This window comes from Aegilops tauschii, chromosome 5, assembly GCF_002575655.3.
Source record: "Aegilops tauschii subsp. strangulata cultivar AL8/78 chromosome 5, Aet v6.0, whole genome shotgun sequence".
Taxonomy (NCBI): domain Eukaryota; kingdom Viridiplantae; phylum Streptophyta; class Magnoliopsida; order Poales; family Poaceae; genus Aegilops; species Aegilops tauschii.
This window is the reverse complement of record NC_053039.3, coordinates 492597362-492669450: the sequence shown is the minus strand read 5'-3', so window position 1 is coordinate 492669450 and position 72089 is coordinate 492597362. Positions and strand designations below refer to the sequence as shown.

The 72089-nt window shown below is 47.8% G+C and overlaps 2 protein-coding genes across 2 annotated transcripts; both read left to right on the top strand.

The window, feature by feature from the left end:
• The first annotated feature begins 43203 nt into the window (after nt 1–43203).
• On the top strand, nt 43204–45182 carry LOC109760893 (small ribosomal subunit protein uS9c). The gene is made up of 2 exons (XM_020319690.4): nt 43204–43672; nt 44750–45182. Exons 1-2 carry the CDS (start codon nt 43283–43285, stop codon nt 45035–45037), a joined length of 678 nt encoding a protein of 225 aa, XP_020175279.1. The 5' UTR covers nt 43204–43282; the 3' UTR covers nt 45038–45182.
• A 380-nt stretch (nt 45183–45562) lies between these two features.
• Nucleotides 45563–49554, top strand: LOC109760898 (probable hexosyltransferase MUCI70). The gene is made up of 6 exons (XM_020319698.4): nt 45563–45986; nt 46821–47023; nt 47251–47427; nt 47508–47663; nt 47974–48250; nt 48962–49554. The coding sequence occupies exons 1-6, from the start codon at nt 45683–45685 to the stop codon at nt 49198–49200; spliced, it is 1356 nt and encodes a 451-aa protein (XP_020175287.1). The 5' UTR covers nt 45563–45682; the 3' UTR covers nt 49201–49554.
• The last annotated feature ends 22535 nt before the right edge of the window (nt 49555–72089 follow it).

Sequence of the window (72089 nt, the reverse complement as noted above, 5' to 3'; positions counted from 1 at the left end):
GCAACATGATGCAAAACATGAATGATATGCAAGATATGGTATGCGATGCATATGCGTGCTCCGGAAGAAAAATGATGAACAAGGCAGTAACTTGGCAAACCAAGTATGCCACTGGAAAGATAAGATGATTTCGGTCGAAATCGATATAAAGATCACCGGAAACGGATGCACGGTTTGCAAATGGCAAGCAAAAAAGAATGACACGAATCTGCGATTAACAGCAGGATAGCACTTAAAATGCAACAAGTAACAATGCTACAGCACTCCAACATAGCAACAAAGCATATCGCAGTAATCTACAGGAGATTCTTGACAAAAGATGAACACTGAGCTACGGATAGATCACAACATAACAAGCTCAAACAAGCATGGCAAAAGTGCAAAAGATAACAGGATCACAGACTTGGTGAAAATACTGGACATGGCAGAAAACAGCATCAGGTAGCAATGTTCAGAGCACGAAAATAACATGCTAAAGCAACTTAAAATAGAAAAACAAGGCATGGCAGTGTTCTACTAAATGCATATGACAAAAGTCCCTTACTAACTATAAGCCAAAAAGGACCAGAAGATATGATGGCAACCATGTAAACATAGCAAGTTTCGTTATCAGGTTTCAGACTTAGCAGAAACAGAGCATGGCAGAAACAATAATATGAAGGCATCTTGGTGAGCTTGATGCACTCACCACAAAGCAATTCATGACAAAACAAGCATACCTACAGCAAGATGGCATGTTTATGAAGCTATCCATGGCAAGAACAAAAGCATAGCATGTATGGATCAACTACAACAAGCTTGGCAAAATTGAATAACACGTAAACAATCTGCCAGAAATATTTTATAGCAAAAGTAGAGCAAGATTGAGTCATGCTATGGCACTCCATAATTGCAAATAAGGGCAGGAATGGATCAATTACAACAATATCTACAAAACATCCTTACTGAACATCTCCAAAATATGCATGGATCTCTCTGTAGCATCAAGTTTACATGGCAACAAAATAACAGCAGACAAAGACTTGGAGAAAAATACCAAGTCCCTGAAATCAGAAACATTACGGGGCCTAGTTTGCATGGTTGTGCTAGTCACCACAGAGATCACAAAACTACATGGCATACACCACTGGAAAGATGGCATGGCATACACCACTGGAAAGATGGCATGGCATACAACAAAACACATGTAGAGCTCATGCCCATAAGATGCACAGATTAAATGATACAAAAATAACAAATCTCCAAGTTCTGATAAGAACCAGCAGATAACAGCAACTAGCACTCTTGCACCAGAGATTTGGGCATCAAGATGTCCTCTAATGAACATGGTGCAAATGAATAAAATGTAGAGCATCACGAGACGAACAATTTGACATATTACACGCGCGAAACGGAGCTATATGCAGAGAGTTATGATGCTATGAACATGGGCACATGCTGGAAAAATATATGACTTAGAAATATCTCGGGGTCAACCTCGTTGACTGGATCGGATCGGGACGCGGTTGCGGGAACCGAGGCAGCGGCGCGGCACGCCGGAGATGGAGGCAGCGGTGGCCGGAGGGAAGGAGAGGACGCCGGAGAGGAGGCCGGAGGAGGCGCGACCGGGCGCGGAGGAGCTCGGGCTCCGGCTGACGAGGTGGAGGCCGCGAGGCGGCGGTGGAGGGCGGCGCGGTCGGCGGCGGGGCGACGCCGGCCGGCGGTGAGGCACGGCGACGGCGGGAGACGGCGGCGAGGCGGTGAGGCCTCGGGCGCGGGGGCGGGCGCCTCGGGCGGCGGCGGTTCGGGCCCCGCGGGCCGGAACTGGGCTCGCGGGCCCGCGGCGGCGCGCGGTGGGAACGGCGGGGACGGGGACAGGTGGCGCGACGGGATTCGTCGGGGACGGCGGCGCGGACACGTCCGACGGCGGGGTATTTTGTCCGGGCGCGAGGTGGAAGAAGGGTAGGGTTTGGACTGCGAATGTTTTCGGGAGGGGATGCATATATATAGCTAGAGGGAGCTAGGAGAGTCCAAATGAGGTGCGGTTTTCGCCCACACGATCATGATCGAACGACCTAGAGCATGGAAGAGAGTTTGGTGGGTTTTGGGCTGGTTTTTAGGGGGGTTTTTCTGCACACACAAAAGGACTTTGCGGATACCCGGTTAATCGTTGGAGTACCAAACGACCTCCAAATGGAACGAAACTTGACCGGTGGTCTACCGGTGGTATACCAAGGCCACTTGACAAGCCTCGGTCCATTCTGAGAATGTTTGACACCCGCTCATGAAAGAAAAACAAAAGGGGGCACCGGAGGAGATGGGAGCGCCGGATTGCAAAACGAACAACGGGGAAAATGCTCGGATGCATGAGACGAACACGTATGCAAATGCAACACACATGATGACATGATATGAAATGCAAGACATGAACAAAATGCAAAACGAAAGACAAAACCCGACCACGGAGGGAATATCATAACACATAGCCGAAAATGGCAAGAGTTGGAGTTACAAATATGGAAAGTTACATCCGGGGTGTTACACGGGCTCCCCCTAGATGTGTGCTCTCTAGAGAAATGCTTTGGACTGCATGGCACACATACTAGGTTCACCACTCCCCCTATAATTTATAAACAAGGCAATCCTTGCAACAATATGAATGACAATGAGCATGGCAAGGTATAGAATTGAGCATGAAGTGAAAAGGGCACATGGCATAATAGGCTCACAATCTACTAAACATACTAGACAATATGATAAGATAGTAAGATAAGCTGAGGACATATGTCTTACACCATATGATAGTCTCACACGAACACAACCACAAAGCAGCGAGCCAAAGCAAGCGAGGTTCAACAGAACGAAAGCAAAGCAACAAAGCGAAACAAGACACGACTCAAGACTCTCAAATCCTACACTCTCTCTCCCTTTGGCATTGAGACACCAAAAAGGCAGAGAGGGCACCTACGACATAGGTGGTAGCTCAGCTGCAGTGATCACTCATCACGCTCCTCGTCGGTCTAGGCAGCGGGAATGATCTCCTCGTCTGACTCAGTCCACTGGTAGCCCTGCTTCGCCATCCAGTCAGCCTCAGGAGTGATGTCCCTCTCGGACCCGCTCGACACATGCTCGCCGAACATCCTCAAGATCCTCTTGTCGCGCCGGCGCCTCTCCTTCTGAGCAACATGAGACTTGTACTATCCCTTGGCCTGCATGCAGAACATAGCCTTCATCTTGGTCTTCAGGCTCGGAAGAGGGAGGAGTGTATCCATCAGAACTGTCCTCATCCGCTTCCTCCTCCTCGAGCTCATCCCCATCCACCTCCATCCTAGCAGCCTCTGCCTCAGCCCGGGTAGTGGTGTTAGCCCACTTGCTCTTGATGCGTAGCTTGATGGGCTCATGACGAATCCAGTTGGGGGCAAGAAACTCTTCATTGGAATAGAGCTACTCCCAAGTCCTCGAGATCAAGAGAAACAGGTAAGGACCATAGATAGGTACCTTACGGTTGAACACCGCAAACTGCAGCTCACACCACATGATGTGTGAGACATCAAGTGGTTGCGTCTATTGGAGACGCGCCTCCTCACAAATGAGCATCATGTCCACGAGATAGGCATGCACCTTATCCTTGTCACCAATGCGAGGAAAAAGTGTGTTGTGGAAGATCCGGTGCATGATGTCAAGGAATGGATTCAGCACCCAAGTCTTCTTGTCATTGGCAAGCTTCTTCTCAAAAAGGTAGGGCTGAAGCTTGTTCTTGTTGGTCGACTTGGGGTTGGCATGTGGGCGGACACCAACGGGCGCATTGAGCCCCTCATCATGAACTTGGAGCATCGTCATGAACTCCTTCCACTTAGCAGTCATCCTCTGCCCATTGGTCATCCATGTCATGGTGCGCTCCTCATCCGTATGGAAGTGAACTGATGCAAAGAACTGAGCCACAATCTCTGGGTCAAAGTCCATGTGGAACGTGAGCAAATCCTTAATGCCAAACTGCTCAATCAGATCCAGAGTCTCTCCAAAGTAGGCCCGGTTGATGTCCTTCCTCATATGAACCATGTCAATCCAGTGCACATCCACATAGATGTTCTACTTGCCCTTGATCACATCCAAAAAGATAAGATTCTGTTGCTTGGTCCAAAACAGGTCATTGCCCCTTGAGACCTCCCTAGGGTTGACGTAAGGGTTGAGCTTCCTTCGCACCAGAAACTCAGCTTGAGGTATCTCATCCATGCCCATAGTTGGCTCCTTGGTCTTGGTGGCTGTGGACTTGGTTCTGTGTTGGGGGCACCGGAGCCCTCTAGAGCCTCTTGGTTGCGCAGGCGCTTCGAGCCCGTGTCACGGCTGGGATTCGAGCAACGGACATTGGAACCGTAGCCACCACCTATGACACACAACACCAACACGAGAAAACCGAGAAGGGTTATTGCAAAGAGAAGGGCCAAAACCAAATGAAACAAGTAGACATGGGATTTGGAATGACAAAACAGTGTAATTGTCAATTATACGGTAGTACTGGACCTGAGCACGGATGTAAAAAATTTACAGCCGCTCGAGCCGCGGTAGTGCCGTGCCGGGGTGGCACGGTAGTACCGCGCCTGGAGCGGAAGTAATTTTTTACTTCCGCGCCTCGGGCGGTAGTACCGCTCCAGAGGAGCGGTAGTACCGCGCGAGTATGGTTCTCGGGAGTACGCACGGATGTAAAAAATTACAGCCGCTCGAGCCACGGTAGTACCGTGCCGGGGTGGCACGGTAGTACCGCGCCTGGAGCGGAAGTAATTTTTTACTTCCGCGCCTCGGGCGGTAGTACCGCTCCATGAGGAGCGGTAGTACCGCAGGGTTCAAATCCCACAAGAACTGCATCTCCGGATCTAAAAAATCCGCAAAAAAGGATCGGTACTACTGTTGATCAAAACTACACTGTTGTATCACACCAAATAGCATATCTACTGCACTAGCACTCTCCTACAATCTCCTCTTGCATAGATTTAGCCAAAAATCACACGAACTACACATGCATCTCCCCAAGACCTAGAAGCACAAGAACGGAACAAAACGAGAGGGACTAGGGGAGATACCGGGGTCCATGGCAAGAGGGCGAGGTGGGGAACGATCCCACCGGTCGGAATGCGAGGAGAGCGGCCGGAGACGGAGATCCGGCGAGGTCCTCCGGCGCCGTTCTTGGGCAGGAGAGAGAGAGACGGAGTGGGGAATAGAGATGAATAGGTATGGGGGAGTTGGAACCCCCCTGCCCCACTCTTAACCCCCACCTGCTCGCGACGGCGCGGTAGTACCGTGGGTCCTCGCGTAGTACCACCCGGGGGGAGTACCTCACGCAGGGCGATAGTACCGCTCTTCCAGCGGCAGTAAAAAATTACTGCCACGATCGAAGCGGTAGTACCGTGCCTGGGATGCAGCTGTGCAAGCACAGGGCAACCCATCTCTAGCGGTAGCACCGTGGCTTGCCACGGTAGTACCGTAACCCCAAGAAAGTGCAAGTTTCGACACGAAAAGAAGAACACGGCCTTTGCAACGTAACCTTCAAGCAACTGGACACACAAAATAGCTCACACATGAGGCAACTCAAACACACGCTCGGCACGGAAGAAAAGGCAAAGGACAACAAGGACTAAGCACGAAACACAACCTCTCCAAAGAGAGGGCGGTGGACGGAGCCACCTATGTTTGAGTCAATTGGTATGGCACCGCGAAGAATTATCCTTGCCCATGACCAAAACTCGTCTTCGAAGCACAAGTACCATAAAAAATGGCTAATGTGAAAGAGTTGATCAATTTATGCATAATGGGGGAGGGAGAGTTCATTGAGAGAATAACACTCCCCCTATGTCCATGCCTACACCTAAACAAGACATCAAGATGAGTATGGTGGGGTGTGCACGGGTTCAAGCCACATTGCTCGAATCAATGATATTTAGCTCATGCCTTAAATCGCGAAACCGTGCTTCATCCAAGGGCTTTGTGAAGATATCCGCAAGGTTGTCATGAGTGTTGACATAGTTGAGCTCGATCTCCCCTCGCCTAATATGATCTCGGATAAAGTGATACCGGATCTCAATATGCTTCGTCTTGAAGTGTTGCACCGGGTTGAGAGAGATCTTGATGGCACTTTCATTGTCACACCAAAGAGGCACTTTGTCACAAATGACACCGTAATCCTTTAAAGTTTGCCTCATCCAAAGAAGTTGAGCACAACAACTACCGGCGGCCACATACTCACCAAAGAGCAACCAAGGAATTGGCACCCTCCGGAAGTTGACTTCCTATCCACTTTGTCTCCCGCCCAATCCGAGTCCGAAAAGCCCACAAGGTTGAAGTTAGCTCCTCTTGGGTACCATAAGCCAAAGTTTGGGGTATGAGCCAAATATCGAAAGATTCGCTTGACTGCCACATAGTGGCTTTCCTTAGGTCCGGCTTGAAACCATGCACAAATTCCCACACTCAACATGATATCCGGTCTACATTCACAAAGGTAAAGCAAGGAGCCAATCATGGAGCGATATACCTTTTGATCCACCGCTTTACCATTGGGATCTATGTCAAGTTGGCATTTGACAGGCATTGGAGTGGAGGCCGGCTTGATATCACTTAGCTTGAATCTCTTGAGCATGTATTGGGTATATTTGGCTTGGTTGATGAAGGTTCCTTCTCTTCTTTGCTTGATTTCGAACCCAAGAAAGAACTTCAACTCTCCCATCATGGACATCTTGAACTTGGAGGTCATGAGAGCGGCAAACTCCTCATTGAAAGCTTTATTAGGGGAACCAAAGATAATATCATCAACATATAGTTGGCATACAAACAACTCCCCTATGACCTTAGAAAAAAGAGTGGGGTCGATTTTCCCAATTTGAAACCCATGATCTTGCAACAACTCGGTAAGGTGCTCATACCACGCACGTGGGGCTTGTTTAAGGCCATATAGTGCCTTATCGAGTTGGTACACATGATCGGGGAAATAGGGATCCTCGAACCCTAGGGGTTGTTTGACATACACCAACTCATTAATAGGACCATTAAGAAAAGCACTCTTCACATCCATTTGTTGCAACTTGAAGTTATGATGAGAAGCATAAGCAATCAACAAACGAGTAGATTCAAGGCGAGCAACAGGAGCAAAGGTTTCACCGTAGTCGATACCCTCGACTTGCGAGTAGCCTTGTGCTACCAAACAAGCCTTCTTGCGAACGATAATTCCATGAGCATCTTGCTTGTTCTTGAAAATCCACTTGGTTCCAATGACATTATGGTTCCCCGTTGGCCTTGGCACCAATCTCCACACCTTGTTGTGCTCGAAGTTATTGAGTTCTTCATGCATGGCATTAAGCCAATTCGAATCCTCGAGCGCCTCATAGACCTTTTGGGGTTCATACAAGAAACAAACGCGTGATGTTCAGAATAGTTTGCTAATTGTCTACGAGTGCTTACCCCCTTTCTTAAGCTTCCAAGCACATTCGACATGAGATGATCTTTGGTAGAGCTTGGATGCAATCTTGGCGGCACGACGCTCTAATTCCTCCTCGGGAGTGAGTTGAGGAGCGGAAACTTGATCATCTTGAGCGTCGTCTTGAGCTTGTTCTTGATCTTGAGCTTGCTCTTGATCTTGAACTTGCTCAGTGGTGAGAACTTGACCTTGGGCATCACTTGGTGGTTCACCACCATCTTGAGGTTGATCTTGCCCTTGCTCTTGTTCATTTGGTTGAGGGCCTTCACTTTGTTCTTTGGAAGCATGTGGGTCTTGGGTTGGTGATGGTTCCACTTGAGTGGAACATTGTCCTTCTCCTTCGGCCACAAGGGGTTCCTCAATGGGTAGGATATGACCAACACCCATTCTTATTATGGCTTGGGGAGGAATTTCATCACCTACATCACAAGTACCACTTTGCTCCACTTGGGAGCCGTTATTCTCATCAAACTCCACGTTACACGTCTCCTCAATAAGTCCCGTGGACTCATTGAGGACACGGTAAGCATGGGAGTTTGCAGCATAACCAACAAATATGCCCTCATGAGCTCTAGCCTCAAATTTAGACAAACGAACACCTTTCTTGAGAATGAAACACTTACACCCGAACACCCGGAAGTACTTGAGGTTGGGCTTGTTACCGGTGAGTATCTCATATGTAGTCTTCTGCAAGACTTTGCGGAGATAGAGCCGATTGGATGCATGACAAGCGGTGTTGATGGCTTCGGCCCAAAAGTTGTATGGAGACTTGAACTCTGCCATCATGGTCCTTGCCGCATCCATCAACATCCGGTTCTTCCTCTCCGCTACACCATTTTGTTGCGGGGTATATGGTGTGGAGTATTGATGCTTGATCCCCTCATCACTAAGAAACTCATCCAAGGTGTAGTTCTTGAACTCGGTGCCGTTGTCACTTCTTATCGTCAAGATCTTTGCATTGTGTTGGCGTTGAGCTTCATTTGCAAAGTCAATGACGGTTTGTTGGGTCTCACTCTTCCTCTTGAAGAAGTATCCCCAAGTGTATCTTGAATAATCATCCACAATCACCAAGCAATACTTTCTGCCCCCAAGACTATCAAAGGATGGAGGCCCAAAGAGATCCAAGTGAAGGTGCTCCAAAGGCCTCTTGGAGTAAATGATAGTCGTGGGAGGGTGAGCCTTCTCATGTAGCTTTCCTTTGATACAAGCATTGTAAGCACGATCTTTGGCAAAACTAACATTTGTTAGTCCACGGACATGGTCCCCCTTGATAAGACTTTGCAAAGATCTCATATTGACATGGGCTAAACGGTGATGCCAAAGCCACCCCATGTCAACTTTAGCCATTAGGCATGTCGCGGTCTTAGTGGGTCGCTCCGAAAAGTTAATCACATAAAGACCGTTCTCAACATGCCCAAAAAAGGCTACTTTAAGAGTCTTGCTCCACAAGAGGGCCACGGTATCAATATCAAAGAAGGTGGCAAAGCCCATGAGTGCAAGTTGACGAACGAAAAGTAAATTGTATGCAAGGGACTCAACAAGCATGACCTTCTCGATCGTGAGATCATGAGAAATGACAACCTTGCCAAGACCCAATACCTTAGAAGACGAGGCATCACCCCACTCGACATTGGTGGGCATATATGGAATCTTGTGCACGTCCACCACCAAGTCCTTGCTTCCGGTCATATGATTTGTGGCTCCACTGTCGAGCAACCATGATCCCCCACGGGAAGCAAACACCTACAAGAGATCAATGCTTGGTTTTAGGTACCCATTTTGTAATGGGTCCTTTGATGTTAGTAACAAGGGTCTTAGGAACCCAAATAGACCATTCATGTACTCATAAGGAGAACCAACAAATTTAGCATAAACATGCACATCACTAGCACGGCATAACACATAAGAAGGGTTAACGTCGCCGGCTTTGTTGGAAGGGGTGGCATTGCCCTTCTTGACACCACCACCCTTCACATTGTTCTTCTTCTCCTCAGAAGCACCCTCTCCCTCCTTCACAAAAGTTTGCTTGAGAGGAGGAGGTCGTTTGGCCTTGTCATTCTTCTTCTTGTTCTTGGACTTGGGTGTGAACCCAACTCCCTTCTTGGCCACAACTTCCTTTTGATTGCTCAAAAGGTCGTTGAGGTTCTTCTCACCTTGTATGCAAGACACATGGCCTTTCTCAAGTTGCTCCTTCAACTTTGCATTCTCCCCCACAAGGTGCACATGCTCAAAACACGGGTTAGTAGCATTTGCATTATCAATTAACACCATATGAGGAAACGTGGCTTTTTCCTTGGTTAGATTCACTTGAAGTTGATCATGAGAGTCTTTGAGGTTAGCATGAGCACCCTTCAAGGCCTTGTGAGCCTTGTCAAGTATATCAAACTCCTCCTTGAGTCTAGCAAGATCAACACCAACTTTGGCCTTCTCGGAATTGAGCACAAGAGATACAACAAGAGCAAGATCAAGATCTTTCTTTAATTTAGCATGCTCATCGTAGTGTGACTCCTCAAGAGCCAAACGATGACCACGCTCGTCCTCAAGCACATTAGAGAGATCCGATATCTCATCGGCATCGTCACGATGATGTCTACTACGCAACTTTATTCTTGTAGACACGTGTTGGGCCTCCAAGCGCAGAGTTTTGTAGGACAGTAGCGATTTTCCCTCAAGTGGATGACCTAAGGTTTATCAATCTGTGAGAGGTGTAGGATGAAGATGGTCTCTCTCAAACGACCCTGCAACCAAATACAAGAAATCTCTTGTGTCCCCAACTCACCCAATACAATGGCAAATTGTATAGGTGCACTAGTTCGGCGAAGAGTTGGTGATAAAAGTGTAATATGGATGGTAGAAATATATTTTTATAATCTAAATAAATAAAAACAGCAAGGTAGCAAATAGTAAACCGGCACAAAAACGGTATTGATATGCTTAAAAACAAGGCCTAGGGTCCGTACTTTCGCTAGTGCAATTTCTCAACAATGCTAACACAATTGGATCATATGATTATCCCTCAAAGTGCAATAAAGAATCACTCCCGAGTTCCTATTAGCGGAGAACAAAAGATATAAATTATTTGTAGGGTACAAAACCACCTAAAAGCTATTCCTTCTGTTCGATCTATTCAAGAGTTCGTACTAAAATAACACAAAGCTATTTTTTCGTTCGATCTATCCTAGAGTTCGTACTAGAATAACACCAAAGCAAGTTCATATTCATAATACTCAATCCACACAAAGAACTACAAAGAGACCCCAAAGTTTCTATCGGAGAAAAGATAATAAAAACGTGCATCAACCCCTATGCATAGATTACCCCAATATCACCGTGGGAATCCGCGAGTTGAATGCCAAGACACATATCAAGTGAATCAATATGATACCCCAATTGTCACCTCAAGTATTCATACCGCAAGACATACATCATGTGTTCTCATCTCTGAATATTCAATCCGACAAGACAAAACTTCAAAGGGTAAAGACTCAATTCATCACAACAAGAGTATAGAGGGGAGAAACATCACATGATCTGACTATATTAATAAATCCCATGATATAGATCACGAGAGAGAGAGATTAAACACATAGCTACTGGTACAAACCCTCAGCCCCGAGGGTGGACTACTCCCTCCTCATCGTGGTGGCCGCCGGGATGATGAAGATGGCCATCAAAGATGATTCCCCCCTCCGGCAGGGTGCCGGAAAGGGTCTAGATTGGTTTCTCGTGGATACAGAGCCTTGCGGCGGCGGAACTTCTGATCTAGGTTAACCCCGATGGGTTTCGGAATATTTGGGAATTTATAGTGCAAGGAGGGGGTGCGGGAGGCCACCAAGGTGGGCACAACCCACCTGGACGCGCCAGGAGGGCCTGGCGTGCCCTGGTGGGTTGTGCCCCCTCGGGGCACCCCCAGGTGCAGCTCTGGCCCATTGGGTTCCTTCTGGTCCATAAATCTCCGTGGAGTTTCGTTGCGTTTGGACTCCGTTTGGTATTGATTTCTTGTGATGTAAAAAACAAGCAAAAAACAGCAACTGGCACAGGGCACTAGGTTAATAGGTTAGTCCCAAAAAATGGTATAAAGTTGCTATAAAATGATTGTAAAACATCCAAGAATGATAAAATAACAGCATGAATACTTCATAAATTATAGATACGTTGGAGACGTATCAGCATCCCCAAGCTTAATTCCTGCTCGTCCTCGAGTAGGTAAATGATAAAAGAAATAATTTATGAAGTGTGAATGCTAGCAAAGTGCACAAGTTTGATCAATGACAATTTCAATCACTTTTCCTAGCATCATAACAGCAATTCTTTCTGATAAAACTTCTCATGTTATAGTAGCAACCAATTCACATGTTGAGGTTCAAACGATGAACCCTCTTGAAACTCAACAACCTATGTTCTTAGTCACCAAGCAATTGCAATTCAATTATTCAACAGAGTTTAAGTAAGAGCTCCACATACTCAACCATCATATAGTCTTCTATGATTGCTAACACTCACCACATACACATGAGCAAAACGTTTCAACCGGATACATAGAAAGATAGGGGCTTATTGTGTTGCCTCCCAACGTATTCACCTCAAGGGTGATGTCAACAATAATAACTCATGCTACCCATATTCAACTGGACATATGTGCCTAGATCTTTCCTCACCACATGATGCTTGCCAAAGGAGAAAAATAAAAAGGAATAGAGAGAAAAACTTTGACTCTTGCATAAAAGTAAATACATAAAAGTAAAGGATAGGCCCTTCACAGAGGGAAGCAGAGGTTGCCATGCGCTTATTTGTTTGTATGCTCAACCCCTTAGTGCAAAAGAACATCACGTTATATTGCCCCTTATGATAGCAACCTTTATTATGTAGTATGTCGCTTTTATTCTTTGCCATCACAAGTTCATACAACGCTCAGTTTTCTCTTACACTAAATGATCTAACATTTTTAAAAGCAATTTTTATTGCCTTATTGCACCGATGACAACTTACTTGAAGGATCTTATTCAATCCCAAGGTAGGTATGGTGGACTCTTGAAAAGAAGATTTCGGTTTAAGGGTTTTTGAATGCACAAGTAGTATCTCTACTTAGTGCAGAATTTTTGGCTAGCAAAGATGGGGGGCAAGCACCACATGTTGAAGGATCTATGACAATATAACTTCTATGTGAATATGAACAAACATAAATCATTACGTTGTCTTCCTTGTCCAACGTCAACAATTTTGGCATATAATATTTTGATGGTGGCTCACAATCACAAAAGATTTCCAGGATAGTGTATTTGCATGTGAAAGTTCTCTTCCTTATACTAATTATTCATGAATTGCTTGTATGACCAAAATTGTGATTGTCAAGCCTCAAAAGATTTCACTTTCTAAACCCAATGTGAAGCTACCACTAGGCATGATATGATATCAACTTCATGACATTCAATTTATTCAACAATTTACTCATAGGATATAAGTGAAGCACAAGAGCAATTCCAAAGAAAAGAGCTTCGTTGATGGGATGTGAATGTCGCTTACTTAGCCTCCTTGGCAACTATTTGAGAACTCTGTTTTATTTAAAAACTTTTAGATCTAAGTATTTTATTAAAACAGCAAGAAAAACAAAATAAAATGACATTCCAAGGATAGCACACATCATGTGAAGAAGCAAAAACTTAGGCTCAACCGATACTAACCAATAATTGTTGAAGAAGAAAGGTGGGATGCCTAACGGGGAATCCCCAAGCTTAGATGCTTGAGACTTCTTGAAATATTATCTTGGGATGCCTTGGGAATCCCCAAGCTTGAGCTTTTGTGTCTCCTTAATTCCTCTCATATCACGGTTTTCCTAAATCTTAAAAGCTTCATCCACACAAAAATGAACAAGAACTTGTGAGATAAGTTAGTATAAACCAATGCAAAAACCTTATCATACTCTACTGTAGCAAATCACAAAATTGTTATTCAACATTGCATACTAAATGCCTCTGCATATTTAATACTCCTATCCTCAAATAGAATCATTAAACAAGCAAACATATGCAAACAATGCAAACATAACAGCAATCTGCCAAAACAGTACAGTCTGTAAAGAATGCAAGAGTGTCAATACTTATTCAACTCCAAACATTATGAAATTCTACCACACTGTATAAAATTTATCAGAGCTTATTATGCAAAAAGTTTCAACATTTTATCACATTCTGACTTTTCTAGGGAATTTTTGCAACAGCGGTAAACTTTGTGTTTTCAAACAGCAACATCTAGACTTGTGAAATAAGCATAGTAAAGGCTATCAATGCCACTTTTATTGAAATAAAAGATGCAAAACATTATTATAAATGACAGAAAGCAAATCCTAACAAAATAAATTGACACTCCAAGCAAAACACATATCATGTGACGAATGAAAACATAGCTCCAAGTTAGGTTACTGACAATCTTGGAGACGAAAGAGGGGATGCCTTCTGGGGCATCCCCAAGCTTAGTTGCTTGGATCTTCCTTGAATATCACCTTGGGGTGCATGGGCATCCCCAAGCTTAGGGTCTTGTCACTCCTTATTCTCCTCATATCGACATCTCACCCAAAACTTGAAAACTTCAATCACACAAAACTTAACGGAACTTCGGGAGAGAGGTTAGTATGATAAAGAGCAAACCATTTCACTTTGGTACTGTCAAAGACAAGATTCATAATTTTTTACACACAAATCCTACTGTAGCATATCATTTCCAAAATTTATATTGAGCAATATAAACCAAAGAAACTAGAAAACAAGCAAACTATGCATTGAAAACAGAATCTGTCAAAAACAGAATAGTCTGTAATGATCTGGATAACTACCATACTTCTACTACTCCAAAATTATGAAAAAATTAGGACCACGTGAGAAATTTGTATATTAAACCTGTGAAAAAAGAATCAACTCCAAAGCACTCTTCTGTTAAAAATGAGACCTATTTTCGTGAGTGCAAAAGTTACTGTTTTTCAGCAGGGTCAAATCAACTATCACCCAACATGATCTCAAAGGCTTTACTTGGCACTTTATTGAAACAAAAGCAATAAAACATGATTAATATAGTAGCTTAATAGTGTTAACACATAAAAAAGTAGGTAAAAGTGTTGGGTTGTCTCCCAACAAGCGCTTTTCTTTAATGCCTTTTAAGCTAGGCATGATGATTTCAATGATGCTCACATAAAAGATAAGAATTGAAACATAAAGAGAGCATCATGAAGCACATGACAAGCACATTTAAGTCTAACCCACTTCCTATGCATAGGGATTTTGTGAGCAAACAATTTATGGGAACAATAATCAACTAGCATAGGAAGGCAAAACAAGCAAAACTTCAAGATTTTCAACACATAGAGAGGAAACTTGATATTATTGCAATACCTACAAGCATATGTTCCTCTCTCATAATAATTTTCAGTAGCATCACGAATGAATTCAACAATATATCTATCACATAAAGCATTCTTTTCATGATCCACAAGCATAGAAATTTTATTACTCTCCACATAAGCAAATTTATTCTCATCAATAATTGTGGGAGCAAACTCAACAAAATAACTCTCATGTGATTGGAAATTAAAATCATGATGACAAGTTTCATGTTTATAATTATTCAATATAGCATACATGTCATCACCATAATCATCATATATAGGAACTTTGTTGTCATAATCAATTGCAACCTCCTCCAAAATAGTGGATTCATCATTAAATAAAGTCACGACCTTTCCAAATCCACTTTCATCAATATAATCATCATAAATAGGAGGCATGAAATCATCATAATATATTTTGTCATCAAAACTTGGGGGACTAAAAATATCATATTCATCAAATAAATTTTCTACTACGCAACTTTATTCTTGTAGACACGTGTTGGGCCTCCAAGCGCAGAGTTTTGTAGGCCAGTAGCAATTTTCCCTCAAGTGGATGACCTAAGGTTTATCAATCCGTGAGAGGTGTAGGATGAAGATGGTCTCTCTCAAACGACCCTGCAACCAAATACAAGAAATCTCTTATGTCCCCAACACACCCAATACAATGGCAAATTGTATAGGTGCACTAGTTCGGCGAAGAGATGGTGATAAAAGTGTAATATGGATGGTAGAAATATATTTTTATAATCTGAATAAATAAAAACAGCAAGGTAGCAAATAGTAAATGGGCACAAAAACGGTATTGAAATGCTTGAAAACAAGGCCTAGGGTCCGTACTTTCGCTAGTGCAATTTCTCAACAATGCTAACATAGTTGGATCATATGATTATCCCTCAAAGCGCAATAAAGAATCACTCCCGAGTTCCTATTAGCGGAGAACACAAGATATAAAATTTTTGTAGGGTACGAAACCACCTCAAAGCTATTCTTTTCGTTCGATCTATTCAAGAGTTCATACTAAAATAACACAAAGCTATTTTTCCGTTCGATCTATCCTAGAGTTCGTACTAGAATAACACCAAAGCAAGTTCATATTCATAATAATCAATCCACACAAAGAACTACAAAGAGACCCCAAAGTTTCTATCGGAGAAAAGATAATAAAAACGTGCATCAACCCCTATGCATAGATTACCCCAATATCACCGCGGGAATCCGTGAGTTGAATGCCAAGACACATATCAAGTGAATAAATATGATAGCCCAATTGCCACCTCAAGTATTCATACCGCAAGACATACATCATGTGTTCTCATCTCTGAATATTCAATCCGACAAGACAAAACTTCAAAGGGTAAAGACTCAATTCATCACAACAAGAGTATAGAGGGGAGAAACATCATATGATCCGACTATATTAATAAAGCCCATGATATAGATCACGAGAGAAAGAGATTAAACACATAGCTACTGGTACAAACCCTCAGCCCCGAGGGTGGACTACTCCCTCCTTATCGTGGTGGCCGCCGGGATGATGAAGATGGCCTTCGGAGATGATTCCCCCCTCCGGCGGGGTGCCGGAAAGGGTCTAGATTGGTTTCTCGTGGATAGAGAGCCTTGCGGCGGCGGAACTTCTGATCTAGGTTAACCCCGATGGGTTTCAGAATATTTGGGAATTTATAGTGCAAAGAGGGGGTGCGGGAGGCCACCGAGGTGGGCACAACCCACCTGGGCACGCTAGGGGGGCCTGGCGCGCCCTGGTGGGTTGTGCCCCCCTCGGGGCACCCCCCAGGTGCAGCTCTGGCCCATTGGGTTCCTTCTGGTCCATAAAAAATCTCCGTGGAGTTTCATTGCGTTTGGAATCCGTTTGGTATTGATTTCCTGCGATGTATAAAACAAGCAAAAAACAGCAACTGGCACTAGGCACTGGGTCAATAGGTTAGTCCCAAAAAATGGTATAAAGTTGCTATAAAATGATTGTAAAACATCCAAGAATAATAAAATAACAGCATGAATACTTCATAAGTTATAGATACGTTGGAGACGTATCACACGACTATGCCCCTCCATCTTAGAGATGGTGTCTTCGTGAGCCTCGATCATGTCATTGGCTTCACCAAGTTGTTCCAAGAGAGCAAAAAAGTGCTTCTTGGATTTACCCTTGAGCTTACTCATAAAAGACTCAAATTCATTATCTTCCTCATTAGACCCCTCACTTTCATCAATGCAATCCGTCAAAGAGGGATTAGTAGTGATGGTAGTTTTGACGTTGGGGGTTACCTTGTTGGTGGCTTTAGCCATGAGGCACTTGGCGGTGATGTTCTCGTTGGGTGAGTCGAAGAGGGACACCAGTGGAGTTGTTGCAATGGCAACGGAGGCCATGGAAACCGCCTCACCGTCTTCATCATTGTCATCGTCCTCATTGTACTCTTCTTGTGCCACCAACCCCTTGGGAGGAGTCTTCTTGGTGAAGTTGTTCTTGTTGGGGAAAGACTTGGCCTTGTCTTTTCGGATGAGCTTGCCACCATTGTCTTCCCTTTTCTCATAAGGGCACTCCGCAACAAAGTGGCTCACATTGCCACAATTATAGCATGTCCTCACACGTTGCTTGCCCTTGGCACCACTTGAGTTGTTCTTGTTGAAGTTGGGCCTTGAGTTCTTCTTGCCCCAAAATTGCCTTGAAGTGAGAGCCATGTGCTCATGATAAGCATATTTTGTATCTTTGGGCTTACTCTCCTCTTCTTCCTCTTCATCCTCTTCTTCCACACTAGCCTTGGCCTTCAAGGCAAGGTTGGGTTTCTTTGCTCGTTGAGAATGCAACACCGCATTGTCGGCGGTCTTGTCCAAGATCCTCATTGCCACAAACTCATCCAACACTTCACTTGAGTACAAGGTGTGGAAGTCCGGCCTTTAATGGATGACGGAGGACATAGCCTTATGGTAAGGCATCATGGCCTTGAGAAACTTGTGCTTGATCCAATTGTCATATGTATCCTTGCTCCCATGATCTCGGAGTGAGACCGAGAGAGTGGTTAATCTCCAGTAAAGCTCACAAGGTTCTTCATCTTCATTCATTGCAAACTCATCGGCTTCATCTTGCACCACTTCATAGTTCGAGCATTCAATGCTTGCACTTCCCTTGTAAATGGAAACAACATGTAACCATGCTTCCTTGGCCACCGTGAAAGGTCGGAGATGCGCAATATCTTCGGATGGAATTGCATCTTGGATGATGAAGAAAGCATTCTCGTTGAATTGATGATCCGCGGCTTCTCTAGGGGTGAAGTTGCTTCGGTCATGCGGATAGAAACCTTGCTCAATGATTCTCCAAAGATTAGTATTAACATGATTTAAATGACATTTAAAGCGATAGACCCAAGAGTCAAAATCCTCATTTTTCACAATCTTAGGAGGAGGACCAACATGATTCAAATGAGTGGAGGGAACCGGTCCTCCATAAGTAAGTGGAGGTTCAACATGGGCAAAGATGCCACTTCCATTTCTACCACTAGATATGGGAACTTTGTTACTAGTAGCTTCCCCCTTGTCGGAGTTAGCATCCATCACCTTGTTAGCGGGATCACCCACTTTCATTGGTGCGGTGGATAATTTAAGGCCTTCTAAGAACTTGTTAAACATGCTTTGAACCTCGGTCTTCATGGAGGTTTTCAATGTGTCCAAATCCGCATTGAACTCCTCACGAGAGGCCAAGGTTCCCCCATCGGCCGTAGACGAGAACGGATTCACACCGGAGTGCTCCTCCCCACCGTCTATGATGTCAACCATACTCTTCGAACGGCAAAGTCCTTAATAAAGAGACGAGGCTCTGATACCAATTGAAAGGATCGATATGGTTGACTAGAGGGGGGGTGAATAGGCAACTAACAATTTTTAGCTTTTTTACCAATTTAAACTTTGCATCAAAGTAGGTTGTCTAGATATGCAACTAGGTGAGCAACCTATATGATGCAACAACAACAAGCACACAAGCAAGCAAGAGATACAACACAATATAAGCTTGCACCAGTAAAGGTAAGAGATAACCAAGAGTGGAGCCGGTGGAGATGAGGACGTGTTACCGAAGTTCCTTCCCTTTGAGGGGAAGTACGTCTCCGTTGGAGCGGTGTGGAGGCACAATGCTCCCCAAGAAGTCACTAGGGCCACCTTGTTCTCCTCACGCCCTCACACAATGCGAGATGTCGTGATTCCACTATTGGTGCCCTTGGAAGCGGCGACCGAACCTTTAGAAACAAGGTTAGGGAAATCTCCAAAACTTAATTGGAGGCTCCCAACGACACCACAAAGCTTCACCACAATGGAATATGGCTCCGCGGTGACCTCAACCCTCTAGGGTACTCAAACACCCAAGAGTAACAAGATCTGCAATGGATTAGTGGGGGAATCAAATTTCTCTTGGTGGAAGTGTAGATCGGAGCGTTCTCGACCAATCCCTAGAAAATCAACAAGTTTGATTGGCTAGGGAGAGAGATCGGGCGAAAATGGAGCTTTGAGCAACAATGGAGCTTGGGGGAGGAAGAGGTAGTCAACTTGGGGAAGAAGACCCCCTTATATAGTGAGAGGACAAATGAGGGAGTCCTGGACTAAGGGGTCCTCGGGCGTCCGGCCTGTTAGCCATGGGCCGGACTGATGGGCCGTGAAGATGTGAAGACCAAAGACCATACTCGTGTCCGGACAGGACTCTCCTTGGCGTGGAAGGCAAGCCTGGCGATCAATCGTGTAGATTCCTTTGTATGTAACTGACTCCATGTAACCCTAGATCTCTCCGATGTCTATATAAACCGGAGAGCATAGTCCGGATAGGGGGATACTCATTATCATAGTCATACAAGCTAGGCCTCTAGGGTTTAGCCATTATGATCTCGTGGTAGATCAACTCTTGTAACACTGATATTCATCAAGATCAATCAAGCAGGAAGTAGGGTATTACCTCCATAGAGAGGGTCTGAACCTGGGTAAACATCGTGTCCCCTGTCTCCTATTACCATCGACCTTAGACGCACAGTTCGGGACCCCCTACCCGAGATCCGCCGGTTTTGACACCGACATTGGTGCTTTCATTGAGAGTTCCACTGTGCCGTCGGCAAAGGGCTCGATGGCCCCTTCGATCATCTGTAATGACGTTGTCCAGGGAGAAACCTTCCTCCCCGGACAGATCTTTGTATTCGGCGGCTTCGTACTGCGGGCCAACTCGCTTGGCCATCTGGAGCAGATCGATAGCTACGCCCCTGGCCATCAGGTCAGATTCGGAAGCTTGAACCATGTCGCGGACATCCGTGGAGGTTTAATCTTCGACGGATTTGAGATTGCGGCAACCGCTCCCCCTCGCCTCGATAAGCATGGCTTAAACCTGCCGTTGGGCCGCATCCAGGAGATAGCTCCTGTAACAACTCTGGCCTTAGATCTGGAGCAGATCGAGTCATCCGAAGACGGGAAGCCCAACCCCATCACGGAGGCTATCGATCCCGCGGCGTTGGAGCCGCACACAGATTCTACTTCGCATGATATCTACATCAACGGAACCCCGGACTCGCCTCTGGCGAAGAGCTCCGAACCCTGCGATCCCGCAGATACCGAACTCGATCGGTTATCGATCTTCAAGTTCAGCGCCGCAGACGTCTTCCAACACTCGCCCATGGGCGACGTACTAAACTCACTAAAAACCTATCCCTGGCAGGTGACTCGCCGCCGAACTATGTCCGGTTCGGACTTGCGGCGGATGAAGGAGAATTTTGCTTCCCACCCGCCACCCACTTCATAGCCACTGTCGAAGACCCAACCAACACGCTTGACCCTGGCTCCGAATACATTGACGGTATGGACGACGATGAGGGGCAAGGCCAGAACTCGCTATCCACTAGACGCGGGACGGCCACTTCCTGGTATGACGTGTGCATGGTAGACACACACAACGACGCTCCCGACGATGACAAGGAGGATCCAGTTGAGGATAAACCTCCTGGTACACAGTCTGAACACTGGCACCCCCGGCGCCGCTCGAACTCGCGTCGCCCAAGAGAAAACAACACTAGCACCGGAGAAGATAACACTCCGGACGTTGAAGACCCTGTTGAGGTAGGGTCCGAACAGGAGGAACAGGAAGGCGGGCAAGATAGCCCTGATGAACAGGCCACATATGGAGACTCGGAGGATAGTAATTATCTTCCACTCTCCGAGGAGGAGGAGAGCCTCGGCAACGAGGATTTCATCGTGCCTGAGGAACCTCTCGAGCAGGAGCGCTTTAAACGCGCGGCTAATAGCCACTGCAAGGAGCCTAAGAAAGAAGCAGCTGCAGCTTCAAGCGAGCCAAGACATGCTCAATGATAGATGGACCGAGGTCCTGGCCGCTGAAGAATACAGCCCTAGCAGCCCAGACAAAATCCACCCCAAGTGTAGGTGGCTCCCTCAATACGACGGCGAGGCGCTGGAGCCCGCACCACCATCGCACAATGCGGCAGGCTGACCAGTTCGGTCCCGATAAAGCAGCAGCCCAAGTAGAACACCATACCACCCCACTCGGCCGTCAAGGCAAGAACAAAACAGCTCGGGGGCACGCTCGTGACAGCCAACAAAACCTGGAGGGCAGAGCAGGACACACAAGATCGATGTACATATCGTGGGGACATGCCCCGACCGGCGATGATGGTTACCTATTCGGACGCCACAGACCGGAACACGCCTGGCCGGACAACCGCAAATGGAATCCACCGGAGGCGCTCCATAGTGTGGCCCAACACAGAGGAGCCGCACACCCTCTCTGCTTCACCGACGAGGTAATGGAGCATGAATTTCCAGACGGGTTCAAACCCATTAACATCAAATCATACGATGGAACAACAGATCCCGCGATATGGATTGAGGATTTCCTCCTCCATATTCACATGGCTCGAGGAGACGACCTTCACGCCGTCAAATACCTACCTCTCAAGCTCAAAGGGCCAGCGCGGTACTGGCTAAACAGTTTGCCAGACAATTCTATTGGCGGCTGGGAGGATTTGGAAGACGCCTTTCGAGACAACTTCCAAGGGACATATGTCCGGCCACTAGATGCCGATGACTTAAGTCATATCGTCCAGCAGCCCGGCGAGTCAGCCAGGGAGCTCTGGACTAGGTTCTTAGTCAAAAAGAACCAAATTGTCGACTGTCCGGACGCGGAAGCCCTCGCGGCCTTCAAACATAGCGTCCGGGATGAATGGCTAGCACGTCACCTCGGCCAGGAAGGACCTAAATCCATGACAGCCCTTACCGCTCTAATAACTTGCTTTTGCGCGGGAGAAGACAACTGGCTCGCTCGTAAAAGCAATAATGCCAGCGACCCGGGCACTTCCGAAATCCGAGACGGCAACGGCAAGCCACGACGAACCAAACACAATAGTCGCAATAACAATGAAAGATCATGCGACAGAGCGGTCAACGCCGGATTTAACAATCCAAAACCCGGTCAACGGAAGAAGCCACTGAAGGCAAACCAAGACGAACCATCCACCCTTGACAGGATATTGGACCGACCTTGCCAGATTCACGGCCATCCTGATAAGCCAGCTAATCATACCAACAGAAACTGTTGGGTCTTCAAGCAGGCAGGCAAGCTCAAGGCCGAATACAAGGGGAGGAGGCCGCCAGGCGATAAAGAAGACGGAGCGGCTCACCAGCCAAATTCCAAGGGCCAGAAACAGTTTCCCTCCGAAGTTCGATCACTCCCGAAACATAAATAGCAGTTCGGCTTCCGCCACCCACCTCTTATACCGGCACGATTTACACCGCGCGTACATCACTATGCACTCAAGATACCATGGGCGTCGATGGAAGCACAATACGGACAACCCTGCAAGAATTCCCGTAACGTTTTTTATCTGTTTTCTGTTTTTCTTTCTTTTATTATCTCTTAATAAACAGGTGACGAAAAGGACAGCATCTACAGCGGACTCTATCGGAATTCGGATCCGTGCACTCACATAGGGGGTTACTTCCATTAAGGATTCCCCCCCCCCCCAGGACGGGTGGCGCAGACGTGCGACAGGAGGTCCAAAATAACTTTTTGTAGACCACACTCTTTATTTTTTAGCCTGTATTATGCCTTTTTTCCTCCGTTCCCGACCCCGAACATGTCAAATAGCCGGGGTTGTGGTTTATATATATATATATATATAAAGTAATCATTGGCATATTGCTCAGCTCCCAGTAAATAGTATCTGAACTAATCATCGATGTTGTTTCGCCAATGAATATGGCTCCTATGGTTGTTTCACAGATATACCTTGGCATAACTTGCCAGGGGCTCGGTATGGGAACAAATGAGTTGCCAGCAAAAGTCCGAACAACTCTATAGCATACTTCGGCGTCGCAAGTTTGGCCTTATATGCATCAGCTCCGAATCATTGTCTTGGGTCAACAGTTGGGTTGCCCGGCTCCTGTGCTTGCTACCCTACGTTCCGCTCCATCGGCTAGGGTAGTAAAGGGAGAACTACTGCGATTGTGCCCTGGTCTAAACCGGACGAGCACCTCAGTAGAGAAAGCCGAAAACTGACTGTCATGATGCGGCGAGAGCTGGTCAACCACTTGACGACTTATTGGAATCTTTAGTGATTCTCCGTGTCACACGATGGATCTCTTTTCAGATCAAATATGTAAGGCAACATATTATAGTATGCCGCATACATACTAGGGGCTATGTCGTAGCCCCACCATAAAACTCCTATGGCTAAGTGGAAGTGTTAACGCCCTATAGTCCGATTGCCTGGTTCGCCGCATTATCACCTCCTTCATGGACCAAGACGTTGGACAAAGAGTGATTAAATGCTTTTTTGAACACCCCCGTACTTCCTACGAGGGGGCTGAAGCCGACGACTGGAAAACTTTCAGATTACATTAAAATGGCCGCACAGGAGGAATACAAGCTTTTGAGGAAAACATAAAAATAGATTAACTATAAAGTTGTCTTTTACAATCCTCATACACCTCACTCGAACATTATGTTTTTCGAGCATTGCCCCTCTATCAAGCGGGCGGCCTCTAGGACGTCTGCAAAATAGTGCTCCATTCATAACGGTCCTTGCCCTTGGGTGGACTCTTCGCCGCAACATCGATGGCCTTCATCTTTCCCCAGAATGTTTTGACTCGGGCAAAGGCCATCCGTGCACCCTCAATGCACGCCGACCGCTTCACAGCATCGATACGTGGCACCGCATCAACAAGCCGCTGCACCAAGCCGAAGTAACTACTCGGAACAGGCTCAGCCGGCCACAACCGGATTATGACGTTCTTCATGGCAGCGCCGGATATCTTATGCAGCTCGGCCCACTGGGACATTTGTTCATTCAGCAACAAAGGGCGCTTTGACGCGCCAAATTGTGACCAGAAAAGCTTCTCCGTTGCATACCCCTCTCGCGCATGGTAAAACTGCGCCGCATCGGAAGAACTCTTCGGCAAGTCTAAAAAATCGTCCGGAGAACTCCACACTTGGTTAAGCTGAGCATAGTTCGGGTCGCCAAACTTAGTCTGTAACAAAAAAGCTTACCAGCCGCAATCTCCCCAGCTTGCCGGATCTCCTCACGGGCTGCTCTAGATTCAGACCGCGCTTCTCTCGCCTCTCGTAAGGCCTTGTCAAGTTTAGCCGTTTTGGCTTCATTTTCCTTCTCAAGAAGTTTACAGCGGCTAGCTGCATTTTTTTAATTCGAGCGCCATTGTGGACATCTTCCCCTCGTCTTGGCGCCGAGCAGCTTGTTCGGCTTTCAACTCAGCCAATGCCTTTTCGGCAGCCGCATTACTAAACCGGGCCTACTCTTTGGCCCGGGCTAGCTCCGCCCGAAGAACTTCAATGGCGGCAGCACTATCTGCAGTCATGCATATCCAGTATACAAATTTCAGCGTCACGCTTATACTATAAAGCACATACGCTTAATGTCTACTCCAAATTAATACCTTGCGACTCGTCAAAACGCCTGTTGATCAGCGCAATGTCATCCTCTGCAACATCAAGCTTCTGCTGCAGCTCGGCTACTTCTGTAGTCCGGACAGTCGTCAAGGGGGTAACAGCCTGTATTCAAAATTAAATCAAGGTTAGTACCTGAGCATATCTTTTTGATCCTCCGATCGCTTCCTTCGGTAGGCAATCCGAGTCTCAGGGGCTACTGCATATACAGCAGGTGCATTCTGTCAATAAAATTCAATTGGCAAAATTACATCACAAACCTCGAAACCTCTTAGAAGGCTCGTGAAGGCCTCGTTCAATCCGCTCTTCACGGATAAAACCTTTTCGACCACCGTAACCATCAAGGCACGGTGCTCCTCTGAAACGGACGCTTGTCGCAGCATGTCCGTCAGCATTTCCGGCGCTTCGGGGTCTTCGGAAACCGCCGCCGGAGTACGGCATTCCTTTGAAGGAATCCGCTTACTCGCCTCTAGAATTGTTTCCGGCTGTAAACCGGATAGCTCGGGGCCGTCATTCTTGACTTCCAAACCCTGGGTGACAGAGGAACCACCTTCGGGTAATGCCTCCTTTGTTCCCAGCACTGCTTGTCGATCGGGAGGAGCCCTCCGGGACGATACCTCAGAATCATCCGCCTTGTTGGGCGAGGAAGCCGGAGAAGGCGTACCACTCTCCATCATCTCCGGAAGAAGGTCTCCCGAGGAGGAGGACGTTTGAGAAACATCGGGCGTTAACCTGCAAGGATATACATATATCGGATGATTACTTCACTAATAGGAAAAGAATGAGGTACGTTTAAAGTGCCCTGCTTCACTTACGGTTTGGCCAGAGGTTTGTCCTCATCATAAAGCTCTACGGCAACATCGCTTGCCCGGCCCGAGCCGCCCGACGCTGGCATTTTTCCTCTCTTGGAAGGTTTCCCCTCCCGATCTTCGGAAGCGGCTCTCTTTTTGCCATGGAGGGCTTCCTCTGCACCTTTGCCCTCGGGCAAAAGGGTTTCTGTTTCCCCGAACATAGCGTCTAATTTATCCTCAGGGCCGAGATCACCTCTGGTCTCCCTGTTCTCGCCCTCCTTTGCAGACACCTGGTACGGTGCCGGAGTCAGCATTCTCGTCAGCAGTACGGTCACAGAGTCTTCGGGAAGGGGCACCGGACACCAGATTAGTATCGCTTTCTTTATCTAGTCCTGTATATGGACAGATTGTTCAGTATATTGTCAAGAGATGCTTGAATGGAAGGTGTGCGGAGAGTGAATACTTACCGCAGTGTCCGGATGATTGCAGTCAAGGCCAACATCTTCGGTGGTGTTCGGCCATTGCTCTCGTTCCCCGAAATATAATTTCCACATTCCTTTGTGCGTGGTGTCGAAGAAGTGCTAAAGAGTCCGCTGCCCTTCTAGACTAAACTCCCACATACGGAGAGGCCGCCGCTGACATGGCATGGTCCGGCGGACTAGCATTACTTGAACGACGCTCACAAGATTGATGCCCTTCTCGGTAAGGCTTCGGATGCGACTCTGCAGAGTCTGCACTTCATTGACGGACCCCCAGTCCAATCCCTTATTGATCCATGAAGCAAGCTGGATTGGAGGGCCGGGTCAGAACGCAGGCGTAGCCGCCCACCTGGAGCCACGCGGCTCGGTGATATAAAACCACCCCTGCTGCCATAGGTTGGAAGACTCGGCAAAAGATCCTTCAACCGCGTTGGCAAGCTTGCCTATTATGGCGCTGCCGCATTCTGCCTGCTCGTCCTCTGTCACCTGCGGCCTCATGTCGAAGGTCTTGAGCCACAAACCAAACTGCGGGGGAGTTTGGAGGAAGGCTTCACACGTGACAATAAATGTCGAGATGAGAAGAATAGAGTCCGGGGCCAGATCGTGAAAATCTAGCCCATAGTAAAACATGAGCCCCCGGACGAAGGGTTTAAGCGCGAACCCTAACCCATGGAGGAAGTGGGCCACAAATACTACCCTCTCGCCGGATCTGGGGGTAGGTACAACCTGCCCTGCTGCAGGGAGCCGATGAAGGATCTCTGGGGTCAGATACCTCGCCGCGCGGAGCCTCGCAATATCCTCCTCCGTGACTGAGGAAGCCACCCACCGGCCTGGACGGCTGGATCCGGACATGATTGGGGCTGGTGGCGATTGGAACCCGAGGGTTAGAACTCGAGGTGGCTGGGGTTGAGGAAGAAGCAAGCGCAAAGGAAAAAGACGAGTCTGGGTCCCTATATAAAGACCCCGAATACTGAACGTCTCCTCCTGGGTCTCGAGACTTACCTATCTCTAAAGATTTGTACCCAGGGGACGGTTGGGTTACCCACGCTCGCATTGATGAAAATCTCGTGAATAAGGGGACATGATCTCTGCTTTGACAAGACGTGCCAGTAAAACCGCGTCCCGAGACGTGGGACGGCGGGCTAGCCAACGGTTCGGAATAATAATCGGGCAGGCGTAACGTAATGTCGCAAACAATTGTCGGCACATTGGGATCATGGAATATTGTATTCTCTGCAATTGCATACACAGGTCCGGATTACTTACTACATCCGAAGACTATTCTGGAGTTCGGAAGAAGGGAACCCGCCTTGCAATGCTGAAGACAAATCTGCACGTCGGACTCCTCGTCATTGAAGCCAGGTTCAGGGGCTACTGAGGGAGTCCTGGACTAAGGGGTCCTCGGGCGTCCGGCCTGTTAGCCATGGGCCGGACTAATGGGCCGTGAAGATGTGAAGACCGAAGACCATACTCATGTCCGGACAGGACTCTCCTTGGCGTGGAAGGCAAGCTTGGCGATCAATCGTGTAGATTCCTTTGTATGTAACCGACTCCATGTAACCATAGATCTCTCCGGTGTCTCTATAAACCGGAGAGCATTGTCCGGATAGGGGGATACTCATTATCATAGTCATACAAGCTAGGCCTCTAGGGTTTAGCCATTACGATCTCGTGGTAGATCAACTCTTGTAACACTCATATTCATCAAGATCAATCAAGCAGGAAGTAGGGTATTACCTCCATAGAGAGGGCCCGAACCTGGGTAAACATCGTGTCCCCTGTCTCCTGTTACCATCGACCTTAGATGCACAGTTCGGGACCCCCTACCCGAGATCTGCCAGTTTTGACACCGACAACAAATCCAACTGTTACCCACCTACTCAGCCCGCGCCATGCGGTACTACCGCACCGACCAGCGGTACTACCGCACAGCCTTGTGGTACTACCGCTGGGAAGTGCAGTACTACCGCTCGAGCGGCAGGAGCTAGGTGAGGCCCTGTTGCACAAGGCAATGAGCGGTAGAACCGCCGGAGCGGTACTACCGCGCGCCCTTGCGGTACTACCGCAAGGCAGGGCTCATCATGGGCTGGGAAGGCACTGACTAATAAAATTACATCCGTGGCTACTTCCGCTAAGTTTCGATCAGTGCAAAAATCCGGCACGGTACTACACCTCACAGGGAGCGGTACTACCGCGTAGGGTGCGGAAGTAAAAAAAATTACTTCCGCCCCTACATCCGCTCATGCCACGGTACTGGGCCAGAGGCCACGGTAATACCGCGGGCCAGGAGCAGTACTACCGCGCTTGCGGTACTACCGATGCTACGGGTGGTACTACCGTGTGCAGCTGCGGTACTACTGCTCACTTGAGCAGTACTACCGCACGCCACAGACCAGTAGCACTAGGAGGCCTTCATCTTCGCAACGACAAGGGAACAACCGGTGCTCCAAAGAAGCAAGGAAAGGCGGTGCAAAGGAACAGATGTGTACGTGTTGATTCCACCCTAACCTTTCCGACGCGGACCCCCTCTTAATAGTACGGCTTTCCTATGACTCAATTCCACCAAAAAGAAACATAGTGAAACGCCGTCTTCGATAGGCTCCGAGGGGCACGAATCATCTTGTGCCTATACATGAGATATCAGAAATGCTCAATGCACACGATTAGTCTGCAAAGCATTGTCATCAATCACCAAAACCACTTAGGGAGAAATATGCCCTTACACATGATCATGTCATACATCAACATATATCACATCATATTTTGACCATATCACATCACAACATGCCCTGCAAAAACAAGTTAGACGTCCTCTACTTTGTTGTTGCAAGTTTTACGTGGCTGCTACGGGTTTCTAGCAAGAACCGTTCTTACCTACAGCAAAAACCATGACAGTGATTCGTCAAGTTTGATGTTTTAACCTTCTTCAAGGACCGGCCGTAGTCAAATTCGATTCAACTAAAGTAGGAGAAACAGACACCCGCCAGCCACCTTTATGCAAAACAAGTTGCATGTCAGTCGGTGGAACCGGTCTCATGTGCGTGGACATGTAAGGTTGGTCCGGGCTGCTTCATCCCACAATACCACCGAATCAAAATAATACGTTGGTGGTAAGCATTATGACTATCACCGCCCACAACTCTTTTTGTTCTGCTCGTGCATATCATCTACGCATGGACCTCGCTTGGATGCCACTGTTGGAAAACGTTGTATGGAAAACAAAAATTTTCTATGCACACGCAATGATCTATCCATGGAGATGCATAGCAACGAGGGGAAGAGTGTGTCTACGTACCCTCGTAGACCGTAAGCGGAAGCGTTTCACAACGCGGTTGATGTAGTCGAACTTCTTCGCGCTTCAACCGATCAAGCACCGAATGCACGACACCTCTGCGTTCTGCACACGTTCAGCTCAGTGACGTCCCTCGCCTTCTTGATCCAGCAAGACGTCGAGGTAGTAGATGAGTTCCGTTAGCACGACGGTGTGGTGACGGTGATGGTGAAGTGATCTCCGCAGGGCTTCGCCTAAGCACAACGAAAATATGACCGAGGTTGTAAACTATGGAGGGGGGCGCCGCACAAGGCTATACAATTGTCTGGTGTGTGCTAGGCGCCCCCCTACCACATATATATAGGTGGGAGGGGGAAGAGGAGAGGCCAGGGCACTCCCTAGGGCGGGCCGGCGGCCCCCTAGGGGCCCTGCCTTGCCCTGCGCCCCGTGCCATGTTTTCCCAAGGGGGAAGGAAAAGGGGGGAGGGAAGGAAGTGGGAATCCTAATCCACACTTTCCTTTCCCTTCTCCCCTTTCCTTCTCCTCCTTACGCCGGCCATATGGGGGGGCGCACCAGCCCCTTGTGGCTGGTGTGTTTCCCCTCTTGGCCCATAAGGCCCATATCTTTTGCTGGGGGTGCCCGGAACCCCTTCCGGTGACCCGATAAGTACCTGGTACCCCCCGAAACACTTCCGGTGTCCGAATACCATTGTCCTATATATATATATATATATATACCTCTCGACCATTTCGAGACTCCTCGTCATGTCCGTGATCTCATCCGGGACTCCAAACAACATTCGGTCACCAAGTCACATAACTCATAAATACTATGTCGTCATCTAACATTAAGCGTGCGGACCCTACGGGTTCGAGAACTATGTAGACATGACCGAGACACCTCTCCGGTCAATAACCAATAGAGGAACATGGATGCCCATATTGGCTCCTACATATTCTACGAAGATCTTTATCGGTCGAACCGTTATGACAACATACGTAATTCCCTTTGTCCATCCGTATGTTACTTGCTCGAGATTCGATCGTCTGTATCTTCATACCTAGTTCAATCTCGTTACTGGCAAGTCTCTTTACTCGTCCGCAATACATAACCTTTGTGACTAACTCCTTAGTCATTTGCTTGCAAGCTTATGATGTGTATTACCGAGAGGGCCCAGAGATGCCTCTCCGATACTCGGAGTGACAAATCCTAATCTCGATCTATGCCAACTCAACAAACACCTTCGGGGATACCTGTAGAGCATCTTTATGATCGCCCAGTTACGTTGTAACATTTGATAGCACACAAGGTATTCCTGAAGGAAATATGCCCTAGAGGCAATAATAAAGTTGTTATTTATATTTCCATATATCATGATAAATGTTTATTATTCATACTAGAATTGTATTAATCGGAAACTTAGTACATGTGTGAATACATAGACAAACAGAGTGTCACTAGTTTGCCTCTACTTGACTAGCTCGTTGAATCCAAGATGGTTATGTTTCCTAGCCATAGACATGAGTTGTCATTTGATTAACGGGATCACATCATTAGAGAATGATGTGATTGACTTGACCCATTCCGTTAGCTTAGCACTTATCGTTTAGTATGTTGCTATTACTTTCTTCATGACTTATACATGTTCCTTTGACTATGAGATTATGCAACTCCCGAATACCGGAGGAACACTTTGTGTGCTACCAAACGTCACAACGTAACTGGGTGATTATAAAGGTGCTCTACAGGTGTCTCCAATGGTACTTGTTGAGTTAGCATAGATCGACATTAGGATTTGTCACTCCGATTGTCGTAGAGGTATCTCTGGGCCCTCTCGGTAATGCACATCACTATAAGCCTTGCAAGCAATGTGACTAATGAGTTAGTTGCGGGATGATGCATTACGGAACAAGTAAAGAGACTTGCCGGTAACGAGATTGAACTAGGTATTGAGATACCGACGATCGAATCTCGGGCAAGTAACATACCGATGACAAAGGGAACAACGTATGTTGTTATGCGGTTTGACCGATAAAGATCTTCATAGAATATGTAGGAGCCAATATGAGCATCCAGGTTCCGCTATTAGTTATTGACCAGAGACGTGTCTCGGTCATGTCTACATAGTTCTCGAATCCGTAGGGTCCGCACGCTTAACGTTCGGTGACGATCGTATTATGAGTTTATGTGTTTTGATGTACCAAAGATACTTAGGAGACCCGGATGTGATCACGGACATGACGAGGAGTCTCGAAATGGTCGAGACATAAAGATTGATATATTGGACGACTATATTCGGACACCGGATGAGTTCCGGGGGTCACCGGATATTTATCGGAGTGCCGGTGGGTTATCGGAACCCCCGGGGGAACTAATGGGCCAACATGGGCCTTGTCGGAGAGAGAGGAGAGGGCCTAGGGATGGCTGCGCCCCCCCCTTGGGAGTCCGAATTGGACAAGGAGGGGGGGCGGCGCCCCCTCTTTCCTCCCTCTCTCCCTCTCCTTCCTTCCCACTTCCTCCTTCCTAGTTGGACTAGGAAAGGGGAGTCCTACTCCCACTAGGAGGAGCACTCCCCCCTCTCCTTGGCGCGCCCCAAGGCCGGCCGGCCTCCCCCTTGCTCCTTTATATACGGGGGCAGGGGACACCCTAGGACACACAAGTTGATTGTTCCAAGCCGTGTGCGGTGCCCCCCTCCACGATATTCCACCTCGGTCATATCGTTGCAGTGCTTAGGCGAAGCCCTGCGCCGGTAGCTTCATCACGCCGTCGTGCTGACGAAGCTCTCCCTCGACACTCTGCTGGATTGTGAGTTCGTGGAGCGTCACCGAGCTGAACGTGTGCAGATCACGGAGGTGTCGTACGTTCGGTACTAGGATCGGTCGATCGTGAAGACGTACGACTACATCAACCGTGTTTTCATAATGCTTCCGCTTACGGTCTACGAGGGTACGTGGACAACACTCTCCCCTCTCGTTGCTATGCATCACCATGATCTTGCGTGTGCGTAGGAATTTTTTTGAAATTACTACGTTCCCCAATAGTGGTATCCGAGCCAGGTTTATGCGTAGATGTTATATGCACGAGTAGAACACAAGTGAGTTGCGATACTAGTCATACTGCTTACCAGCATGTCATACTTTGATTCGGCGGTATTGTTGGATGAAGCGGCCCGGACCGACATTACGCGTACGCTTACGCGAGACTGGTTCTACCGACGTGCTTCGCACACAGGTGGCTGGCGGGTGTCAGTTTCTCCAACTTTAGTTGAATCGAGTGTGTCTACGCCCGGTCCTTGTTGAAGGTTAAAACAGCACATACTTGATGAAATATCGTTGTGGTTTTGATGCGTAGGTAAGAACGGTTCTTGCTCAGCCCGTAGCATCCACGTAAAACTTGCAAACAACAAAGTAGAGGACGTCTAACTTGTTTTTGCAGGGCATGTTGTGATGTGATATGGTGAAGACATGATGCTAAATTTTATTGTATGAGATGATCATGTTTTGTAACGGAGTTATCGGCAACTGGCAGGAGCCATATGGTTGTCGCTTTATTGTATGAAATGCAATCGCCATGTAATTGCTTTACTTTATCACTAAGCGGTAGCGATAGTCGTAGAAGCAATAGTTGGCGAGATGACAACAATGCTATGATGGACTTCAAGGTGTCGCGCCGGTGACGATGGTGATCATGACGGTGCTTTGGAGATGGAGATCAAAGGCACAAGATGATGATGGCCATATCATATCACTTATATTGATTGCATGTGATGTTTATCTTTTATGCATCTTATTTTGCTTAGTTTGGCGGTAGCATTATAAGATGATCTCTCACTAAATTTCAAGGTACAAGTGTTCTCCCTGAGTATGCACCGTTGCGAAAGTCCGTCGTGCTGAGACACCATGTGATGATCGGGTGTGATAAGCTCTACGTTCACATACAACGGGTGCAAGCCAGTTTTGCACACGCAGAATACTCGGGTTAAACTTGACGAGCCTAGCATATACAGATATGGCCTCGGAACACTGAGACCGAAAGGTCGAGCGTGAATCATATAGTAGATATGATCAACATAGTGATTTTCACCATTGAAAACTACTCCATCTCACGTGATGATCGGACATGGTTTAGTTGATACGGATCACGTGGTCACTTAGATGATTAGAGGGATGTCTATCTAAGTGGTAGTTCTTAAGTAATTTGATTAATTGAACTTTAATTTATCATGAACTTAGTACCTGATAGTATATTGCATGTCTATGTTGTTGTAGATAGATGGCCCGTGCTGTTGTTCCATTGAATTTTAATGCGTTCCTAGAGAAAGCTAAGTTGAAAGATGATGGTAGCAACTACACGGACTGGGTCCGTAACTTGAGGATTATCCTCATTGCTGCATAGAAGAATTACGTCCTGGAAGCACCGCTAGGTGCCAAACCCGCTGCAGGAGCAATGCCAGATGTTATTAACGTCTGGCAGAGCAAAGCTGATGACTACTCGATAGTTCAGTGTGCCATGCTTTACGGCTTAGAACCGGGACTTCAATGATGTTTTGAACGTCATGGAGCATATGAGATGTTCCAGGAGTTGAAGTTAATATTTCAAGCAAATGCCCGGATTGAGAGATATGAAGTCTCCAATAAGTTCTACAGTTGCAAGATGGAGGAGAATAGTTCTGTCAGTGAGCATATACTCAAAATGTCTGGGTATAACAATCACTTGATTCAACTGGGAGTTAATCTTCCAGATGATAGTGTCATTGACAGAATTCTTCAATCACTGCCACCAAGCTACAAGAGCTTCGTGATGAACTATAACATGCAAGGGATGGATAAGACAATTCCCGAGCTCTTCGCGATGCTAAAGGCTGCAGAGGTAGAAATCAAGAAGGAGCATCAAGTGTTAATGGTCAATAAGACCACCAGTTTCAAGAAAAAGGGTAAAGGGAAGAAGGGGAACTTCAAGAAGAACGGCAAGCAAGTTGCTGCTCAAGTGAAGAAACCCAAGTCTGGACCTAAGCCTGAGACTGAGTGCTTCTACTGCAAAGGGACTGGTCACTGGAAGCGGAACTGCCCCAAGTATTTGGTGGATAAGAAGGATGGCAAGGTGAACAAAGGTATATGTGATATACATGTTATTGATGTGTACCTTACTAATGCTCGCATTAGCACTTGGGTATTTGATACTGGTTCTGTTGCTAATATTTGCAACTCAAAACAGGGACTACGGATTAAGCGAAGATTGGCTAAGGATGAGGTGACGATGCGCGTGGGAAATGGTTCCAAAGTCGATGTGATCGCGGTCGGCACGCTACCTCTACATCTACCTTCGGGATTAGTTTTAGACCTGAATAATTGTTATTTGGTGCCAGCGTTGAGCATGAACATTATATCTGGATCTTGTTTGATGCGAGACGGTTATTCATTTAAATCAGAGAATAATGGTTGTTCTATTTATATGAGTAATATCTTTTATGGTCATGCACCCTTGAAGAGTGGTCTATTTATATTGAATCTCGATAGTAGAGATACACATATTCATAATATTGAAGCCAAAAGATGTAGAGTTGATAATGATAGTGCAACTTATTTGTGGCACTGCCGTTTAGGTCATATTGGTGTAAAGCGCATGAAGAAACTCCATTCTGATGGACTTTTGGAATCACTTGATTACGAATCACTTGATACTTGCGAACCATGCCTCATGGGCAAGATGACTAAAACGCCGTTCTCCGGAACAATGGAGAGAGCAACAGATTTGTTGGAAATCATACATACTGATGTATGTGGTCCGATGAATGTTGATGCTCGCGGCGGGTATCGTTATTTCCTCACCTTCACAGATGATTTGAGCAGATATGGGTATATCTACTTAATGAAGCATAAGTCTGAAACATTTGAAAAGTTCAAAGAATTTCAGAGTGAAGTGGAAAATCATCGTAACAAGAAAATAAAGTTTCTACGATCTGATCGTGGAGGAGAATATTTGAGTTACGAGTTTGGTCTTCATTTGAAACAATGCAGAATAGTTTCGCAACTCACGCCACCTGGAACACCACAGTTTAATGGTGTGTCCGAACGTCGTAATCGTACTTTACCAGATATGGTGCGATCTATGATGTCTCTTACTGATTTACCGCTATCATTTTGGGGTCATGCTTTAGAGACAGCTGCATTCATGTTAAATAGGGCACCATCTAAATCTGTTGAGACGACACCTTATGAACTATAGTTTGGCAAGAAACCAAAGTTGTCGTTTCTTAAAGTTTGGGGTTGCGATGCTTATGTGAAAAAGCTTCAACCTGATAAGCTCGAACCCAAATCGGAGAAATGTGTCTTCATAGGATACCCAAAGGAGACGGTTGGTTACACCTTCTATCACAGATCCGAAGGCAAGACATTCGTTGCTAAGAATGGATCCTTTCTAGAGAAGGAGTTTCTCTCGAAAGAAGTGAGTGGGAGGAAAGTAGAACTTGATGAGGTAACTGTACCTGCTCCCTTATTGGAAAGTAGTTCATCACAGAAATCTATTCATGTGACTCCTACACCAATTAGTGAGGAAGCTAATGATGATGATCATGTAACTTTAGATCAAGTTACTACTGAACATCGTAGGTCAACCAGAGTAAGATCCGCACCAGAGTGGTATGGTAATCCTGTTCTGGAGGTCATGTTACTTGACCATGATGAACCTACAAACTATGAGGGAGCGACGATGAGCCCAGATCCGCAAAATGGCTTGAGGCCATGAAATCTGAGATGGGATCCATGTATGAGAACAAAGTGTGGACTTTGGTTGACTTGCCCGATGATCGGCAAGCCATCGAGAATAAATGGATCTTCAAGAAGAAGACTGACGCTGGCGGTAATGTTACTGTCTACAAAGCTCGACTTGTTGCGAAAGGTTTTCGACAAGTTCAAGGAGTTGACTACGATGAGACCTTCTCACCCGTAGCGATGCTTAAGTCCGTCCGAATCATGTTAGCAATTGCCGCATTTTATGATTATGAAATTTGGCAAATGGATGTAAAGACTGCATTCCTGAATGGATTTCTGGAATAAGAGTTGTATATGATGCAACCTGAAGGTTTTATCGATCCAAAGGATGCTAACAAAGTGTGCAAGCTCCAGCGATCCATTTATGGACTGGTGCAAGCATCTCGGAGTTGGAATAAACGTTTTGATAGTGTGATCAAAGCATATGGTTTTATACTGACTTTTGGAGAAGCCTGTATTTACAACAAAGTGAGTGGGAGCTCTGTAGCATTTCTAATATTATATGTGGATGACATATTGTTGATTGGAAATGATATAGAATTTCTGGATAGCATAAAAGGATACTTGAATAAGAGTTTTTCAATGAAAGACCTCGGTGAAGCTGCTTATATATTGGGCCTCAAGATCTATAGAGATAGGTCGAGACGCTTAATTGGACTTTCACAAAGCACATACCTTGATAAAGTTTTGAAGAAGTTCAAAATGGATCAAGCAAAGAAAGGGTTCTTGCCTGTGTTACAAGATGTGAAATTGAGTCAGACTCAATGCCCGACCACTGCAGAAGATAGAGAGAAAATGAAATGTGTTCCCTATGCTTCAGCCATAGGCTCTATCATGTATGCAATGCTATGTACCAGACCTGATGTGTGCCTTGCTATTAGTTTAGCAGGGAGGTACCAAAGTAATCCAGGAGTGGATCACTGGACAGCAGTCAAGAACATCCTGAAATACCTGAAAAGGACTAAGGATATGTGTGGAGGTGACAAAGAGCTCGTGTAAATGGTTACGTCGATGCAAGTTTTGACACTGATCCAGATGACTCTAAGTCACAAACCGGATACGTATTTATATTGGACGGTGGAGCTGTCAGTTGGTGCAGTTCTAAGCAAAGCGTCATGGCGGGATCTACGTGTGAAGCGGAGTACATAGTTGCTTCGGAAGCAGCAAATGAAGGAGTCTGGATGAAGGAGTTCATATCCGATCTAGGTGTCATACCTAGTACATCGGGTCCAATGAAAGTCTTTTGTGACAATACTGGTGCAATTGCCTTGGCAAAGGAATCCAGATTTCACAAGAGAAGCAAGCACATCAAGAGACGCTTCAATTCCATCCGCGATCAAGTCAAGGAGGGAGACATAGAGATTTGCAAGATACATACGGATCTGCATGTTGCATACCCGTTGACTAAGCCTCTCTCACGAGCAAAACATGATCAGCACCAAGACTCCATGGGTGTTTGAATCATTACTGTGTAATCTAGATTATTGACTCTAGTGCAAGTGGGAGACTGAAGGAAATATGCCCTAGAGGCAATAATAAAGTTGTTATTTATATTTCCTTATATCATGATAAATGTTTATTATTCATGCTAGAATTGTATTAACCGGAAACTTAGTACATGTGTGAATACATAGACAAACAGAGTGTCACTAGTTTGCCTCTACTTGACTAGCTCGTTGAATAAAAGATGGTTATGTTTCCTAGCCATAGACATGAGTTATCATTTGATTAACGGGATCACATCATTAGAGAATGATGTGATTGACTTGACCCATTCCGTTAGCTTAGCACTTGATCGTTTAGTATATTGCTATTGCTTTCTTCAAGATTATACATGTTCCTTTGACTATGAGATTATGCAACTCCCGAATACCGGAGGAACACTTTGTGTGCTACCAAACGTCACAACGTAACTGGGTGATTATAAAGGTGCTCTACAGGTGTCGCCAATGGTACTTGTTGAGTTGGCATAGATCAAGATTAGGATTTGTCACTCCGATTGTCGGAGAGGTATCTCTGGGCCCTCTCGGTAATGCACATCACTATAAACCTTGCAAGCAATGTGACTAATGAGTTAGTTGCGGGATGATGCATTACGGAGCAAGTAAAGAGACTTGCCAGTAACGAGATTGAACTAGGTATTGAGATACCGACGATCGAATCTCGGGCAAGTAACATACCGATGACAAAGGGAACAACGTATGTTGTTATGCGGTTTGACCGATAAAGATCTTCGTAGAATATGTAGGAGCCAATATGAGCATCCAGGTTCCGCTATTGGTAATTGACCGGAGACGTGTCTCGGTCATGTCTACATAGTTCTCGAACCCGTAGGGTCCGCACGCTTAACGTTCGGTGACGATCGTATTATGAGTTTATGTGTTTTGATGTACCGAAGATAGTTCGGAGTCCCGGATGTGATCACGGACATGACGAGGAGTCTCGAAATGGTCAAGACATAAAGATTGATATATTTGACGACTATATTCGGACACCGGATGAGTTCCGGGGGTCACCGGATATTTATCGGAGTGTCGGGGGGTTATCGGAACCCCCGGGGGAACTAATGGGCCAACATGGGCCTTGTGGGAGAGAGAGGAGAGGGCCTAGGGCTGGCCGCACCCCCCCCCCCCGTGGGAGTCCGAATTGGACAAGGAGGGAGGGCGGTGCCCCCTCTTTCCTCCCTCTCTCCCTCTCCTTCCTTCCCCCTTCCTCCTTCCTAGTAGGACTAGGAAAGGGGAGTCCTACTCCCACTAGGAGGAGGACTCCCCCCCTCTCCTTGGCGCGCCCCAAGGCCGGTCGGCCTCCCCCCTTGCTCCTTTATATACGGGGGCAGGGGGGCACCCTAGGACACACAAGTTGATTGTTTCAAGCCGTGTGCGGTGCCGCCCTCCACCGTATTCCACCTCGGTCATATCGTTGCAGTGCTTAGGCAAAGTCCTGCGCCGGTAGCTTCATCATCACCGTCATCACGCCGTCGTGCTGACGAAGCTCTCCCTCGACACTCTGCTGGATCGTGTATTCGTGGGACGTCACCGAGCTGAACGTGTGCAGATCGCGGAGGTGCCGTACGTTCGGTACTAGGATCGGTCGATCGTGAAGACGTACGACTACATAAACCGCGTTGTCATAACGCTTCCGCTTACGGTCTACAAGGGTACGTGGACAACACTCTCCCCTCTCGTTGCTATGCATCACCATGATCTTGCGTGTGCGTAGGATTTTTTTTTTGAAATTACTACGTTCCCCAACAATTCCTCCGGTATCCGGGAGTTGCATAATCTCATAGTCGAAGGAATATGTATTTGACATGAAGAAAGCAATAGCAATAAACTGAACGATCATTATGCTAAGCTAACGGATGGGTCGTGTCCATCACATCATTCTCATAATGATGTGATCCTGTTATAAAATGACAACACATGTCTATGGTTAGGAAACCTTAACCATCTTTGATCAACGAGCTAGTCTAGTAGAGGCTTACTAGGGACACGGTATTTGTTTATGTATTTACACATGTATTTAGGTTTCCGATCAATACAATTATAGCATGAATAATAAACCTTTTGTCATGAATAAGGAAATATAAAATAACAACTTTATTATTGCCTCTAGGCCATATTTTCTTCATCAACCATATTAGAGAGGGAGTGGTCGGCTATGATGACTATTTCGAGTGCAAAGAGGATGCCGTTGGAAAAATTGATTTCTCCTCTTATCAAAAATGCACTGCCGCCATCCGAATGCCTGCATATGGAGTGTCCGGTGATCTCATTGACGAGTACGCCCGTATGAGCCAGTTGAAAGAAATATGCCCTAGAGGCAATAATAAAGTATTATATATTTCCTTATATCATGCTAAATGTTTATTATTCATGCTACAATTGTATTAACCGGAAACATAATACATGTGTGAATACATAGACAAACAGAGTGTCACTAGTATGCCTCTACTTGACTAGCTCGTTAATCAAAGATGGTTATGTTTCCTAGCCATAGACATGAGTTGTCATTTGATTAACGGGATCACCTCATTAGGAGAATGACGTGATTGACTTGACCCATTACGTTAGCTTAGCACCCGATCGTTTAGTATGTTGCTATTGCTTTCTTCATGACTTATACATGTTCCTATGACTATGAGATTATGCAACTCCCGTTTACCGGAGGAACACTTTGTGTGCTACCAAACGTCACAATGTAACTGGGTGATTATAAAGGTGCTCTACAGGTGTCTCCAAAGGTACTTGTTGGGTTGGCGTATTTCGAGATTAGGATTTGTCACTCCGACTGTCGGAGAGGTATCTCTGGGCCCACTCGGTAATGCACATCACTATAAGCCTTGCAAGCATTGTGACTAATGAGTTAGTTGCGGGATGATGTATTAGGGAACGAGTAAAGAGACTTGCCGGTAACGAGATTGAACTAGGTATCGAGATACCGACGATCGAATCTCGGGCAAGTAACATACCGATGACAAAGGGAACAACGTATGTTGTTATGCGGTCTGACCGATAAAGATCTTCGTAGAATATGTGGGAGCCAATATGGGCATCCAGGTCTCGCTATTGGTTATTGACCGGAGAGGTGTCTCGGTCATGTCTACATAGTTCTCGAACCCAAAGGGTCCGCACGCTTAAAGTTACGATGACAGTTTTATTATGAGTTTATGTATGTTGATGTACCGAAGGAGTTCGGAGTCCCGGATGAGATCGGGGACATGACGAGGAGTCTCGAAATGGTCGAGATGTAAAGATCGATATATTGGACGACTATATTCGGACTTCGGAAAGGTTCCGAGTGATTCGGGTATTTTTGGAGTACCGGAGAGTTACGGGAATACGTATTGGGCCTTATTGGGCCATACGGGAAAGAAGGAAAAGGGCCTCAAGGGTGGCTGCACCCCTCCCCTTGGTCTGGTCCGAATTGGACTAGGGAAGGGGGGCGGCCCCTTCCTTCCTTCTCTTTTTCCCTTCCTCTTTTCCTATTCCAAATGGGAGGTGGAATCCTACTAGGACTAGGGAGTCCTAGTAGGACTCCACACTTGGTGCGCCCCCTCCTAGGGCCGGCCTCCTCCTCCCTTGCTCCTTTATATACGGGGGCAGGGGGCACCCCATGGACACACTTGATATACGATATTTTAGCCGTGTGCGGTGCCCCCCTCCACCATATTACACCTCGATAATACCGTTGCGGAGCTTAGGCGAAGCCCTGCGTCGGTGGAACATCATCATCGTCACCACGCCGTCGTGCTGACGAAACTCTCCCTCAACACTCGGCTGGATCGGAGTTCGAGGGACGTCATCGAGCTGAACGTGTGTAGAACTTGGAGGTGCCGTACGTTCGGTACTTGATCGGTCGGATCGTGAAGACGTACGACTACATCAACCGCGTTGTGATAACGCTTCCGCTGTCGGTCTACGAGGGTACGTGGACAACACTCTCCCCTCTCGTTGCTATGCATCACCATGATCTTGCGTGTGCGTAGGAAATTTTTTGAAATTACTACGTTCCCCAACACCAGTCTACATGCCTAGACTCCCTGTATAAGTTCTGTAAGGCTGTTATTGCTGTGCTTGGCCCTGAGTACTTGAGAGAGCCGACTCTTGAAGATACAACCCGTTTGTTGGCGATGAATGCCAGCAGGGGCTTCCCAGGGATGCTTGGCAGTATAGACTGCATGCACTGGGAGTGGAAGAATTGCCCTTCTGCTTGGCAAGGGCAGTATAATGGCCATGTCAGGGCTTGCACTGTCATACTTGAGGCCGTGGCGTCTTAAGATCTCTGGATTTGGCACTCTTTCTTTGGCATGGCCGGATCACACAATGATATCAACGTGCTTCAGCGCTCACCGGTGTTTGCTAGGCTTGCCGAAGGCAATAGCCCATCGGTGAACTTTACTATCAACGGCCACAACTATGACAAAGGATATTACCTGGGTGACGGTATCTATCCTCAGTGGGCCACTATTCTGAAGACAATCCCCAACCCTGTCGGAGAGAAGAGGAAAAGATTTGCCCAAGAGCAAGAGAGTGCTATGAAGGACGTAGAGCGTGCCTTTGGTGTTTTGCAATCTTGACGGGACATCGTTCAGTATCCTACTAATACTTGGAGTACGCAGAAACTATGGGAGGTGATGACTACTTGTGTGATCATGCACAATATGATCGTAGAAGATGAGCGCCCGGAACGTCTCTACGATCAAGGGTTTTAGTTTCAGGGTGAGAATGTTGTGCCTGAGCATGGAGGAGCGGCAACGTTTGACCAGTTCACCCGATTTCATCATGACTTGCGTGACTGGAAAACTCACATGCAACTGCAAAATAATCTGGTTGAGCATATGTAGGCTCATGTGGGCAACCAATAGATGTATCTTTTTTATTCGGCTTGCAAAACTATGTGAGACATTTTTACTTTTATTCAGCTCGTGAAACTATGCTATTTTATTTGATTGAAACTATGTTATTTATTTGGTTCTGGACTATATGTTTGAATGCAAAAGTTGTGTGTGAAACAATGCAAAGACCTTGTGGCTCTGATACCATATAGAAGTGCATGCTCTAGCCAATGCAATCAAAAGACCGATCTGATGAAAAAGACTAGGCAATACATTTATACGTCAACAACGGCTCTAAGCGGGCGTCATGATGAACGGCAATCATCCTGGCGCATCCGTATCTTCAGAAGCAGGCCAAAGGAAACAGAACGACTCCATGACGCCGGTCCTTAGGGGCACGGGCACGAAGACTTCCCAACTATTATCAACAAGGTCAAGCCGGATCCGAAATCTTAATGTAATTTTAGTTATGTTTGGAAATTTTGTACTTCCGGTGAAACTTTTATAATAGATTTGACTTTTTTCGCAAAAATAGCTAAAACGCATGCAAAGACTGAATCAATTTTTGAATCACGAGGCGGCCGCAAAATCTGTGCTACAAATCCTCTCCCGCAAAATGCGTGCTACAAATCCTCTCCCGCAAAAATTCTTGACTTGAGACAGCTTCGGTTTAAACGAAATCTGCAATTCAGGTTAATCTCGAGCGTTGATTGCCGATCTCCATCCGGAGATGTGCGGTTGGAAGCAGGCTGGATGAACTCAAACCGACGACCTTCGCACTCAGCACTGGCAGAGCGAAAGCTTATCCCCCTCCGGCCGCGGCCTATCCACCCCGCACGCACGCACGCACGCCCAGCAGGCAAACCATGGCGCTCTCCGTCTCCTCCCTCGCATCGGCCTTCTCCCACCTCTCCCTCCCCTCCACCTCCGCTCCCCACCCGCCCCCTCTCCTCCGCCTCCCCACCACCCGCCGCGCCGCTCGCCTCGTCCTCTTCGCCTCCGGGGCCGACGCCGCCGAGCCGGTCCTCGAGGCGGAGGCGCCTGCCGCCGACGACGGCCCCGAGGAGGTGCTCGCGGTTGAGGCCGAGGAGGACGCGCTCTCCGGGCTGGCGCTGCGCAAGTACGTGAAGCAGCGGCTGCCCGGGGGATTCGCCGCGCAGCGGATCACCGCCACGGGCCGCCGGAAGATGGCGTCCGCCCGCGTCGTGCTCCAGGAGGGCACCGGGAAGGTCTTCATCAACTTCCGCGACGCCAAGGTGGTTGCCTCCTTCCTCGATTCGATGAATGCACGTCCTGGTTTCAGAAACTGCTGCAACATTCTGTGACTCTGAATGTGGCATGGCTCTAGAATTAGCTATCCGTCGAATGTTTGTCCACTATGCTTGGTTGTTAGCATACCTGCTCATTGCTAATGTAGTAATCGATCCCAGTCATGTTTATGTTTACAAGTAGTTGAGTACTGGAACATAGGTTGCATTTGATGTTTCAGGCTCTGAGATTCTAGTTTGTCAGGTGCTAATTGGTCTGCAAATGTCTGCATAAATTCATTTAGATAGACAACAATGCAGACTTGTCGCAGATTTTAATCTGTTAGGTTAATCAGTCCCTCCTTGTGTTTTTGGTTTGCGGTAATGCACGGCCTAAAATACTATTTGGTCGAAATCGGTGTGGGGATGTTCGATGGTGAAGCACCTCAAAGGGGAAACTTATTTTCAGATGTCATATCAAGCGGAAGATGTGACCGGAGCACTTAACTATGTGAATAGATTAGCAGAATGAGGGTTGCAAGCTTAACTAGTGAAAGGAGGATTCCACATTTCACATGGTTTGGATGTCTAATGGCATGTTACTTCTATCCTGCTTATAGTGCTGGATACTAACTTCATTGGCTCTATTTGCTTCACATTGTTGCCATCACCAAGAATGCAGTTTGGTAACTGATATTAAATGTGGTTTGCAAATGCCTAAGATTTAGATTCTAGATAGTGAGCATAGTTGAAATGATGTAACGCCTTTGTCATTTGCTCAAGGACCATGATACGGACACAAGTTCAGTCATCAAATTTCATGGGGAAAAAATATTTTTCTCTTTGGCGTACATTACACACAGCTATTTGGATGAATGACCAACTATGATGCTGCTAACTTCATTAAGGTTAAACTGTAGCAAAATAGATGGTTTCAGCTGCATATATACTAAATGAGTAAATTATGGTGCTAACCTCATTAAGGCACAGCTTTTCTTTTTCTGTACCTGAGGGAATACATGGAAATAACAAAAATTTGATAAATATTCAGTCGCTTGCCTGCACTTATATACTTGAAATATGCAGGAGTATTTGCAAGCGAATCCGATGTGGGTGGAGTATTGCAAGATCCCCCTGGTGACTCTAGGGTTTGAGAACAACTACGACGTCTTCGTGAAAGTTCAGGGAGGTGGCCTCTCAGGCCAGGCCCAGGCGATCTGCCTCGGTGTGGCGCGTGCGTTGCTGAAGATCAGCCCCGCCAACAGAGTTCCCCTGAGGTCAGAAGGCTTGCTGACGAGAGACACTCGCGTCGTCGAAAGGAAGAAGGCGGGTCTCAGGAAGGCGCGCAAGCGTCCCCAGTTCTCCAAGCGTTAAGCTGGATACTTCATTGTTGTTAGAGTCATTTCTGCGCCATCTTTCCCCACTTGAAAAAAAGGCCCTCTCGTGTCTTTGTTCTGTGCTGGACGCCACAGATTTGTAATATTCGTTTTCTGAAAGAAATTTTCTTGAGGTTACAGAAGATAGTTTTCTTGGAATCGGTCCGCCAAGTTTGACGAGTGGTTGCTCAAACTCGAAGCACGGCTTACTCATTGAGTGAGCTTATATGAAGTCATTCGAAAAGCTACCAACATAATGTACATGTTCCCGTGGCAATTTGCAGAGTGATACTCTGTTTTTCTGATGGAGATTTGGAATGAGAACAAATATGTCGCCTCTTGGTATCTGGTTGGACTGCACAACTTCAAATGTCATAATCAGAATTTCTCTCATTTAATTGAATTTTGATTTTCATTTCGAAAAAGTGAAAAATAGATGTGAACTGGTGTGGCAATTCTGCTGGAGCGGGACAGACTGCAGAGAGAAACAGAGCAGTGCGAAGGCAGCAAAGCGATTAGTCCACCACACACCGACCGAGCCGAACAAGGCCCATCACGATTCCGGCACGCGCGGCCTAACCGAGCCCACCACCGAAGCCGAGCCCTCTCTCTCCTCGCCGTCCCCAGCTCCGTCCGTCCACCCATGTCGTCCTCGTCGTCGCTGATCCAAGGCATCTCAATCTCGGTCTCCGACGACGACGAGGCCTCCGGGAAGGTGCGCGTCCGCGTGCGCCGCAAGCGCAACCGCCACCCGGTCTCGGCCCACCGCCGCTTCCTCCGCCGCGCCGCGCGGCTGGGCGGCCCGCTCCTCCTCGCCGCCCTCGCCGTCTCCCTCTTCGCCTATGAGTACTATCGCCTCTCCCCGTTCTACTCATCCACCTCGTCCCCGCCGCCGCCGTCTCCGCAGGCCTCCGGCAACCTCAGCCACGCCGACCGCGTCCGGAAGTGTAAGCTCGCGCCTGATAGCTAAACCCTAAATTGGCGTGGATAGAACTGCGTCTTAGTTTAATCCTTTTAATTGTTTTTTTAATTCGGCGATCTGTAGGTCTGCCTATATTATAATGCCCTGTCCAGTTAGTCTGTATTATGGTGATGGAGGTGATACCACAGTATGATGAGCAAGCTGACCCAGTGACCTGCTTAGCTGTGCTGTAGTTTTATAATATCCCTGTTATTGAGCGATCTATTTATTTTCTTATCTGAATGATGCAATCTGATCTGTTGATCATAGTTTCCCCTGTTTACTGCCTACTTACAATGCTAGTCGGACGATTTATTTTAGGGGCTGGTGTGGGCGTTAAATAATGCAAGTTGCCCTAAAGCGTTTGTCTGAATGTTAAGCTTATTCAAACTCAAAGTGTGGTGCTGATTTATCCTTCAGCCTTAATACAACTGTACAGCGTGTTATGTGGCTTATTCTGCTGCACGAAATTACTCTTGTGAAAGTTATCCATGTACTAAGTAATAGGAAATGTTAGCTACTAACTCTCTTTTGTTTTGCACATGTAAGGTTCTAGCCCATCTTTGATATTGATTCTTTTGATTTCTTCTGGTATACTCCCTCCGTCCCAAAATAAGTGTCTCAACTTTGTACTAACTTTAGTATAAAATTGTACTAAACTTGAGACGCTTATTTTGGGACGGAGGGAGTACTATGCTATTTTATATCTTTTTCTACCTTTTCGACTTCTAGAGTAACAGTGTGATTATTTCTTAGATCAAATATCAGTGTAAATCATTATGACATGTGCATCCTCATGAATTCAGTGTTATATTGACAGCATGCCTGAAGATGCTCGATACTGAGATGCTTCAAAATCTGGAACTTCGTGAACCCCCTGAACAAAATCTGCCAGTCAAGAAAGTTGTGTACAGGTCCAGTCTGCCCCATCTTGAAGATAACATTTCATCCCATATGACGAATTCGCGATTTAATTCATTCACGGGATATCAGAGCCTTACTGAAAGAGAAGAGAGTTTCAAGGTTTTGTTCAGGCTCTATATTTCATGAAGTTTTTGAAAATTATGTAAGATATTGGAGTTGCTCTATAAAATATGTGTGTTCTTGTTTAGTATGTGTATAAGAATACCGTACGTGCAGATAGTAGATACTACATGATAAACTTTGTCAAAAAAGCAAAATGCTAAATTGCGGAAAATTATGTGTTAGCTGCCATCCTCACTTTTTTTTTAATTCTACTAATGCTGCAGCTAAAGGAAACTACAGCGGTTCACTGTGGCTTCTACAGTGAAAATGGAGGGTTCAGAGTTTCTGATGTAGATAAAGATTACATGAGATCTTGCAGAGTTGTTGTGGCCACTTGTGCGTTCGGTGGAGGGGATGACCTTCACCAGCCTATAGGGATGACAGAAGTGTCTGTCAAAAAGGTTTAGTACTTCTCGTGCACTTGGTGTTGATGTCTTGAGCTTCTTTCCTGCCTATCCGCTGATACTTGTTGTTCTGCTAGGTATGCTATGTTGCATTCTGGGATGAAGTCACTCTCTCAGCTCAACATGAGGAAGGTAAGAAGATTGGTGAAGATCTCAGGATTGGCCTTTGGAGGATCATTCTTGTGAGAGACCTTCCTTTCACAGATCAACGGCTGAATGGCAAAATTCCCAAGGTACCATCTGAAAACCCTGTGCCTTCATTGTCATGATGAGAGAAAAAATGTTAGTAGAAGCCTCAACATTATGTTTCCAATATTCATCTTGTTGTACTCTATGGACAACAGAGCTAGGAGGAGATTGTCTTACAGATATTACATTCCATTTTTAAAAAGAACAGATATTACATACTCCCTCTGTAAACTAATATAAGATCGTTTTTACAGAGGGAGTAGTACATTCTATGATCAGTGCTTATGATGTCTGTGTAGGACGAATCCTTTCCGTCAGAAGCTGACTTCCATTTTGCTGTTCTATTGTCTTCAGCTGATAAGCCATCGCCTTTTTCCTATGGCAAGATACTCTATTTGGGTGGATTCGAAATCCCAGTTCCGGAGAGATCCACTAGGAGTCATTGAGGCCCTTCTGTGGCGCTCAAACTCTTCCTTGGCATTATCGGAACATGGAGCTCGGAGCAGCTTGTATGACGAGGGTAACGCGATTGTTAAGAAACACAAAGCAACCCCAGAAGAAGTTAAAATACAGTTGGATCAGTACCGGCAAGATGGCATTCCGGATGACAAACGATTCAACGGAAAGAAAGGTCAGCTACTAATCCTGACTTGCTTGCCCTCATTTGCTTTCACCGTTCTTATCATACCTGGCATAGCTTGATACGTTAACCAACTTCATTGGTGATGCTGTTATGTTGTTCCCAACTTACCAGTGTCCTAGTTTTGTTTCTCTAGATTGCACATCAATATCACTCCTACGTGGCTCTCACGTTATGCCGCCCTGCATAGTGTGCAACATAGATGCCTGGCCCTGGCCATTCATTGACCTCATAGGAAAAGTCAGCAGGATGAGCTTAAACGAGAGCAGACATCAATGTCGTATTTGCAGAGCAGGGCATGGGCCTTAGGGTGCTGGGCCAGACACGTAGTGAAAGAAATAAGAATACATCATGTCGTAGTACTCTAGATAACCATGCTTGGTGTTACTACCTGCGCAGCTGTGATTGTGCAAAAGGCATGAGCTATAAAGGCTGGCCAGTTGCATGCGTTGAGCATAAAAGCTATGGCTCCTTTCCGGCTTTTCTGCACCTCAAACAAGTGATACAGGACACGCCATTTTTAGCCCACATGTGGGCTACGTAGAAGAACCAGAAGCACGCTCCAAGCAGTAGTAAACACAATGTTTCGCCCCAAATCATACATGTTTTCGTCGTTCTTGGAGACCTTTGCTGCAGTGGTCCGGTCCTCTGAACCCCGATAATAAGTGTGGCTCATTCATTCGTTTGCCTTTTTATTTACAGCTCTTGCAGAAGCTTCGGCCATTGTGAGGGATCACGCCCCCTCGACGAACCTCTTCATGTGCCTCTGGTTCAACGAGGTGGTCAGGTTCACGTCCCGGGATCAGCTGAGCTTCCCCTACGTGCTGAGGCGCCTAAGGCTCCCCGGCGTCCACCTGTTCCCGGTGTGCGCCCGCAAGGATCTCGTCAACAGCTTCGGCCATCGGCGCAAGGTGAAGCCCCTTGCCAAGGAGGGAAGATGAGCTTCTGAATCTAGTGCCCTGGGTGTTGTCCTGACTGGAATTTCAACAATGCGTGGCCTCGATACGCTCCACCAGCGCAAGCTGTATAGTTATTATAGTAGTTCTTTTCTTCGTCATCTTGATTTGAGGTGTAGATTATCTTGGGGTAGCGAGAGGAGCAGTCATTCAAAGTTCGCAGGTGGTACTGCTAGTAGCGCAATGCTGGCAGGGGGGTACACAGGAGAATGGCTTTGCCTGATGTTGTTCAAGGCAAATGTGGATCCCCAATTCGCCATTCTTCTCGGCAGAAACGAAATCAAAGAATTTCGGCTACCCCGAGTCATTGCCTTAATTTTGGCATTTTTATCCTTTCTAGCCCTGTCTGTTTTCTTCTTGATCATTACCATGAAGTACTCCCTCCGTTCCTAAATATTTGTTTTTCTAGAGATTTTAACAAGTGACTACATACGAAGCAAAATGAGTGAACCTACATTCTAAAATATGTCTACATACATTCGTATGTTGTAACCATTTGAAATGGCTAGAAAGACAAATATTTGGGAACGGAGGGAGTACTAGCTAATTCTCATGAAATTCATGTGCAGCCTTCAGTCTGGCCCTCCGGCATCATCAATAGTCTTTATAGTTGTTTTCTTCTTCTGATTTGCCCTGTAGATGATGCTGGCGTAGAAACAGCAGCCATTCAGGGTCCATAGCCAGTAGTACTGGTGCAGCGGTACACAGAGAAGAAAATGTCTTGGAGCAATGCTGTTCAAGGAAAGGTGACTTGCAGAATCGTCGTTTCAAGTACAGGTCATTAAAAAAAATCTGGCGGGTGCATCATCTTTTCTTGAACTCGTACAAGTGGAAACTACAAACTGCTTCGCATGAACTCGAGTGAAATTTCTCATAAACGGCCAAACCCCACGGTACGAGCAATTATTCGACGTACCTACCTACTGAGGCACGCACGCATCCGATCTGATGAATCTCCCTGCCCAACATACGCCGCGAAAGTGCGGCTGCCAGTCGCTGTGCGCGCCAGTGCATCCTCCTCTTCTTTCGTCCGTCGGTAGGCCCATCGGCCAAGACGTCGACGCATTTACCATCTGGCGCTGCATTTAAGCCCCTGTGCCTGTGCGTGCCTCCTGGCCCCGGGTCCGTAGCCAGGTTGGTTGGTGAGGCGACCGTAGCGAAAATGAATGAGCCTCAACTGGAGCCGCTTGTCTTGTTTCCCCGGGTGGCCCGGCCAGGACCAGCGCCGAACGTTTACAGGAGCTTTTCCGGCCGTACGGACAGAGCTCGCTGCTGGAGAATGGAAAGAGTGCAGTGCTGTTAAGGGTAAAGTTGAAATTAACACGTCGCGTCGGGCGTCCGGGGTGGTTTGGTTCCCCTCGACTGTAGATGGGTCTACTTGCTACGGTTCACCAGGGGCGTGAACAGTGGCCGTAGTGATAGCACTGGTTGGGACGGTGAGACTGTACTGTACCACGGTGAGGCACGGTTGCACCTGATGATGGTACGTAGGGACGGTGAGGCTGTACTGTACCACGGTGAGGCACGGTTGCACCTGATGATGGTACGTACGACGTTTTTCCTAGACAAATTTTCGTGGGGTTTTCCTTTTCCGGCTAAAACGCCGCTGGCTGCGAGAAGGGAAGCACAAGAGAGGAAAAGAGGGCGGCCCCCTCCCTCGTCGCTGCCGTCGAATCCAATGCCACTTTGGAGAGAGAGTTCATCCTCCGCCCATACCGTGCGTGTGTCCCGCCCCTTTTTTCACATCACCGTGTCAACGTAGTAGTAGGATAGGAGTATATCTTTTCTTTCTTTGAGAAAGTGTCAACGTAGTCCGAGTAGTATCTATCAAGTTCCACCACGGACGGAGACCCAAACGAAAAGCGTCCGAATCCAAAGCCCAAGCGCCCACGTACGTACCACAGCGTAGGCGTAGTAGCGTCCTGAATCCTGACGAATCTCGTTAAATTCATCCCGAAACCCGGCCATCTTTCCGGCGAAAAGACGGCTGGAAGCTCGGGGGTTCTCGTTGCTTTTGCTCTTTCGCAGTCATTCTCCCTTTTTTCATTTGCCAAAATTTCTTTATCAGGTTCGGCCGTGCGTAGCATATACAGTATCTTTAGTATTTTCCCCTTTCCACTTTTATTTCTCAGCTTTTCCCACTTTCTTCCTTTGCGCTTCCTCTCGCTTGGCTTTTCTCCCCTAGCCTCTCTCCTTTGATCTCTTCCCGCGTCGCCTACCCTTTGGGCCTTCGCCCTTCACGCTTCTTCACAGCCTCCACAGCGTAAAAAAGATTGTTCCGGGGCAGGCGCACGTAGCACTGACTGGCCGCTCGCTTGCACGGGGACGCGCGACCCACGATTCCTGTTTCTAGCGGTCGCTCGCTGTGGGTTAATGCACGCATGCCATGGCAGCGTTTACTACCACCTAGCTTTGGTGCTTTGGCTGCCCGCTTTAAAGCAACGCAGACACCATCAGACATGCTTGTGTTGTGTGTTGGTAATTGTGATAGCTTCTGATTTTTCAAAGGACACTGTACTTATGGTTTTCTGCGTCAAGATCTTCGTCTCCGACATGTTTTCGCCCCTCACTCTCGTAAAATATTTCCGGCAGCTGCATGTTGGGTGTAGACGTGTAGTTGCTCGCGACGCGGCCCAGTGCAGCTCTGACTTCTGGCTAGATGTTTTCCTATATACTGCTAGTAGTGAACAGCTACTCGCTTAATACTGCTAGTGGAGCATATGAAAATAGCAGCCAGTGCGAGTTCAGGAGCAGATTAGCGCGGTGATTAGGCAGGACCTTGGTATTAAAATGAGCATGGCATCGTGATCGTGGACCTTGGCGCGCAAAAGGACATCGGATTCGCCTGTCTTTTGACCTCGCAATAAAGAAGGCGCGAGCGGCATGGCGCGACGGCCTAGGAGCGAGCCAACAGCGGGGCAGCGCAGGCGACCTTGGGGCTGGCGAGAGAGACTGATAGATAAAAATTGATGGATTTGATAGGAAGAAAGAACCGGACACTGATCCATCCATCTCATCTCTGCATGCACAGAACACACATGCATCCCTTCGGATCTGAGGAAGATCCATGCAACGCAACGGAGAGCACAGCGAGGCGAATCCATCGTCCATGTGCGCCAGTGCAAAAGGCAAAGCATACTGTAGTCGGAGTAGTACTGGTACTGCCGCTGCTGCTAAGCATATTGCATATCCATGTGACGCTTGACACTGGGAAGCAAGCAAGATTCCAAGCCCCATTCGCGGCCCGCGGGCATGTCTGTCTGCCGAGTGCCGACCTATGGCGTCCTTGGCCCTCAATTATTTTCTGCAAAGTACGTGAGATGACGGTGGTATCAATTAATGGATTAATCACTGGCTTGTGACTAGTAGCTAGTGGTGGTAGGAATAGTAACGTGAGTGCTTACTCAGGGCTTTGTGTTTGTGTGTATGTGATTATTAATCATGCGCTGCGGGATCAATCATGGATTAACTTGGACATGCCATGTGGTGGCTTGTCAAAAGTTGGCAGAGGCAGCAGTCCTACCTCTACCGACGGGGTACTCTCGCTGCGAGGCTGACCGTCCAGAAGCTCGACGCATTCCATGATTAACTGCAGTCACCAAAGACACTGCGAATTTTGTCCCTCAAAAAAAAAAAAAGACACTGCGAATTTTGTCCCGGTAGGATTTCTGTCATTCTTCTTATCAGAAATAATGCTGCCCACTTTTGTCCCGATATGTTCTTGCTCAATTTTCATCAGAAACAACACTGCTAACTTTGTCCCGATATATGTTTTTGGCATTCCTTTTCTTCCCCGAAACAACAGAGCTACCCAATGTTGTCTCAATATGACGCGTGTGTAGCTTTTGCAATTAATTCAGAATGTATCCAGATGATATGGTCATCATCTATGAAGATTCTAAGAGCAACTCCAACACGCCGACCTATTTCGCCCGCGTGTATCTGTTTGGGTCGCCGCGGACAGAAAAGTCGGCCCAACACACCGACCCAAACGGATACGCGTCCGCTTTTCGTCCGCCTGTCGATCCATTGCCGGTCCAAATTTGAGCCACATTTGCGTCGGCACGGACGCGCGCCTACTTCTCCCCCTGGCCCGTCAGTCGGTGGCACATTGACCATTGTCTCCACCCCCATCGACATCAAGCCCTTGCCCGCCCACACCGCCGCCGCCGCTGTCGGTGTCCCTGCCAGCAGTCAGCCAACAGTCCGCCCCCCTCACCTCCCACGTCGCTGCCACCACCGCCACGCCGCCGGGCCACCGTTGCTTCCCACCACCCCACCCCGTCGCCGCGAGAACGAAGCCCCCCTCCCCTCGAGGACCCGGCTAGCTAGCTCATCTGACGCCCCCACACTCACCTGACGCCGTCGGGCTAGGTACCTGATCCAGGGGAGGCGCGCGTCTCTTCGACGACGTCCGCACGCTGGGGCTGTTTGGTTGGTGCCCATGCCAGCCCTACCAAAAGCAGGGCTTGCCAAAATTTTGGCAATGGATTTGGCCGCCGGGGACTCGCCCACAAGTTGCTGCGGAATATTGAAGGGTGACCAAATAATTGGTAGGGATCCAAAAAATTGGCTGTGATCCAAACACCTACCAATCCATCAGTCAACGACCAAATAATTGGTAGGGCAGCTCTGGGCTCCCATCCAAACAGCCCCGCTGTTCGACAGTTTGCCCCCAAGGTACAAATGGACGAGGCCAACGAGTTCCTTTTTCACAATTTCCTCTGCGACTCCGACGATACTTCATCTGATGATGAGGAGACAATGGCTGCCGCGTTGGCCCATGACCACCTTAATAGGCAACGTCCATTGTTCCGGGGCTCGATCCCGGGGCACACTCCGGCGTTGAATTGCAACCAAGAGAGCGGCCATTTCCTTCTTTGGAAGGACTACTTTGAGATAACCAACCTGCTCTTCAAACTTCACCAATTCCGGCACTGTTTCCATATGGTTAGGTATGTTTTCAACCGTATTCGAGAGGGGGTGGTCGGATATAATAAATATTTTGAGTGCAAGGAGGATGCCCTTGGAAAGATTGGCTTCTCCCTCTTATCAGAAATGCACTGCAGCTATCCGGATGCTTGCATACAGAGTGCCCGGTGATCTCATTGATGAGTACGCCCGTATGAGCGAGTCTACGTGCCTAGAGTCCATGTACAGGTTCTGCCAGGCTGTGGTTGAAGTGTTTGGTCCAGAATACTTGAGAGAGCCGACTACTGGAGATACAACACGTTTTGTTGGCGATGAATGCAGTGGGTGAACAAATTACTGTCGAGCAATTGATAAAAAAGCGCAAAGTTATGACGATATCCAAGGCAATGATTATGAATATAGGCATCACGTCCGTGTCAAGTAGACCGAAACGATTTTGCATCTACTACTATTACTCCACACATCGACTACTATCCAGCATGCATCTAGAGTATTAAGTTCATAAGAACGGAGTAACACTTTAAGTAAGATGACATGATGTAGAGGGATAAACTCAAGCAATATGATGAAAACCTCATATTTTTACCCTTTATGGCAACAATACAATACATGCCTCGCTACCCCTACTTTGTCACTGGGTGAGTACACCGCCAGATTGAACCCAAAATTAAGCACCTCTCCCATTGCAAGAAGAGCCAATCCAGTTGGCCAAACCAAACCGATAATTCGAAGAGAAATACAAAGATATCAAATCATGCATATAATAATTCAGAGAAGATTCAAATAATATTCATAGATAAACTGATCATTGATACGTCTCCAACGTATCTATAATTTTTGATCGTTCCATGCTATTATATTATCTGTTTTGGATGTTTAATGGGCTTTAATATGCTCTTTTATATTATTTCCATGCAGCAAGTTTGGCCCCCAGCCGAATACTGCGCCGGAGCCTCCAGTGGTTTCGGACTCTATCAGGCGACCCCTCGCTAAGGGGGGCAAGCCGCCTGTGCCGATGGCCTCTGTCCATCCAGAGGCATCGGACAACTTGCTGGAAGTGCTTCGCGGCGCTTCCATTGACGAAGAGCACCGCACTGTCATGAGTGCGGTGGTCTAGAAGGTTCAATCCGCAAAAAGCGGACTGACTGAAGCCTGTGCTAGCCTCCTAACAGGCTTTGAGGTAAGTAATCAAATTATAATTTTTTTACAACATAGATAGTAGCCCCTGATGCTTTGTTTGGCGTTCGCAAAGAAAGGCCGAATAGAGGATCAAATAATAATCACAGGAGTCTAATCAGAATATGTCTATGTGAATAAGCAGGCTTCGCTGCTGGCCGCTGCCGCTCGTACTGCGGAGGTCTCCGCACTGAAGCGGGACCTTGATCGGTCCAAGGAAGAGCTCGGCCTTACCAAGAGGCAGCTCGAAGAGAACAAAGGTAAGTGATACCTCGTCTGTATATTGATAAAGAAAAAGGAAGGTGGTTGTTCATAGGATCATCATGAATTTTGCTAGGGGCCACGACCGAAGTGGCAGCCCTGAAGAAGGCGATGTCCGAGGCCGAAGACAAAGCGGCCAAGGAGCGAGCCGAGCGCGAGAAGCAAGAGGCCCGAGTCGGCGAGGTTCAGCAAGAGCTCCAAGATTTCGTCAAGAAATACGAGTCCTTGGAGCGTGACTCTAAGATGCAAGGGTCCGAGCTTGCGAAGGCCCTTGAGAACGCACAAAATGCCAAGGCCGAAGCCCAAAAGGCCCTCCAGGAGATTCAGGCGGTCAAGAAGATAGCGGCGGGTAAGGCATTCATTATGCAAAGCAAGCATGTGAAGGAAACTTTCCTTTTACTTACCCGAGTTCGGAGCTCTTCAGGAGCGTTCGCAAATCTACCCAGCAGTGTGTCGGATGCCGTGGAGTTCTACCGGGCCGAGGAAGGGAGCTCGACAGAGAAGTTGTTCTGGTCTCAGTATACTGGGACCGAACATCCGATGCCCTTGAGCGACCAGTTGAAGCAACTGGTCGAACTTCACAAGGCGGCCGAACAGGCCATGAGGGGTCTCATAGTCCGGATGCGTGGCCTGGCGAGCCCCTGCCTGGCAGCTACTTCGGTCTGGTAAGGCGGCTTGTGAATGCCTGCCCACGGTTTGAAGTCATAAATCGGTCCGTCTGCATTGAGGGTGCGCGCAGGGCCTTTGCCCGAGCGAAAGTGCATTGGGCGAAGATGGACGCCGAAAAGCTGGTGAAGGAGGGGCCGCCGGAGGGCAAGGAGCATCGTCACCCTGAAAAGTATTATGACAGTGTCCTGAAGGGTGCTCGTCTTGTGGCGGAGGAATGTGCTAAGGATGTAATATTTGAATGAGTGTACTCATGTTATCCTACAATATGAAAACGAGTTCATGTGCGCTATGTAACGCTTGTTAATTTAAATATTATCTTCTGTGCGGCCGTTTATAAAATCTGAGAGTTGGCCAGTCGTTGGCTTCTGCCCCCATGTAACTAGTACTGAGGTGTTTGGGATAAACCTGATCACTCTTTATCCCAGTTTTGGGTCCTTCGAAGGAGGTGTTCCGCACAACGAACCAGGCAATCGGACTATAAAGCTTTATCACTCTCACTTAGCCATAGAAGTCTACAATTTTAAATTTTGGCGAAGCCCCTAGTATTCGGAAGGCCGAACTTGGGGCGCTATGTGCCTAGACAAGGCCGACTTCTCGTCCGAAGCGGAAAAAATCTTTAAGGATTTGAGACCTCTTGAACAGCGACCAGCTCTCGCCGCATCATGACAGTCAGTTTTCGGCTTTCTCTACTGAGGTGCTCGTCCGGAAGAACCGGGACACAATCGCAGTAGTTCTCCCAGTGCTACCTTAGCCGATATAGCAGAACGTAAGGTACCAAAACATGGGAGCCGGGCAAACCCAACTATTGACCCAAGACATGATTCGGAGCTGATGCATATAATGCTATAAGTTCGGGGTGCCGCACTGTCGAAAGTGTTCGGACTTTTCATGCCGTGTTATGGGGTACACCGAAGCCCCTGGCGCACTGGACGTACCAGAATGTACGGGGGCAATTTGTCGTAAATAAGCGGACAAGGAAAAAAAGGAAATGCAATAATAAGCTAACGCTATACATTGTTATTTAAATGTTACGTCAAAGCGTAGGTATACAAGTAGTGCAATAAGCAAAAAATAGGACTATTTGACATGTCCTATCCAAGGGCAAGCTGCGTATGGGTATGTAAAATAGGTATATCGATCGTTATCAGAGACCACCTGGGGATTCCCTTGTACGTCAGAGCTTCTTGCTTCCTTGGTATTTCCTTCCCGTAATGGGTCCGATAATCAGGCTGTCGGAAAGAGCTTCCAGAGAGTAGGGTCCTGAAAGAGAGAAAATGATAAAGATATACGGGCCCTGAGGCGGTTGAGCCGCATTGTGGGCCGTGCCATAGTCGTGCCTCCGCCTGCGCCCATGGTATCTTGAGTGCATAATTATGTATGCGCGGCGCAAATTTTTCCGCTTTACTGGGACTATGACGGAGGCCGAATTGCTAGGCGAGCTCTGAACGTGCCGGGCGATCCTGTTGCAGGGTACTCCAGACTCGCTTGAAGGTGTCCGGGGGTTTTGTCGCCGAATTGGCGGCTTGTCTCAGAAGGCTGCTTTGCACTTCTACCGCGAGGGCCACAGTGTGCTCCTCCGTACGGAGCGAGCGTTCTGTGTTTCCATTAACTGTTATAACCCCGCGAGGTCCTGGCATTTTGAGCTTGAGGTATGCATAATGCGGTACCGCATTGAATCTAGCAAATGCGGTTCGTCTGAGTAGTGCGTGATAGCCACTGCGGAAGGGAACGATATCGAAGATTAATTCCTCGCTTCGGAAGTTGTCCGGAGATCCGAAGACCACTTCCAGTGTGATTGAGCCCGTGCAACAGGCCTCTACACCTGGTATGACACCTTTGAAGGTGGTTTTTGTGGGTTTGATCCTCGAGGGGTCTATACCCATTTTGCGCACTGTATCCTGATAGAGCAGGTTCAGGCTGCTGCCACCGTCCATAAGGACTCGAGTGAGGTGAAATCCGTCAATGATGGGATCAAGGACCAATGCGGCAGAACCGCCATGACGGATAGTAGTGGGGTGGTCCCTGCGATCGAAAGTGATCGGACAAGAAGACCATGGGTTGAACTTTGGGGCGACTGGCTCCATCGCATAGACGTCCCTTAGTGCACGCTTCCATTCCCGCTTGGGAATATGGGTTGCGTATATCATGTTCATCGTTTTCACTTGGGGAGGAAATTTCTTCTGTCCTCCTGTGTTTGGCGGCCGAGGCTCCTCCTCGTCGTTGCTATGCAGCCCCTTTTCCTTGTTTTCGGCATTCAACTTGCCGGCCTGTTTGAACACCCAGCATTCTCTGTTGGTGTGGTTGGCTGGCTTATCGGGGGTGCCGTGAATTTGACACGAGCGATCGAGTATGCGGTCCAAACTGGACGGGCCCGGATTGCTTCTTTTGAACGGCTTTTTCCGCTGACCGGATTTAGAGCCACTGAATCCGGCATTGACTGCCGTGGCTTCGGCGTTGTTGCCGTTGTTGCGGTGCTTGTGTCTGTTGCGACGTGGTCTGCCGTTGCTATCTTTGGCATCTGAATTGCCAGGATTTCTTGATGTGTTGTTGCTGCGAGCCAGCCAGCTGTCCTCGCCCGCGCAAAAGCAGGTCATGAGTGTCGTGAGGGCTGCCATAGATTTCGGCTTCTCTTGGCCGAGGTGTCGGGCGAGCCACTCGTCACGGATGTTATGCTTAAATGCCGCTAAGGCCTCGGCATCCGGACAGTCGACAATTTGGTTCTTTTTAGTTAGGAACCGGGTCCAGAATTTCCTGGCCGATTCCCCTGGCTGTTGGGTTATGTGACTCAAGTCATCAACATCCGGTGGTCGCACATAAGTGCCAAGGAATGTGTCTTCCAAATTCTCCCAACTGCCAATGGAGTTTGCTGGCAAGCTATTCAGCCAATGCCGAGCCGGTCCTTTGAGTTTTAGTGGGAGGTACTTGATGGCATGTAGATTGTCACCGCGGGCCATGTGGATATGGAGGAGGAAATCTTCAATCCATACCGCGGGGTCTGTTGTACCATCATATGATTAAATGTTCACGGGTTTAAATCCCTCTGGGAATTCGTGATCCATCACTTCATCAGTGAAGCATAGGGGGTGTGCGGCGCCTCTGTGCCGGGCTATGTCACGATGCAGTTCGTACGAGTCTTGTCTGTTGTATTCAGCCCGGCCGGATTTGCTTTTAGTATATCCGGCGTGACGATCGTCGTCACGCGTTGGGGCGCGCCCCCGTGATCCCTAGATCGATCTTGTATGTCCTGCTTTGTTTTCCAATACGTCTCGCAGGTCCTGCTTGTTGCCCCGGGCCTTGGTGTTTTTGTTTGACTGGCGACGGGGTGCGAGCTGGACTTCGGGCTGATATGCCGCTCTGTCTCGGCCACGAGGTGGCCGATCAGCCGCATCATACGCTGGTAGTGTGGGTTTTAATGCTTCCTCCTCGAGTTGGGGTAGCAACCTGCGCTTTGGGTAACTCTTGGTTGGGCGCTCGAGTTCGTATTCCTCGGTCGCCAGGACCTCAGTCCATCTATCCGCTAGCAGATCTTGGTCAGCTCGAAGCTGTTGTTGCTTTTTCTTCATGCTTTTTGCTGTGGCTATAAGCCGGCGCTTGAAGCACACCTGTTCGACGGGATCCTCGGGCACGAAAAGTTCTTCGTCGCCGAGGCTCACCTTGTCTTCGGAGAGGGGCATGTAATTGTCATCCTCTGATTCTCCGTCTGCTGCCTGTTCCTTAGGGCTAGCTTGCCCATCCTCCCGCTCGAAGCCTGGTGGAGGGGATTGTCTTCGTCATCGGCACTATCTGCAACGTTATTGTCTCTTGTGCCGGTATCGCTGCTTTTGCTATGGCGGGGCTTAGAGCGGCGCCGATGACGCCGGTGCTTAGATTGCTTCTCAAGGGGATTATCCTCCGTTGCCTTATTGCCATCACTTTCCTTGGGGGTGTCCACCATGTATATATCATATGATGAGGTGGCAGTCCAGCGCCCTGTGGGAGGTGGTTCCTGTTCGTCTCCTGTATCGTCGTCCATACCGTCGATGTCTTCAGAGCCGAAATCGAGCATGTCGGTTAAGTCGTCGACTGTGGCTATCAAGTGGGTGGTGGGTGGGGAACGAATTTCTTCGTCGTCCGCTTCCCACTCAAGCCGGACATAGTTCAGCCAAGGGTCTCCTGACAAGGAGAGAGACCTTAATGAATTTAGCACGTCGCCCAGGGGCGAGTGCTGAAAGATATCCGCGGAGGAAAACTCCATGATCGGTGCCCAATCAGATTTGATAGGCACGGACGCAGGCGGTTCAGAGCTCGTGGTCGGGGACGAATCCAAGTGTCCGGTAACACAGGTCTCATAGGAGGCGAAGTCAGTATTCGGCTCTATCGCCGCTGAGAGTGCGGCCTCCGTGGCGGGGTCCATCCACCCGTCCTTGGACGGCACAATCTGCTCCGGCTTGAGGGCCGGAGTAGCTACAGGTGTGATCTCCCGAACACCGTCCGACGACAGAGCTAAGTCATGCTCATCGTGACTGTTGTTGGAAATATGCCCTAGAGGCAATAATAAATTGGTTATTATTATATTTCCTTGTTCATGATAATCGTTTATTATCCATGCTAGAATTGTATTGATAGGAAACTCAGATACATGTGTGGATACATAGACAACACCATGTCCCTAGTAAGCCTCTAGTTGACTAGCTCGTTGATCAATAGATGGTTACGGTTTCCTGACCATGGACATTGGATGTCGTTGATAACGGGATCACATCATTAGGAGAATGATGTGATGGACAAGACCCAATCCTAAGCCTAGCACAAGATCGTGTAGTTCGTTTGCTCAGAGCTTTTCTAATGTCAAGTATCATTTCCTTAGACCATGAGATTGTGCAACTCCCGGATACCGTAGGAATGCTTTGGGTGTACCAAACGTCACAACGTAACTGGGTGGCTATAAAGGTGCACTACAGGTATCTCCGAAAGTGTCTGTTGGGTTGGCACGAATCGAGACTGGGATTTGTCACTCCGTGTAAACGGAGAGGTATCTCTGCGCCCACTCGGTAGGACATCATCATAATGTGCATAGTGTGACCAAGGAGTTGATCACGGGATGATGTGAGTTACGGAACGAGTAAAGAGACTTGCCGGTAACGAGATTGAACAAGGTATCGGGATACCGACGATCGAATCTCGGGCAAGTAGCATACCGATAGACAAAGGGAATTGAATACGGGATTTATTGAATCCCCGACATTGTGGTTCATCCGATGAGATCATCGTGGAACATGTGGGAGCCAACATGGGTATCCAGATCCCGCTGTTGGTTATTGGCCGGAGAACGTCTCGGTCATGTCTGGATGGTTCCCGAACCCGTAGGGTCTACACACTTAAGGTTCGATGACGCTAGGGTTATAGGGAAAGCCTGTACGTGGTTACCAAATGTTGTTCGGAGTCCCGGATGAGATCCCGGACGTCACGAGGAGTTCCGAAATGGTCTGGAGGTAAAGATTTATATATGGGAAGTCCTGTTTTGGTCACCGGAAAAGTTTCGGGTGCTATCGGTAATGTACCGGGACCACCGGGAGGGTCCCGGGGGTCCACCAGGTGGGGCCACCGGCCCCAGAGGGCTGCGTGGGCCAAGTGTGGGAGGGGACCAGCCCCAGGTGGGCTGGTGCACCCCCCCACAAGAGGCCCAGGGCGCAGGAAAGGGGGGAAGGGGGAAACCCTAGGCTCAGATGGGCCTAAGGCCCACCTAGTGGGGCGCCCCCTCTCTCCCCCCCTTGGCCGCCCCCCAAGCCCCATCTAGGGCTGGCCGCACCCCTTGGGGGGGGAACCCTAGATGGGGGCGCAGCCCTCCCCCTCCCCTATATATATTGGGGTTTTGGGGCTGCCATACACATGAGAACACATCTCCCTCATGGCGCAGCCCTACCCCTCTTCCTCCTCGTCTCCCGCAGTGCTTGGCGAAGCCCTGCTGGAGTGCCACACTCCTCCACCACCACCACGCCGTCGTGCTGCTGCTGGATGGAGTCTTCCCCAACCTCTCCCTCTCTCCTTGCTGGATCAAGGCGTGGGAGACGTCACCGGGCTGCACGTGTGTTGAACGCGGAGGCGCCGTGGTTCGGCGCTTAGATCGGAATCAACCGCGATCTGAATCGCTACGAGTACGACTCCTTCATCCGCGTTCTTGCAACGCTTCCGCATCGCGATCTACAAGGGTATGTAGATGCACTCCCCTTCCCCTCGTTGCTAGATTACTCCATAGATTGATCTTGGTGATGCGTAGAAAATTTTGAATTTCTGCTACGTTCCCCAACAGTGGCATCATGAGCTAGGTCTATGCGTAGTTTCTATGCACGAGTAGAACACAAAGCAGTTGTGGGCGTAGATGTTGCCAATTCTTCTTGCCGCTACTAGTCTTATCTTGTTTCGGCGGCATTGTGGGATGAAGCGGCCCGGACCGACCTTACACGTACGCTTACGTGAGACAGGTTCCACCGACTGACATGCACTAGATGCATAAGGTGGCTAGCGGGTGTCTGGCTCTCCCACTTTATTCGGAACGGATTCGATGAAAAGGGTCCTTATGAAGGGTAAATAGAAATTGGCATATCACGTTGTGGTTTTACGTAGGTAAGAAACGTTCTTGCTAGAAACCTATACAAGCCACGTAAAAACTTGCAACAACAATTAGAGGACGTCTAACTTGTTTTTGCAGCATGTGCTATGTGATGTGATATGGCCAGAAGATGTGATGAATGATATATGTGATGTATGAGATTTATCATATTCTTGTAATAGGAATCACGACTTGCATGTCGATGAGTATGACAACCGGCAGGAGCCACAGGAGTTGTCTTTATTTTTTGTATGACCTGCGTGTCGTTGAATAACGCCATGTAAATTACTTTACTTTATTGCTAAGCGCGTTAGCCATAGAAGTAGAAGTAATCGTTGGCGTGACAACTTCATGAAGACACAATGATGGAGATCATGATGATGGAGATCATGGTGTCATGCCGGTGACAAAGATGATCATGGTGCCCCGAAGATGGAGATCAAAGGAGCAAAATGATATTGGCCATATCATGTCACTATTTGATTGCATGTGATGTTTATCATGTTATGCATCTTATTTGCTTAGAACGACGGTAGTAAGTAAGATGATCCTTATAATAATTTCAAGAAAGTGTTCCCCCTAACTGTGCACCGTTGCGAAGGTTCGTTGTTTCGAAGCACCACGTGATGATCGGGTGTGATAGATTTCGAATACAACGGGTGTTGACGAGCCTAGCATGTACAGACATGGCCTCGGAACACATGCAAAACACTTAGGTTGACTTGACGAGCCTAGCATGTACAGACATGGCCTCGGAACACAAGAGACTGAAAGGTCGAGCATGAGTCGTATAGAAGATACGATCAACATGGAGATGTTCACCGATGATGACTAGTCCGTCTCACGTGATGATCGGACACGGCCTAGTTTGACTCGGATCATGTATCACTTAGATGACTAGAGGGATGTCTATCTGAGTGGGAGTTCATTAATCAGATGAACTTAATTATCATGAACATAGTCAGAAGGTCTTTGCAAATTATGTCATAGCTTGCGCTTTAGTTCTACTGGTTAAGATATGTTCCTAGAGAAAATTTAGTTGAAAGTTGGTAGTAGCATTATGCGGACTAGGTCCGTAAACTGAGGATTGTCCTCATTGCTGCACAGAAGGCTTATGTCCTTAATGCACCGCTCGGTGTGCTGAACCTCAGCGTCGTCTGTAGATGTTGCGAAACGTCTGACATACACGTTTTGATGAGTACGTGATAGTTCAGTGTGTAATGCTAACGGTTTAGAATTGTGGCACCAAAGATGGTTTTTGAAACGACGCATAACATATGAGATGTTCCGAAGACTGAAATTGGGATTTCGGACTAGTGCTCACGTCAAGAGGTATGAGACCTCTGACAAGTTTCTTAAGCCTGCAAACTAAGGGAGAAAAGCTCAATCGTTGAGCATGTGCTCAGATTGTCTGAGTACTACAATCACTTGAATCGAGTGGGAGTTAATCTTCCAGATGAGATAGTGATGGTTCTCCATAATCACTACCACCAAGCTATTAGAGCTTCGTGATGAACTATAAATATCAAGGATAGATGATGATCCTTGAGCAACTCGCGATGTTTGACACCGCGAAAGTAGAAATCAAGAAGGAGCATCAATTGTTGATGGTTAGTAAAACCACTAGTTTCTAGAAGGGCAAGGGCAAGAAGGGATACTTCATGAAACAGCAAATCATTTGCTGCTCTAGCGAAGAATCCCAAGGTTGAACCCAAACCGGAGACTAAGTGCTTCTGTAATGAGGGAACGGTCACTGAAGCAGAACTACCCTAGATACTTGGTAGATGAGAAGGCAGGCAAGGTCGACAGAAGTATATTGGATATACAATATATGAATGTGTACTTTACTTGTACTCCTAGCAGCACCAGGGTATTAGATACCGGTTCGGTTGCTAAGTGTTAGTAACTCGAAATAAAAGCTGCGGAATAAATGGAGACTAGCTAAAGGTGAGATGACGATGTGTGTTGAAAGTGTTTCCAAGGTTGATGTCATCAAGCATCGCATGCTCCCTCTACTATCGAGATTTGGTGTTTGCAATACGGTTATTCATTTAAGGAGAATAATGGTTACTCTGTTTATTTGAATAATACCTTCAATGGTCTTGCACCTAAAGTGAATCTCGATCGCAGTGATACACATGTTCGTGCCAAAAGATATAAAATAGTAATGATAGTACCACATACTTGTGGCACTGCCGTTTGAGTCATATTGGTATAGAACGCATGAAGAAGCTCCATGTAGATGGATCTTTGGACTCACTCGGTTTTTGAAAAGATTGAGACATGCGAACCATGTCTATTGGTATATATGCATGAAGAAACTCCATGCAGATGGATCGTTTGGACTCACTTGATTTTGAATCACTTGAGACATGCAAATCATACCACATGGGCAAGATGACTGAAAGGCCTCGTTTTCAGTAAGATGGAACAAGAGAGCAACTTATTGGAAGTAATACATTTTGATGTATGCAGTCCAATGAGTGCTGAGGCATGCAGTGGATATCGTTATGTTCTTACTTCACAGATGATTTGAGTAGATGCTGAGTGTATTTACTTAATGAAACACAAGTCTGAATTATTGAAAGGTTCAAGTAATTTCAGAGTGAAGTTGAAGATCGTCGTGACAAGAGGATAAAATGTCTATGATATGATCATAGAGATATCTGAGTTACGAGTTTGGCACACAATTAAGACATTGTGAAAGTGTTTCACAATTAATACCGCCTGGAACACGATAGTGTGATGGTGTGTCCGAACATCATAACTGCACCCTATTGGATATGGTGCATACCATGATGTTTCTTATCGAATTACCACTATCGTTTATGGGTTAGGCGTTAGAGACAACCGCATTCACTTTAAAAGGGGCACCACGCAATTCCGTTGAGACGACACTGTTTAGAGAAACCTAAGTTGTCGTTTCTTAAAAGTTTGGGGCTGCGATGCTTATGGCTGATAAGCTCGAACCCAAAGCGGATAAATGCGTCTTCATAGAATACCCAAAAAACAGTTGGGTATACCTCCTATTTCAGATCTGGAAGCAAAAGTAATTGTTTCTAGAAACAGGTCCTTTCTCGAGGAAAAGTTTCTCTCGAAAGAATTGAGTGGGAGGATGGTGGAGACTTGATAAGGTCATTGAACCGTCACTTCAACTAGTGTGTAGCAGGGCACAGGAAGTTGTTCCTGTGGCACGTGCACCAATTGAAGTGGAAGCTTATGATAGTGATCATGAAACTTCGGATCAAGTCACTACCAAACCTCGTAGGACGACGAGGATGTGTAATACTTCAGAGTAGTACGTGATCCTGTCTTGGAAGTCATGTTGTTGGACAACGATGAACCTATGAGCTATGGAGAAGCGATGGTGGGCCCATATTCCGACAAATGGTTAGAAGCCATGAAATCCGAGATAGGATCCATGTATCAGAACAAAGCATGGACTTTGGTGAACTTGCCCGATGATCGGCAAGCCATTGAGAGAAATGGATCTTTAAGAAGAAGACGGACGTGAACGGTAATGTTACCGTCTATGAAGCTCGACTTGTGGCAAAGAGTATTTTCACAAGTTCAAGGAGTTGACTACGATGAGATTTTCTCATCCATAGCGATGCTTAAGTCCGTCGGAATCATGTTAGCATTAGCTGCATTTATGAAATCTGGCAGATGGATGTCAAAACAAGTTTCCTTACCAGTTTTCGTAAGGAAAGGTTGTATGTGATACAATCAGAAAGGTATCGTCGATCCTAAGGATGCTAAAAGGTATGCTAGCTCCAGCGATCCTTCCATGGACTAGAGCAAGCATCTCGGAGTCAGAATATACGCTTTGATGGAGTGATCAAAGTTTTTGGGTTTATACAAAGTTTGTTAGAAACTTGTATTTACAATAAAGTGAGTGGGAGCGCTACAACATTTCTGATAAGTATATGTGAATGACATATTGTTGATCCGAAATGATGTAAAATTTCTGGAAAGCATAAAGGGTTGTTTGAAAGGAGTTTTTCAAAGGAAGACCTGGATAAAAGCTGCTTACATATTGGGCATCAAGATCTATAGAGATAGATCAAGACGCCTGATGATACTTTCAAAGAACACACACCTTGACATGATTTTGAAAGAGTTCAAAATAGATCAGCAAATAAGGAGTTCTTGGCTGTGTTACAAGGTGTGAGTATTGAGTGAGACTCAAGACCTGACCACAGCAGAAGAGAGGAAAAGGACGAAGGTCGTCCCCTATGCTTTAGACGTAGGCTCTACAGTATGCTATGCTGTGTACCGCACATGAAGTGTGCCTTGCCATGAGTTGGTCAAGGGGTACAATAGTGATCCGGGAATGGATCACATGACAGCGGTCGAACTTATCCTTAGTATCTAGTGGACTAAGGAATTTTCTCGATTATGGAGGTGAAAAGGAGTTCGTCGTAAAGGGTTACGTCGATGTGAACTTTGACACTAATCCGGATGACTCTGAGTAGTAGACCGGATTCGTATAGTAGAGCAGTTATTTGAAATGGCTCCAAGTAGCGCGTGGTAGCATGACATAGATATTTGTAAAGCACACACGGATCTGAAAGGTTCAGACCCGTTGACTAATAACCTCTCTCACAAGCATAACATGATCAAACCAGAACTCATTGAGTGTTAATCACATAGTGATGTGAACTAGATTGTTGACTCTAGTAAACTCTTTAGATGTTGGTCACATGGTGATGTGACCTATGAGTGTTAATCACATGGTGATGTGGACTAGATTATTGACTCTAGTGCAAGTGGGAGACTGTTGGAAATATGCCCTAGAGGCAATAATAAATTGGTTATTATTATATTTCCTTGTTCATGATAATCGTTTATTATCCATGCTAGAATTGTATTGATAGGAAACTCAGATACATGTGTGGATACATAGACAACACCATGTCCCTAGTAAGCCTCTAGTTGACTAGCTCGTTGATCAATAGATGGTTACGGTTTCCTGACCATGGACATTGGATGTCGTTGATAACGGGATCACATCATTAGGAGAATGATGTGATGGACAAGACCCAATCCTAAGCCTAGCACAAGATCGTGTAGTTCGTTTGCTCAGAGCTTTTCTAATGTCAAGTATCATTTCCTTAGACCATGAGATTGTGCAACTCCCGGATACCGTAGGAATGCTTTGGGTGTACCAAACGTCACAACGTAACTGGGTGGCTATAAAGGTGCACTACAGGTATCTCCGAAAGTGTCTGTTGGGTTGGCACGAATCGAGACTGGGATTTGTCACTCCGTGTAAACGGAGAGGTATCTCTGCGCCCACTCGGTAGGACATCATCATAATGTGCATAGTGTGACCAAGGAGTTGATCACGGGATGATGTGAGTTACGGAACGAGTAAAGAGACTTGCCGGTAACGAGATTGAACAAGGTATCGGGATACCGACGATCGAATCTCGGGCAAGTAGCATACCGATAGACAAAGGGAATTGAATACGGGATTTATTGAATCCCCGACATTGTGGTTCATCCGATGAGATCATCGTGGAACATGTGGGAGCCAACATGGGTATCCAGATCCCGCTGTTGGTTATTGGCCGGAGAACGTCTCGGTCATGTCTGGATGGTTCCCGAACCCGTAGGGTCTACACACTTAAGGTTCGATGACGCTAGGGTTATAGGGAAAGCCTGTACGTGGTTACCAAATGTTGTTCGGAGTCCCGGATGAGATCCCGGACGTCACGAGGAGTTCCGAAATGGTCTGGAGGTAAAGATTTATATATGGGAAGTCCTGTTTTGGTCACCGGAAAAGTTTCGGGTGCTATCGGTAATGTACCGGGACCACCGGGAGGGTCCCGGGGGTCCACCAGGTGGGGCCACCGGCCCCAGAGGGCTGCGTGGGCCAAGTGTGGGAGGGGACCAGCCCCAGGTGGGCTGGTGCACCCCCCCACAAGAGGCCCAGGGCGCAGGAAAGGGGGGAAGGGGGAAACCCTAGGCTCAGATGGGCCTAAGGCCCACCTAGTGGGGCGCCCCCTCTCTCCCCCCCTTGGCCGCCCCCCAAGCCCCATCTAGGGCTGGCCGCACCCCTTGGGGGGGGGGGAACCCTAGATGGGGGCGCAGCCCTCCCCCTCCCCTATATATATTGGGGTTTTGGGGCTGCCATACACATGAGAACACATCTCCCTCATGGCGCAGCCCTACCCCTCTTCCTCCTCGTCTCCCGCAGTGCTTGGCGAAGCCCTACTGGAGTGCCACACTCCTCCACCACCACCACGCCGTCGTGCTGCTGCTGGATGGAGTCTTCCCCAACCTCTCCCTCTCTCCTTGCTGGATCAAGGCGTGGGAGACGTCACCGGGCTGCACGTGTGTTGAACGCGGAGGCGCCGTGGTTCGGCGCTTAGATCGGAATCAACCGCGATCTGAATCGCTACGAGTACGACTCCTTCATCCGCGTTCTTGCAACGCTTCCGCATCGCGATCTACAAGGGTATGTAGATGCACTCCCCTTCCCCTCGTTGCTAGATTACTCCATAGATTGATCTTGGTGATGCGTAGAAAATTTTGAATTTCTGCTACGTTCCCCAACAACTGTGCGGCGCACCTGACATGGGTTCGAATCCGTCGAAGATCAAGTCTCCGCGGATGTCGGCAGTATAGTTCAAGCTTCCAAACCTGACCTGATGGCCAGGGGCGTAGCTCTCGATCTGCTCCAGATGGCCAAGCGAGTTGGCCCGCAGTACGAAGCCGCCGAATACGAAGATCTGTCCGGGGTGAAAAACCTCACCCTGGATCGCATCGTTGGTGATGATCGAAGGAGCCATCAAGCCTTTATCGTGATGGCATAGTGGAACTCTCAATGAAAGCACCAATGTCGGTGTCCAAACCGGCGGATCTCGGGTAGGGGGTCTCGAACTGTGCGTCTAAGGCGGATGGTAACAGGAGGCGGGGGACACAATGTTTACCCAGGTTCAGGCCCTCTCGATGGAGGTAATACCCTACTTCCTGCTGGATTGATCTTGATGATATGAGTATTACAAGAGTTGATCTACCACGAGATCGTAGAGGCTAAACCCTAGAAGCTAGCCTATGATTATGATTGTTGTTGTCCTACGGACTAAACCCTCTGGTTTATATAGACACCGGAGGGGGCTAGGGTTACACAGAGTCGGTTACAAGGGAGGAGATCGACATATCCGATTTGCCAAGCTTGCCTTCCACGCAAAGGAGAGTCCCATCCGGAAATGGGACGAAGTCTTCAATCTTGCATCTTCATAGTCCAACAGTCCGGCCAAAGTATATAGTCCGACAGTCCGAGGACCCCCTAATCCAGGACTCCCTCAGGGGGCCCGGCAAGTGTCTTGCCGTGGCGTTGCAGTCGTCCCCGGCAAGGCGCTTGCCGGGGGTCTTGTGGATTCCCTCGGCTGGGATCCCGCCGAGGGTCGCCGTCTTCTGGTCCTCATCTGATCTCACATGTTTATGATCTTGACGAAGATCTGCATGCCACCACGGAGGGGCCTTCTGAGCCCTGGTTCCAACGTAGTTGGTTGGGTCGGAACCCGTGGGCTCAAGGGTGGCTCGCTCTGTTGGTGTTGGGCAAGTTGCCCCGGCAAGGCTCTTGCCGGGGCCGCGGAGGCCACCTCGGCAAGGGCCTTGCCGGGGGGGTCCACCTCGCCCTCTTGCTCTTTGGTGTTTCTGGTCTTGGCGTTGCCTTGACCGTCTTGTGCCTTTGGCTTCTCTCCGGCTTCCCTCCCTTGCCCTGCTAGGTGTGGCCGTGGTGTGTGGCTTTGACTGCCCCTGCACAAGTAAAGGGGTCAAAAGGAGAGCCCCTACTTTTGTACACCGACAGGAGCCCCCGGGCCTGGGCCACACATAAGCGCGACGCATCGTGGGCCTAGGCCCAGAACGGTGCGCGGGCAGGTGGGGCGGATTTTACCGTAGTAACTGTTTCATCCGCTGCGCTTCCCCACGACCCGCGTTGAACGCGCGACCTGGAGGGGCATGCGTGACGTGGGGGTCATGCATGGGGCGGTTCCCGCACGCATGCGTCACATCATAGTAAAGAGGCGGCTCACGCCTTCCCCATAAAAGGAGGGAGGCGTGGAGGCACGGCTCATTTACTGAGTGGACTCGGGTCGCGGTCTTCAAGGCTCCCACACCCCACGATCACGGGGCGGGAAACGGTCGCCTCACCCGTCCCCTCGGCTCAGCTTGCTCGCCACGTGTCCTTCATGCAGGTGGCAGGTGGTGGAGGCGGGAAACCGGGCGCCACTGATTGGGACAGCGGGTCGGTCCTGATTCCCCGCGCCCTTGGTGACTAGATTGGTCGAATGGGGCGGCCAAGCCCCGGCTCCGCCCCTTTATAAGAAGGGGAGGGGGACGACATCCCACATTCTTCCATCATCCATTTCCTCCTACCTCCACTCCTTTCTTCCATCTGCCATGGCGGGAGGAAGTGCTGGCCCTTCGACGGTGTGCGCGAGGGTTGCTGCTCGACAGCGCGTCCTTTCCCAAGATCTCGCGGCGGCGGAGCCAACCGTGAGGGGAAGGGGAAGGGGGCGAGGCCGAGGTCGTCGTGGCGCTCGGGGAAGAGGTGGACGGGGCGGCGCACCGGTCCTGCCTCCGCCAATGGCGCCCCTCCCGATGGAGGGCGATGTTGGGGACCAGCCCTGCGAGTTCTTCATCAGGCTGCGCCGGCCACCGCGCCGTCGTCTTCGTCTTCCTACCCCGTTCGCTCGGGATATGGAGCGTGACCCGCCCTAGACCCTCAGGTTGCACATGAGGGGCTGCGCTAATGGCGGCACGTGGGTCGACGTCGACTTCCCTGCCCCTCAGGTCATGTACCTCCGTCGTGGATGGAAGACGCTCGCCCGCATCCACAGCCTGACGGCGGGGCTCCTCCTCTACTTCAAGTTAATGGAGGACGGCCTGCTCTCCGTCAAGGTCTTTGGAGATCTTGGAACTCGCCTGAAGTGCTGCGTGGAGAGCTCCTCCGACGATGAAGATTCCTCCTCGAGTGGGAGTGACGAGGAGGACAGTGACAGCGACAATGAGGGAGTCGAGCGGCAGGATGCTGACTCCGACTGACCGCGTCGCCCCTCCCTCGGCCTCGCGCCCTGCCGAGGGCCTTCCTCATCAAGCTCTCCATCGGGGCACTCCCCGTCGTCTCCTTGGGTGGCTGGCGTAGGAGGGCCGGAGAAGGCGAAGAAGGCGGGTGGCGGCCGTCAAGTCGGAGTACGCGGGCACCGACGCCTTCATCGCGTATTGCCGGGCC

Coding starts and splice junctions, on each gene's coding strand:
- LOC109760898 (XM_020319698.4), top strand. CDS start 45,683: ATGTCGTCCTCGTCGTCGCTGATCCAAGGCATCTCAATCTCGGTCTCC. Junction 45,987..46,820: donor CGCCGACCGCGTCCGGAAGT/GTAAGCTCGCGC, acceptor TTATATTGACAG/CATGCCTGAAGATGCTCGAT. Junction 48,251..48,961: donor ACGATTCAACGGAAAGAAAG/GTCAGCTACTAA, acceptor TTTTATTTACAG/CTCTTGCAGAAGCTTCGGCC.
- LOC109760893 (XM_020319690.4), top strand. CDS start 43,283: ATGGCGCTCTCCGTCTCCTCCCTCGCATCGGCCTTCTCCCACCTCTCC. Junction 43,673..44,749: donor TCAACTTCCGCGACGCCAAG/GTGGTTGCCTCC, acceptor TGAAATATGCAG/GAGTATTTGCAAGCGAATCC.